The sequence below is a fragment of the Adiantum capillus-veneris genome, chromosome 16, assembly GCF_014529385.1.
Source record: "Adiantum capillus-veneris isolate H3 chromosome 16, ASM1452938v2, whole genome shotgun sequence".
Classification (NCBI taxonomy): domain Eukaryota; kingdom Viridiplantae; phylum Streptophyta; class Polypodiopsida; order Polypodiales; family Pteridaceae; genus Adiantum; species Adiantum capillus-veneris.
This window is the reverse complement of record NC_140946.1, coordinates 121,024,503-121,096,591: the sequence shown is the minus strand read 5'-3', so window position 1 is coordinate 121,096,591 and position 72,089 is coordinate 121,024,503.

Genomic DNA, 72,089 nt, shown 5'->3' with positions numbered 1-72,089 from the left:
TTGCGATTGAGACCACAAACTTGGCACACAGGGCCTTAACATGAATAGAAAGGTTTAGAATTCTGAGGCCACCTTGAACCACCGGTCGAGCGATAACTTCCCACTTGGCCCATTACCATGGTTACAAGGATTTAGTGTTGTTCCTACATAAGAATCTTTTAACAGGTTTACATTTGGCTATTTTGAGGAGCAGGTTGGTGAAGGCAATATAAGGAAGCATAAATGAATTGATCGCTTTGACTCGACTCAGAAAGGGAAGCAACATATACGCTCACCTTCTCATTTTTCTTTGGATCTTCTCTAGGATCCACTCAAACCTTTGCTTGTGTGTAACATCCACCCCTAAGGGGGCACCTAGGTGTCGATATCCTTCCTTTAGACACAATCTCCCCTGACCAGACTGATGGTCAAATGAGCCGACATTTATTTTAAGGAGGTCACTCTAGACTTCTCAATACTACACTTCGAACTCAAATCCACAACAAATGTTTGCGCAATCTCCCTGGGGGATTCACTCTATATACAAAAGGGGATGCCACCTACGAGCGGACAACTTTGATAAAACCCCTATACACAACTCATATTAGGGAATATGACCCCCCTTTCTATGCTTATATGACAATCAATGAATAAAACTATCATACCCCTATCTTACATATAAAATTTAGGTTTCACATGATCAAACTGAGTAAAACTAGTCAAAGAGTGTGTAGCATAGTGACTGGCAATGTACTAAGGAACCACTTCTATTGATAACTAGGTGTACCCTCAATATGTCTTAGTTTCACTTTCAAACTATGTGCCGATCAGCCTGCACTCTGGCTACTCGTCCAATTCTGACCCATCCAAAGGTGGTGTAAATCAACCCTTGGCCTGCTCCATATCAGCCCTTATCTATGATCGGCTTGATGCAAAATTTGATGTGTGACCTGATAAAAAGCCTCCGCAAAATTCATTCGAGTTCTAGTGCACACCAATGAACAATCGTCACAAGTAATCAACCCGGGTCAGGTCCCCCCTCCCCCCCCCCTTCCCCCATAAATATGATACCCCCCTCCCTTGCTTTTAATCTTGGGCGATAATTTTTTAGCGGCCTACCCCTAACTTATACGATTATGTAACTTGTTAAAAAACCCCCCTCCCCTGCACTTATGTGGTGCGATAAGTTTTCCATGGTGAATCCCCCATGGCAATCTCTAGAGCCTTAATGGATACTTGAGGACGGGCTTTCAAAAAGAGGAGGGAGTCATTTGCAAACATCTTGGCAAGGAGATAGTCATTGCCAGGAAAAGTTAAACCTTGAACTTCACCCCGTGCAACAACAACTTTGAGAATCATTACTAGAGGGAATGCGTCCCAATGGAAAAGGGAGGAGGGGCTAGGGGGCATCCTTGCTTGATAGATCTTTTGGTTTCAAAGGATCCCAAAATTCTATCATGGAACAAGAGCTCAAATTGATTGCCTGCACCTACAGTGTGTATAAGTCCACAAAGGCTAGGCACAAAGGTTAGCAATTTTGTGTTTAAGTAGACCCTTTAATCCCAATCAATGTCCTGGGTACCAAATACCAAGACTATATACCCAACTAGATGTCTAAACTTCAAAAACAATCTCATAAATAGAGAAGAAAAGCATGGTAGCTCCTATTGCAAACTGATTAATGTATCTCAAAAATCTTCGTGAGTCCCAGTCCAATATTTGAATGTGTGCTCCTCTTGTATATTGAATCTAGATGTATGTTACATACTTGTTACAGACAACTTTGAGAGTCTAGCCCTTCTTGGCTCTACATGTTGGTTTATCCTATGTTTGTACATGCTCGTAGGTCCACATGGCTTCAGTAAGGTCAAAGCCAAAAGAACCTCAGCAAGGTTGCCTGTGTTCAAGAGTATATGGTGCTCAATCATTCCAAAGACTACCTTGGTGTGGTTGTCTATGATAGCTCTCAATTTTCATACTCTTACCTTGATGTAAATGGTGGGTAAAAGTTTGTAATAAATAGCCTACTCAAGTGTCCTCTATGGGTAGATTTAACATCATGAGTGCTAGTGGAGATGAGACGTGTGATGAAGGTCCTTGTGAACCAGATTTGATAGGTTGCTTCTATGAGTGTATATCATAGCATGATATGCCAATTTTTTGTGTGATCAATTTCCTTGAGCCCTCATAAGGGAAGTTTCCCTACTCCCTACACTGCCAATCACTATGCGCGCGCGCCAGAGAGAGAGAGAGAGAGAGAGAGAGAGAGAGAGAGAGAGAGAGAGAGAGAGATCATATGTGTGTGTGTGTGCACGTGCACATACACGTGCGCTTGGGGGTGCCATATGTGTGTGTTTGTATGCAAAGAAATTGTGATGAGTTAGTCGTGAGTGAAGAGGGAGATAAGGCTTTGAGCATAGATATGAAGCACGCTACCTATATGCAAATTTATGGAGTTATTTGAGTGTGTGGGTGGGCTCAAGAAGGTAGGGTTATACACCTTATCGACTAAAATATAAACCTAAAGATCCCAATTATCTTTTTGAATTACATATGTTAATATGTGAAGTATATAGTAGACATTGTTTTAACAAGTTCATGTGTATAGTGAGTAGCTATATGCTATATGTGCTACACCAGATTAGGAGTTGTGGTCCCAACCTCCCCTTCCTCCTCTTGACGCCCATGTGCTTCCTTCTCTTTCCTTGCTCCTCCTCCTTAGCTTCCTCTCCACCTCCTCTCTTCATCTATTCCTCTAGCCGCCCTCCCTCCTCCAGCAATCGCCCTTCTTCCTCAATATTCTCCTCTTCTTTCTCTCTCTTTCCCTATCACTATATAACCTCCCTCTCTCTCTCTCTCTCTCTCTCTCTCTCTCTCTCCCCCTCCCCCTCCCCCCCCCCCCCCCCCCCCCCCCCCCCTTTTCCCTCTCTCCTCCCCCTATATATCTCTCTCTCTAACCCGTTTCGCCCCCCCCCCCCCCCCCGGCTGCCCCTCTCCTTCCCCTTCTTCCCTCCCCCTTCTCTTTCTCTCCCCATCCTCACTCTCTCTCTCTCTCTCTCTCTTCTCTCTCTCTCTCTCTCCTCTTCTCTCCTCTCTCCTCTCCCCCCCCCTCTCTCTTCTCTCTCTCTCTCCCACCCCCCTCTCCCCTCATTGGATAGATCTTTAAGGTCTCTTGGGATAGTTTCCTACGACGTTAAAATTCTCTTTTTCTTCTTCTTCTCTCTTGCTCGCACTCTCTCTCTCTCTCTCTCTCTCTCTCCTATCCACTTCCCTTTTGTCCTACAGTAGGAGAGAGAGAGAGAGAGAGAGAGAGAGAGAGAGAAGAGAGAGAGAGAGAGAGAGAGAGAGGTAGGAGGTGGGTAGAGAGAGATACGGAGCTTAGAGAGAGGAGAAAGAGAGCGAGAGAGAGAGAGAGAGAGAGAGGGATAGCACTAGAGAAATACATTTTCCCTATCTGAAGAAAATAAGGGCAAACTTGAAATTCTCCCGATTTTTAAGTCAAAAATTAAAGGTTTTGCCGGTATTTACACTTCAACTTGTGAATTTCTTAGTTTTCTTCAAGGACCTCTGAACATATAATCAAGATTTTACAATTTAGCTGGTTGAAAACACTTTACCTCGTTTTTTTAAAACTTTGATAGGGGGGTTGGAGAGGGCGAGCGGGGAGAGAAGGGGGGAGGGATTGTGAGAGGGAAAGAGGGGGGGAGAGAATTGGCTTTTTTTTTAAATTACAAAGAGGAAAAAAGGAATTAAAGTAGTTTAAGTGAAAAACAAAAAAAAAAGCTCTCCCAAGCAAAGCAATAGGGATATCGCTTTCCTCTTTGTATTAAAAAAAAGAGGCAATGCTCCCCCCCCCCCCCCTCTCTCTCTCTCTCTCACACACACACACACACACAATCCCTCCCCCTCTCTCCGTCTCACAATCCTCTCCCTCTTTTCTTTCCACTGGCCCTTCCCTTCCCTCTCTCTCTCTCTCTCTCTCTCTCTTTGTGCCCTAGCAAGCACCCTCCTCTCCATCGTGGCTGATGAGTGATACTCGATGCTCCAAAATTGTGGTCATAAGAGTCACAATGGAGAGCCCATATTGTGGATGGGAGAGGAAAGTATACGTCTACGTCATGGCTAAAAATGTGAGGGAAGCAAGTTTGGATGTGACCAAAAGCTGAGCACTCTAGCAGTGTGTGGTACTCAGACTCTCAAACTTGGAGTGAGCATAAAAAGTGCACAATCAAATTGATTCTTCTTCATTGTCCGAACGTTCTGTTTCACATCGAAGTGAGAAGGAGCTGAGCCGAATGGCTATGATAGTGTGTATCACTGACAAGGGGATATGCTCAAGCATGTGTGTGTGTGTGTGTGAGAGAGAGAGAGAGAGAGAGAGAGAGAGAGAGAGAGAAGAGAGAGAGAGAGAGAGAGAAGGGGGGGGGGAGAAAGGGAAGGGAAAGGGCTGGAGAGAGGTGTGAGCATAGAGAGAGAGGTGGGGGATGTGTGTGTGTGTGTCTGAGAGAGAGAGAGAGAGAGAGAGAGAGAGAGAGAGAGAGAGAGAGAGAGAGAGGAAGGGAAAGGGCTGGAGAGAGGTGTGAGCATAGAGAGAGAGGTGGGGGATGTGTGTGTGTGTGTCTGAGAGAGAGAGAGAGAGAGAGAGAGAGAGAGAGAGAGAGAGAGAGAGAGGGAAGGGAAAGGGCTGGAGAGAGGTGTGAGCATAGAGAGAGAGGTGGGGGATGTGTGTGTGTGTGTGTGTGTGTGTGTGTGAGAGAGAGAGAGAGAGAGAGAGAGAGAGAGAGAGAGGGGGGGGAAGGCCAACGAAGAGAGAGAGAGAGAGAGAGAGAGAGAGAGAGAGAGAGAGAGAGAGAGAGAGAGAGAGGGAGAGAGAGAGAGGAGGGTACATGAGAAGGGATGGGTTGGAGGGATCATGAGAGGGAGAGTTGGTTTGATACAAAGAGACCCAAGGCACTAGCAAAATTGCTAGTTCCTTGGCATTTGAGAGAGAGAGAGAGAGAGAGAGAGAGAGAGGAGGAGGAGGTCCTTGGCTACTCCAATGGTGGGGAGGGGCAGCAGGTGGTGGTGGTAGGATTAAAGGCGGCTTATGGTGGCAGTAAGATAGCACCACTAACCACCAGTGGTGGACTTAAGTGGTGGTGGCGATGGGTGCTAAGGGGCGGTAATGGAAGGTAGTGGTGGTGGCCCTCAAAAAAAAAAAAAAAACTCGCTCCAAAGCTCGCTTCATTGAGCTCGCTCCATAACCGTCCCCGTACTAGTCCATCGAGTTAGAAACAAGTATGTGTTTATTTAAAAATGATAATCTAACAATTGTTTGATGTCACAAACTATTGAACCATACAATGGGATGAGAGACTAGATAGTGGGTATATAGATACATAAAAACAGGTCTTTATAGTAGACAAATAGAGATAAGACTATACAATTGACAAAATTTAGACTAAACAATTTGACACAATTTGCATCATGTGAATATATACAATTATTAAAGAAGTGTTTACAAAAATTACTATCTATGTAACATAGCCAAACGATGGATCATCTCTTGATATTGTTGCAGTTGTCATCATAATCCCAAGGAAAAAACCTCTTGCTTGTCACCATCCAAGGCATTTATTTGCGAAGACACATGTCAATGACTTCTTCCCCTTATCAATTATGTCAAAAATTGCTAACAACTTAAGCAAAGATCAAGTAGTATTATAAGCAATTGATTGAACTTCCATATGCAAAAATTGAAAGCATTTTGTTTGAATTTGAACATATCCACTAACAAGCACCAACATATCTAGTAACTTGCACCTCATAGGGTGCCAATCTCAAACCTTGTCCCATATTTATGTGGAACCATGATCCTTTTTTTAGCACATGAGACATCAAATTCACCTATTTTTACAGTCCAACTTTGTTGTGCTAAATCTAGCTCCTAGAAAAGACAAATCGATCAAACTGAAAAACTTAGATTTTGATACCAAAATATCAAAGTTTGAGAAAAGCATCCTCATCTCAAGTATCTCTTATCAATAAAACCACTAAATAGATACTCATCCCAATAAATCGTTGAATCGCTATGGGTTCATGACCTAATGCATAATATGTCTCACAATGTTCTTATTATGGTATCAAAGTCCTGAACAAATACATTTGGACCTGGTTTATGACTTTCATGACCCTATGTGTGGATCTATGTGGAGAAATTTACTATTCAGTGCCACTGCATGATTACATTAATGTATTCAATTTGATGAATCTTTAGAGTAGTAACGGTACCATGCCTCAATGTAAACCACATCACAAAGCAACAATAACATTAAATATCCTGATAAAATTAGCGACCCCAAAGCTAGTTTAGGTTTCATGTAGCAATTCAATTATTTGTGTTGATCTATCCCAAGTAGCTACTAAAAGACCAACAATGCCAACAAGCAATGATGCTACTAAAATAGTAGCAATACCAAGAATGCAATGATGGTAAATACAAGATGGCATCTTGACTCTTCATGAGACCACATGAAGAAAACTTTGAATGCGAGTTACAAGAGACTATGTGTGTGTTTGTTTTTAAAGCTCAGCTTATTGAACTGACCAATGCTACAAGAAGACAACATGGAAATGTGGTGTGAGGGTAGGCCGTTGATACTATCTGATGCAATTTGTAAAAGAAAGGGAGCCGGGGAGAACAAAAATTGAGAAACATGTCTTGAATCTATTCCTTTTATGAACCTTGATTATTGCTGGCAAAATTATGGAGAGTGTAGTCGGTAACTGAGAGCATATGCGTAATGTTCATTTTTTAAACTCTTAAGAACATCTTAAAAGTACAAAGGATGCCCTCAGTGTATATGGCTATGCCAAAACTCAAAAATTTGGCCAGTATTCTGTTTGCAATCCAACCACTTTTTCAAAACCTCCCATACGTTGCCATCTCTCAAGAGACACTCACAAGAGGCTGAAGGCATCAAAAAAGGAAATTTTTGTACAATTATAACTTTTGTGTCTCAGTAGACACTTTAATCCTAGTCAATGTCTTAGGCTCCAAATACCATGACTAGACACCCAACCAAATGTGTAAACTTAAGAAACAATCTTATGATTAGAGAAGGAACGCATGTTAGATTCTATTGCATAACGATTAATGTATTTCAAAAAAAATTCAAAAAACTTGATATAGTTAAAGATTCCCAATCCAATATTTGAATGTGTACTCCTTGTTATTGAATTTGCATGTATTTGATGTATTGATCCCATGTGTAAGCCGAGAATGGATGTTGCATACTTGTTGCAGACAACTTTGAGAGTCTATCCGTCTTGCTCTGCATGTTTGTATTTCCTATGTTTGTATGTTCTCGCACATCCACATGGCTTCAGTAAGGTTGAAGCCAAGATCACCTCAGCAAGTCTACATGTGTTCAAAAGTATTGGTGCTCAATCACTCCAAAGATTACCTTGGTGTGGTTGTCGGTATGATAGCTTCTAATTTTGAGCCTCTTGCCTTGATGTAAATGGTGGGTATATGTTTGTCATCAGTGGCATGTTCAAGCATCCTCTATGGGTAGATTTATCACCATGAGTGGTGGTGGAGATAAGACCTGTGACAAAGGCCTTTGTGAACAATATTTGCTAGGTGGCATTTATGAGTGTGTATGTCATGGCACGATATGCCATTATTTTTTGTGTTGATTTGCCTTGAGCCCTCATAAGGGAACCTTTCCCTGCTCCTTACATTGCCAATCAATGGACACCAGACACACACACACACACACACACACACACACACAGAGAGAGAGAGAGAGAGAGAGAGAGAGAGAGAGAGAGAGAGAGAGAGAGAGAGAGAGAGAGAGAGATTATGTGTGTGTGTGTGTGTGCACATGCGCTTGGGGGTGCCATATGTAGAGAGCCTATGATAAATTAGTCATGAGTGAACAAGGGATAAGGCTTTGAGCATAGGTATGAAGCATGCTACCTATATGCAAGTTTATGGGGTTGTGTGAGTGTGTGGGAACGTATGTGTGCAAGATAATGTGAGTGCAAGCACATCCACATATGCAACCTCTCCTTGACTCTTGCCAAATTATAAAGATTTTGTTTGATGGCATAAGTAAAACTCCTGGCCTATTCTTATTTTTTGGCATGTAGATGTATGCATGCATGTGTGTGTGTGTGTGTGTGTGTGTGTGTGTCTTTGTCTATGTGTGAGAGAGAGAGAGAGAGAGAGAGAGAGAGAGGTGAAAAATATGGGTTCTATTAGTGGCATGCGAGATGGATACTGTCGAGGGGCCTTGGTCAAGAAACTTCTCCTTTGGAAAACATAAGTTGGCTGCATTACACTTTGATTTTTAATGGGATGGCATGCTAACACACTCAAGAAAATTCATTTCGTTAGTCATGGCGGTTGCAAAAGAAATTCCTGGTTGGAAAAGCTGACAAGTATCAAAACTATAGTCTATTGATTCTTGTTCATTGTAGGATATGTGTGGATGATAGGGGTACAATTTTAGCTTTGTGAAATTTTCAAAAATGCTACAAAGGATCAAGGCCATTTTCCTTGGTAAAGCTTTGGCCAACACATGGTGCAACCAAAGTGTGTCGACCATAGAAGAGGGTACAAGCAAGTATGGAGGAGTTAGCAAGTGTAGGCATGGGCAACGAAACAGGTACAAAGTGCAAGTTTGACAAGGGAGATCGTGAAGTGCATGTCTAAAATGCTTGAAGATTGGAGCATGTTGGTCTTTTTGGATTGATAAATGGAGTCATGGCTACCAAGATACAGGGGTTTGAAGTTTTTAGGGATCGGTTTTGAGCCAGTTTGATCGCATTGTGAGATGTGCCATTAGGAGGTTTTTGAAGCTCAACAGGGTTTGCAGAGGTACTGAACAACTTATGGAGATGACAGGGAGTGATTGCTTGTCAATCCGATGCTTGGGAAGCTAGAAACGGCTCCTTGAAGTTTGATTCAGTTGGTGGAAATGCAGTACCGGATGGATTTCCCTCATCTCGATTGCATTAGCTCGAGGCCAAGGTGAAACCAAAAGGCGGCGAGGACGGGGCGGTTTGAAGTAAAAAATGAGGGTTTTCAGGTGGAAGTTACGGCCCATTTACTGGAGCTTTGTAGGAAATGGTGATGCAGTGAAGTTGGGAGCAAAAAAGTTTTTTTTGAAATGTTTACTTGATTTTTATGAGGATTTTGGAGGCCTTGGATGTCAATCACTCATGGGCCGCCACGTGTCATGGCAATAAACCAACATGCAGGATCAAGTGGTTGATAAGCATGGTAAAAGGCATGCATTGGGAACTCCCATTCATCAACAAGAAGGAGAGAGAGTGAGAGACCCTTGGGGCTCTTTGGCTACGGTTGGCGCGTTGGGTGCTGCACTATCAAGAAGTGCCGAGTGCGATTAGGAAAGCGCCAGGCCTCTGACTGTTAGAGTTCGTAGCAAAATCAAGAAAGTTGTAGAAGATTTGAAGCTAAAAACACACTAAAAAAGAACAAAACTCTAGCCATGAAATATTTACTTTGAAAAAGAGCCAGGATCAACTCAAAACTCTTGTGTGTGTGATGATTTGGTGTAGCCTCGCTGCCAATTGCACAGTTGCAGTGATCTTTCACCCTGATAAAAACCCTAAACAAACGCTTCAATTATCCGTCATAGTCATTCCATGGAAGCTTTAGAACTTCATTAGAAAATCCCAAGTATATATTTGAAGAGGGGAAACCCTAATTAGTGGCCTCACAACCTCCAATGCAGGGTTGGAACAGCGTGGAACTGCACTAGTAGACCACATGTGTAGGCTTTGTATCCCTTCACAGAGGAGCTCAAAGTGCTGATAACTTACTTCTAAAATGTTTGTTCAGCCCTCATAGTCATGAAACCATGAGTGATGTGGCATTTTGAGCCACTTTTTACTATTTTTGGGTCATTTTTGACTAGTCATGACCATTTTTGTCCCTTTTTCCCCCCAAAAATGTCTTTTTTTGCCTGTAAAAACCCCAAACGAGCTAGGAAAAATCCCTAAAATTGTGAAAAAAACCCAGTGGTCTCAAATTTCATCTTGAAAATCATGTTTACACTTGGAAAGCACTCTAGATGCATCTTTTACGCCCGCACATAAAACCTGCTATTTTTGATAGAGATCATCCGCAATGAACTTTCTAGGTAAAACAAGCGTGCCAATTCAAAACACTTGGCATTTGTACATTTCTAAAGGAAAGTAGAAAATTTTTAATGTGATAAAACATGTTGTAGTGCCATATCCAGGGCCTCGCTGTCGTGACAAGGTATATACAAAACTGCAACCGTGGCATCTGTTTTCACATATATCACACTATGTACATCATAGCATTTGGTCAAACATAAAAAAAGAATTGAGAGTAATGTAGGTATTTTAGTTTCACATTATCCATGAGCCAACAACCTTGCTAGTGTTTGTTGTTGTAGTCGATAACGGTGGTGCTGCCCGGTGTTGGCACTGCACTTGTCCTCGATGGTCGATTCAATGTTGACATGTCAACGAACCCCTAGGGGCACTTTCATACAGTGCCTCCTAAGGACCAAGTTTTTAGTGAGGGGAGCAGTCCCGTGAGGATTGTCATGGCGCCATGAAAACAGTGGCAAGCACAAGAGGTGGTCCACATCTATCTATCTATATATATATATATATAATATAAATAAAAATAAAAATAAATAAATAAATAAATAAATAAATAAATAAATAAATAAATAAATAAATAAATAAATAAATAAATAAATAAATAAATAAATAAATATATATATATATATATAGAGAGAGAGAGAGAGAGAGAGAGAGAAGGTTGTTGAGGTGTCAACAACATGCAAAATGTGCTAAAAATGGATGTTCCAAGTGTGTGAAGTGTATGTAAAATACTCAATAAAGACCAAGTGGAGCTGTTTTTTGGTTTCGGGTCACTCCTATAAGAGAGAGTTTCTCAAAATGCAGAGGGATTTTGCCATTTTGGTTTTTGTCCATTTGGGATTTTTTCCATTCAAGCTGGTGCCGAAAGGGCTAAGGCCATGATGTTTTTCCTAGAAGAGCTATTGGGCCAAGTGGTGTTTGTGTGGATCCAAGAGGGTTGCCATGGGTGTGTTTGAGCTCATCGATGTGTGTGTCTGCTTGGAGCAGGATTTGTAAATGATCATTTTTCAAAGTGAAGCCATCATTTCTATTCTTTTGTGTCGATTCCCCCTTCTCTTCTCTGCTTGTGTGTGTGCATTTCTCGGCGTGTGTTGGCAGGTGTGCCCCGTCGAGGTTGAGTAGTGTAAAGAGGGATAGAGAGAGGTGTTGTGTGAGTGGAAGGCAGTGTGGAGTGATTGGTTTTGCTTGCGGTGTTGTAGCAACTGTGTGCATCCTATTATGTGCAAATGGTGGTTTTCATGGTGAGTTGTGGTTTTGTGATTGTGTTTTCTAGTGAATTGGGGTGTTATGGAAGCCCTGGGCTATAGAGTGGCAATTTAGTTGTGTGTTGGGTGTGTTGGCTCCATGGCTTTGTTGGCGCATCAAAATCTTCAGGGTCTTCAACACCTGTAAATATGAATTTTTAAACCCAATCTTCAGGGTATTTAGCACTTGTAAATATGGGGCCAAAAATTGACTCCATCATCTCTGCAAACATTAAATACAATCACCAAACATTTCTCAACCATCTGCCAACTATCTACCAAATTTATACACCGCTTTCAATCTTCAAACAAAAGCATCAGTGTGCTCCTCCATGGGGTGTGTTGGTGCACCAAAAGATTGGAAGGGAGAAAGGCGCACAGTGTCAACATGTGGTGCTGATGTTGATGAAGATACAACCTCGAGCTTTTGGGAGACAAGCGAGGGGGATAGAGTGGATGGGTCCACATCCTATAGTGAGTAGACAAATTTTGATGAGCCTATGATGCTGCCTTATTGTGTGTTTGATGGTATGGGATCGACAATGTGAAAGAAGAGCAGGTTGAAGTGTCAAATCTTGTCAAGGAGGGTATGTAGTGGAAGGTGCTATGCGGCACCATGTTGATGACTTTGCTCATTAAAGTAGTTGTGAAAAGTTTCATGGTAGTGCAGCTGGTTTGTAGCTTTGCAGTGAAGGGCAAGGTTGAGTCTATGGATAGCCAGATGGGCCGAGCAAGTCAACTAGAGGCCTATGGATTGCCCCAAGGATGCGGTGGATATAGATTATTTGGAGCACATATGCATTGAGGATGAGTTTGATTGGGGATTTGATGATCTAGTGGTTTTTATGGATGAAGAGTTGCATGTGCTTGCTGACAAAGCTTTGGCCAGGATATAGGTGATGCGAGGGTTAGCCCCTCCAAAAGAGGAGATTTTGATGGATGAGCAAGGGTATGCTATGGTCATGTAGGAAGATATAGATGTGGAGGAGTATTTGTGTCAATTACAGTGCTCTTTTGAGGAGAGACTCACTTTATATGGATGGCAAGGAGGACGAGGTACGGTTTTCTTGAATGATAGTGTGTTTGACAATGCTTGGTATGAATCGAGCTATTTGCCAAGGGATGCTTGGAATGGTGAAGGTAGGCCATGGACGGCCTACATACTGGGGTAAAGCACTATGGAAAGGTGCTACAGGAGAATGGACGGAATCCGTGCCAAGTGTTTGATCCAGGTGGAGGCTATGCTATGATGAAGGGGGTGGGGCAGCCCACTTGAGTTTGATAATATGGAAGCAAAATAAGACTATATATAGAGGAAGTGCATACAGCCTTAAATAGCTAAAAAAATTAACCTAACCTGCTACCTTTGCGTGTGTGTGTGCGCACGTTTAAGAGAGAGAGAGAGAGAGAGAGAGAGAGAGAGAGAGAGAGAGAGAGAGAGAGAGAGAGAGAGAGAGAGAGAGAGAGAGAGAGAGAGAGAGAGAGAGAGAGAGAGAGAGAGAGAGAGAGAGAGAGAGAGAGAGAGAGAGAGTATTGAGAATTGAGAACATGCCATATCTCCTTGCAACCATTTTGTTAGAAGGCAGACGCACCATGACCAAGTAGTGAGTGCATGTGTGTGCGTGTGCACGTGTGTGTAAAGCAGGAGGCAACATAAAGTTGGTCCAAAAGTTGTATTTCTTGTGCAATTTACAATATAGTCGAAACGGCCTAGCAGTAGGAGGCGACAAAGTTTGTTTCAAACATAAATTATGAAATTCTATTTCACTTCTATTGCGATGTTTGCAGACCGGCCTGGAGTGCTTTGTGGTTGAACATAAATGTTCAACAAGAGGGTTGGGCAATGATGGTGCAATGAAAGTGTGTCGACCATAGCAGAGGGCACAAGCAGGTATGGATGAGTTAACATGTGCATGCATGGACAATGAAGCAACTACAAAGTGCAAGTTTGGTGAGGGAGATCCTAAAGTGTATGTCTGAAGTGCTTGAAGAGTGGAGCATGTCAATCTTTTCGGATTGATAAACGGAGTCCTGGTTGCCAAGATACAAGGGTTTGAAGTTTTCTTAGGGGTTGGTTCTGAGCTAGCTTGATCATATTGGGAGATGTGCCCTCAGGAGTTTTTGAAGCTTGACAGGGTTTGTAGAGGTAGTGGACAACGTATGGAGATGACAGGGAGTGACTGCTCTTCGGATGCTTGGGCAGCTAGAGACGACTCGTTGAATTTTGGTTCAGTTGGTAGCGGTGTAGTACCAAATAAATTTCCCCCGTTTTGGTTGCATCTGTTCAAGGCCAAGGTGAAACCAAAAGGCGGCAAGGACCGGGCAGTTTGAATTTGGAAATGAGAGTTTTCAGGTGGAAGTTACGGCCCAGGTACTAGACCTCTATGTAGGAAATGGTGATGCAATGAAGTTGGGAGCAAATTTTTTTATTTTTATTTTTGAAATGTTTAATTGATTTTTTCGAGGATTTTGGAGGCTTGGAGGTCAATCTCTCATGGGCCACCACGTGTCATGGCGATAAACCCACATGGGGGATCAGGAGGTTGGCAAGCATGGTATAAGTCCTGCGTTGGGCACTCCCATTCATCAAGGAGGAGGAGGGAGAGAGAGAGAGAGAGAGAGAGAGAGAGAGAGAGAGAGAGAGAGAGAGAGAGAGAGAGAGAGAGAGAGAGAGAGAGAGAGAGAGAGAGAGAGAGAGAGAGAGAGAGAGAGAGACAACCTTGGGGCTCTTTGCGTATGGTGTTGGCCCGTTGGGCGCTGCATGGGCATGAGCCGCTGGCCTTGCTGGCGTTTGTTGTTGTAGTTGGTGATGGTGGCGTTGTCTGGGGTTGGCGCTACCATTGCCATCAATGGTGGGTTCAATGTTGATGTGGCAACCGGACCCTAGGGGCACTTTCACATGGTGCCTCCTGAGGCCCAAGATTTTAGTGAGGGGACCGGTCCCATGAGCATTGGCACGGCATCTTGACAACATGGGCGAGCATAAGAGGTGATTTACATGCAGAGAGAGAGAGACATAGAGAGGGAAGGTTGCCAAGTAGTCGAAAAACATGCAAAATGTGTTGAAAGTGGATGTGCCAAGTGTGTGGTGCATGGAAAATGCTAAAAAAAGTATGGCATAATTTTTTTTCTTTTTTGGGTCATGGCCCACTCTTGTAAGAGATAATTTCTCAAAATGAAGAGGGCTTTTCCATTTTGGTTTTGACCATTTGGGCTTTTTGCCATTCGAGTTGGTGCCTAAAGGGCTTGGGCCATGGTGTTTTGCATAGAAGGAGGCTGTTGAGCCAGGTAGTGTTTGTGTGGAGCCAAGAGGGCTGCCATGTGTGTGTTTGAGCTTGCCGAGGTGTATGCCGGCTTGGAACAGGATTTGTAGATGATCGTTTTTTGAAGTGAAACCATCATTGCCGTTCTTTTGTGTGGATTCTCCCTTCCCTCTTCTCTTCTCTGCTTGTGTGTGCGTGTTTCTGGGTGTGTGTTAGTAGGTGTGCCTCCCCAAGGTCGAGTTGGTCAAAGAGGGATAGAGAGAGGTGCTCTGTGAGAGGAAGGAAGTGAATTGAGCAGTGCGGAGTGATTGGGCTTGCTTGTGATGTTGCAGCAAGTGTGTGCAAACAGTGGTTTACCTGGTGAATTGTGGTGCAATGATTGTGTTTTTTAATGGATTGGGGAGTTGTGCAAGCTCGGGTCTATAGAGAGGCAATTTGGTTGTGTGCTGGGTGTGTTCCCCTTTCCAACGTATGAGAAATATGGTCTCTTGAATAGTATTCACCGCATGATATGCACAATATGGGAAGATCCAGGAAGTTTTATGCTATTTTCAGAAAGGTCGGAGGGGATCGGGATTCTCTTCAAATGTGATCTCCTTGAATGCACTTATAAAAAGACTATTTCTAGCGATTGAGTTCTAGCAATGATTGTCCAAGTATGCTTTACTATTTATGTGGGCAGAACATCATCCTGTTTTGCAAAGCTTTGGTCTTGAATCAGATTGATATGCATGAGATGTATCGCTTTGTGCATTTCTTGAAAGGTATGTGCATATCTTGCATGACAAGAGGAGAGAGAGAAAATACCATGCTATTTTTAGCAACATTGGAGGGAAGGGTTCTCTCCAAATGCAATCTTTTGGAATGCACCAATAGGAGAGTATTCTAGTGGGGGTTGTCCAAATAACTTCGATTGTTTCCATGCATCTTGCAAGATGGAAGCACTTCATTAAATGCAACTAATTAATTTTCTTCAACACGCCTTGAATACCATCATTGGGATCATGCATGGTCAAAGGTCTCTCTTTGGATGCAATAATCTAGGATTGCAAAGGGCCTTGGAGATGGGAATCCTGTTGAAACCCCATGCATGGCCACATGCATGGGGCTTTTCTAGTTTGAACCATTGTTAGCGGGTACGCCGTGACGGACGATGGAGCACAGCGAGAACACAGACCAACAAACTGTCAATCCGAGGACGTAGCTGACCCGACTAGGGCATGGAGGCAATATTTGGGTTGTCAACCCTGAGCTAAACACGAACAACACTCTACAGTCACTAATCCTACCACAAGACTACCATAAAGCAAAGAAACAGACAACGCATCCTACGAAACACTACAAGCTCGAAACAATCTCAAATCATATCAGAATGACTCGAAATCGGAGGGCAAGACTCACAAGGACATATCCTATATGGCCAAACACCTAAACCGTGAAAACCATAACTGTAAGACCTCTAATCGCTGCTGCGATAGACTCACAACAACAATTTCCAAAGTGTTCGAAATTGATCTACAAAGACATCAACACGAAGAGCTTCTCGCCCTGATTCTAACGACTACTCGATCATTCAGAACGGATGTCGTTTGAGGTACTTACGACCAAATATAGCTCGTAGCAGGCGAGCTCGCGATGTGGTCCTCGGCTTGCATTGCTTATGTCGACACGGAGAGCTCCTCGATGCTAACACGCTCCTACTCTGATATCTGCAATGTGATTAGTGTGCGCGACGGTGTGTGTGCGTGAAGCTCACTACTGTGTGCTGCAGAACCACGACTGTATATTATTTGAGATAACGTAATGTCTTTTACAAAGCCTTAGGTTTTAGCTTATATACCAAGCCTTCAAACCTAATGTCCGGTCAAATGACCTGAATTGTCCCTAGGCTTCTACAAAGCTTAATTACAAGAAACTGAGTTGGCTTTACTCATTATACAAGCATCTGCGGCCAAAATACAAGTGCCGATTTAAAATATGAGGTTCCCGTAAACATTACAAAAGTGGCCGTAATGGCTCAAAATAATAATAACGGGATATTCGATGACGTCCATGAACTCGTATCATCATGTTGCAGCATCCATCTTCATCTTCATTACTTCATCACCATCTTCATGTGGAATCTTTACAGAATCTTTGAGGAATCTTAATGAAATCTTTATGGAAACGTTGTTGAAAGGGCGTCCTTTCAACACTCCCCCCCTCCGAATTCTTGTCGTCCCCGACAAGACCCTATGTCTTTGCTGGCCTTGACGAGTTCTTGATGTCTTGGTGTTGGTTGAAGTTGTTGTGGCAGAAGAGTGTGGCAGCCTCTTCTGCACTTGGATGCTTTGCGTGATGTTAAAGCTGCCTTGAAGTTGTACCTCTAGTGTATCTGAAGCCTGGAACTCTCCCCCTCCAATTGGTTGTTGTATCTTGAATTGCATGAGGTTGTATCGACTTGTTGGTGCAGCAGTTCGTTGTCATTGTAGCTCTATTATCCTTTTCCTGTGGTTTTTATCTGGAAGTCGTACCTGTAAGTTGACTTGAAGCTTTGTCAAACTGTTTTTTGGCCTCTCCCTTTTGATTTGTCAATAGATTTGCAATTAGTAGTGTGGGGATATCGTGGTTCTTCTTGTTTTTGTTGTTATAAAAAATAAAAGAGTAAAAGTAAAATGTAGCGTATATACAAAATGAAGGTCCTGGATACGTGGATAAGACTAAAGGGAAAAACCCAGTGGGAAAAAATGTCTTTAGTCATAATTAAATGCGAGGCTATTTGTACTTAGGTCTGATGTTATAGAGTTATGCTGAGTTAAAGTACATATGGCCATATGGCTACTAGTATGGACTTGATATACATGGATAAGTGTTAGTAGCTTGAAGTCAGAGTCATTGCTGTTGAGCAAAGGCTTATAAAACCTATTTTCGCTTGGTCATCGTCATTTGTTTGTGTAAGTGCATGGGTGGAATAAAAAAGAGTGCCTAATACATATGTCCAATGATGGGACATCTATATGCTTGCACAGAGTTATGCATGTTAAACAAGATGCGGTGCGAGAGAAGAGTATTGATGGGTTCTTCATGGAGTTAATGTAGCAAGAAAAAAATATAGCATGAGTGCTTCAAAAGCTTTCACTACTCACAGAAGGGTTTTTGTTGTCGAGGTTTCTCCACTCTTCCTCACTGTGTCAAGTGCGTGAGTGTTTTTTTTTTGGACTACTCCGCCATCTCCACCTTATATATTATATGGACTTTGACTCTTATGCTCCCTCTTCCAGTATGAGCGACATGACTTTATGTATGCTCAACTCTCTAGCTTGAGCTTATACCTATTAGCTAGACTCATAGACCACAGAAAAATATTAACTCGAAGCTTGGGTCTGACACTTTGCTCATTTAGTGGCTTAGCTGCCTGACTCTAGACTCTTATGCCATGTAAGTTTAATGCCGACTTGGACTTACCTGATCGCGGCCTGAAATCCAATTCCATATGCTTTTGATGCTTAGGCCTTTCTCGTTAGTTTCTGTTTGAGATGCCATGTTGTCCAATACATTGGCATATATATGCTCTTCATTCCTTGGTAGCAAATTGTGGTTGCTTGATGAGACAGGTATTGATGTTGAAGCAATGGTTGATGAAGTCTTCTTCTTCCAGATATTGTTCTTCAAAACTGTGACCTCCTCATTTACCGTTGCTTTCTTTTTGTTGTTAAGAGGCTGTAAAGGAGTTGTGTATCTTTCTTGTTGTTGAGCCTCAATCGCGGATTTTGGAACCCACATTGTTCTTGGGCCTGGTGTGATGTCCTTTGCCACTTGCCTTGTTTCTTCTTTGACTTGATGGTACCTTGTCTTTAATTTCCAAATATGGCTGTTACTTTTGTAAAAGCCGTGCTCTTGTAGTAATTGACGAGGGATCCATCTATAGGTTGTAGTACTCTTGGGTGTAGCGGGTGGCTGCTCTTGATTTCTTAATGTTTCTTGCTTTTCTTGGGTGATTCCTTGATAAGCTACTACCTTAGGTAACCAGATTTGAAAGTTACCCTCATAGAATCCTTGTGCTTCGAGTAACTCGACTGGAATGAATCTTTGGACTTGCTTGGAGGTGATCTTCACTTAACTTTGTTGGGTAGTCTGGTAGAATTCTGATTTCATTACCCAGACTTGTCGTATGGTTTGTCCAGTGGAAGACCTTCTCTTTTGCTTTTTGTACCTGTCCTTTCTCTTGGTTGAGTTATGTGATTGACGTTGATGGCTTTGTTGATTCTTGACTGAGTGGTTGGCATGGGATGGATATCGCGAGGCTGTTATCTTGGGCTTTTTGACCCAAACATCTGAATTTCCTTTCTTGTAGCCTTGTGCAATAATTGACTCGCTTGATGTGATCCATCTTGTTACCTTTGCTTGTTGAGGTTGTTCCTGTGATTGTATCCAAATTGGATCATTAAATTTAATATGTGCCTTGGATACTAGCACTTGGTTGACCTGTTTTGACTTCCTTTGGAGACTTTCGTGAGATGGAAACTTCGGTTGATAGACTTTTTGCTTGGGTTTCCATTGTTTTGTTGATGGTTTGGCTTTTGATGTAGAGGCTTTGTCTTGCACTTGCATTGGCTGGGCTAGAGACTGTGGGCTTACTTTAGCTTTGCCTTTTTCAATAGCCAAGAATCTTTGAATTGTTGTAGGCTTGACCTCTTTTGCCACGTGATAGCTTGTCGTGATGACCATTGTTGAAGATTCAGGCTCGTCTTCAAAGACTTATGTGCATGGCTTGGACAAAATCAAGTGTGTTCCCATTTGTCGAGAATCTACCACCAAGAATTTTTCTTTGACATTCTGTGAGTGTAGTTGGATAGTAGCTTCTGCAATCCCCATACTTATAACATCCACTTCAGGTGAGAGATTTACCTTTATCTGAATATCATAAAGCTTTGGCTTACCTAGAAGTAAGCACATGCCATATGACATGACATTAGTCGTGGAATTTGTATCAATTTCTGCCATAAAATTCATCTTGACTCCGTCTTGTGCACTTAGCAAAAATTTGATCTTCGTTGGTACTAGATTGCCTGTGTTCTCTTGAGTGACTTGAGCAATCTTTGGCCTAGACTCCTTGTCGTCTGAGGTTCCAGTGGTAAGAGATGCATCATGTAGTGGTGATTTGCATCTAGCACTTTGGGTAGCTCTCATACCTCCCTCCGTTTTAGCAAGTGTAGCAATACCACCCAATGATATTGTAGACATCATTGAGGTATTCACTTCTTGCCTATCTGACCCTTGATTATATGAATCACAAGCAGGATCATCAATAGAGTCATTTATCTTGACTTTGAGTTCATCATACTCAGATTCTTCATCTGTCTCACACATAACCCTTAGCATGTAGTAGGGGACTATGTCATACCCATTCTCATCGCAAAATTATGTTGGTGTGGTCTCATTAACACAGACATCCAAAGTAGCCAATATCTGAGTCCACTCTAGCGGATCTAATGCCTCTTCTGGAAAAGGTTCTCTTATGTAAGCATCATCTTCTAAGACCCTCTCTAAGGAATTCTCATTTCTCCCAAAGTCACTACACTCTGATGCTACGCACATCCAGATTTCTTTCTTTTTGCCCATCCACGGATAGTCTATTGATCCACTTTGTGTTGCAGAATCAAAATCTTCCACGGGTGTTCTAGTTACATCTTGGTAACTATGAATTCTCATATTTACACGTGTTGTGGTCTCAACATGTCTCAAGTATAGATAATCATAACCCCAATCTTGTACCATCTTGAGTTGTCTCATGAATGGTCTTCCAAGGATGATTTCATAGTTATTTTTCTTGCCAAAGTCAACTATGGCAAAAGTATGCGCATACTCTATACCACAAGAAGACACCACTATCACTTCTAGCAATCCCATGGGTCTTTCCACATGCCCATCCGCTAACTGTAATTTTATTCTGGTTGTTCTAAAGGCGGGCCTACCCCATTTCTCCCATATTCGTTTTGTTGCTATGGCAATTCCTGCTCCACTGTCAAGTATAGCTTTCGTTTCAATCCCATTATACTCGACAGGCAAAGTGGCATTACCATCTTCTCCTTCACAGTACTCTCCTAGTTTGTTCAGAGGTACTGGTCTTACATTTGATCTAGGCTTCTCGATCTCATCTAGCTCTTTTTCCACGAACCTTAACGGGCTTTTGATCCCAATTTTTTCCAAGAATTTTCCTATATCCGTCCACATACTTGGCCTGATTTTCAAAAGTTCTGCCAACGTAATTGTGCACTTCACTGGCGTGGATAGCAAGTCAGTCAAAATTTTTGTGTCCAATTCTTTTGTCCCTCCTAGCCTCTGTGATGGAACTCTCACAATCTCAGACTTTGCCTCAAAATCTCCCATGTACTGTGGCAAAGTTCTTAACGATGCAGGTCTACTGTCTTTGGAGGCTATCGATCCTACGTCACCATGATATGACCTCACATCAACACTCATTTGTGGTCTATCTAATGTGATTTCAGGAAATGGTGCTGGTCCAGCATCCTCTTCTCTTTTTTGGGCATCTCGAACAGCCTTCCATAACTCCTCTGGCCACTGCTCCTCAACTATAGGAACATGGGGTGGGAAATCCCTCATTGATTCATCTGTTGTATTTTGGACTACCCTCGAGTCTTGCGACCTATGATACACTTATTGTCTAGGCAATTCGTTTACTTTAATGTTCTCATCTTTGTGCACTTGGGTGACTATCCTATCCTTCAATTCTGGTGGAGGTGGTTCTAGCAATGCTTGAGCAGTTTTAATGAGCTGCTTACACATTTCTAGCCTCTGCTTCTCTAGTTCACGATAAGGATGGGTCATCCATCTTTGTTCTAAGGTCTGTCTATTTGCCAATCTAGCCTCATAAGCCTGTAAAATTGCGTCTAAAGGCTCATTCACTTTGTCCACTAGGACAGATCCTCCTGAACTAGCACTCTTGGGTGCTTCAGTTGGTTTAAGGGTTTCAACTTCCCTTTGCTATGTCTGTTGCTCTTGAGTTGTTTCCAACTCAGCTGTAACAACCTTTTCTTCTCCTTTCTCCCTTTCTAGTCTCGCTTTCATTCTAGTCCTTCTTGCTCGTCTAGAGTTTCTATGGCTTTTGGAACTTTTACTAGTCTCTCCATCTGTAGGCTTCTGCTCTTGCACTTTTGCTTGTGCTCTTGTGACAATGTTTACTGAAGCAACTTTCTTACTTTCATCTTCTTGTTGTTTAAGCACTTGTTCTTTTGCAATTGTTTCTTGCTCTGTTGTTGTTGTCGTCTCTCCTTTTGTTGAGGCTCGTTCTTTCTCTGATTTGCTTGTAGAAGGAAAGGTAACATGTGGTTGCATTTTACCTTTCTTTCTTGGATGCTTAGGACAATCCAAAATCATATGTGTGACTGCACACTCATTACAATATACATTTATCATGATATCATGGTGTGGACAATCCTTAATCAAGTGATCACTACTACCACATCTGTCACATGGACATATTGGTTGTTGTGGCAATACTTGATATTGACCTTGAAGTGACCTCTGATCTACCACATATCTTTTTGTTTGAAGCTCATGACTCACATATGCATTTCTAGTAGCTATGGGTCTTTCACTTAAGAACACTTGTTCCGCTACTACAGGATGATATCTAGGCGGTTGAGACATAACATGCTCAAACCCTGGTGGAGTCTTAGATCTATAGTCAGCAGGACAATGTTGCGTCGGCTGGTCCCCTCCACATGTCATGCACCTGCGTCATTGAGGAATTCTATAGGCTGGTACTCTGTCAGAGTGGTTGATGCATTGCACCACATTCTCTATGATTTGCTCCTCAACATTTACTTGGTTTTGTCCTAGATTCCCTCTTTGATCCTCAAGATCAGCGGTTTTCTTTTTCTCACTCGCATCATTCAGCTTCTTCTGACCATCTTCATAGAATTCGAAATTGTCAACTAGGTCAACTCTCGCTTTGGTCACCTCTTTTAAGGTTTGGTATCTTTTCATGTGTAGGTGCTTTTGGAGATTCTCATTCATAAGTCCTCTGATGAAGCATAGGATTTGACGTTCTAGCGTGGGTAACTCTTGGGTAGGACATCTAGCAACATATTGCTTGAAACGCAGTATTGCATGTCTCAATGTTTCTGTTTCGCCTTGTTTAAATTCCTGAATCTTAGGAAGGGTGTTATGTTTTATGCCCCTCTTGGTGAATTCTTGAACAAATTCATCCAACATTTTCTCAATGGTTGTGAACTCTCTCCGGTTCAATAGTTTAAACCATGCTTGTGCATTGTCCTCCAATGTAAGTCCAAAACCCTCATATTGCATGTGGAAGTCCTCTACTCGTTTTGCTCGTAGGACTTGCTTGAAAGCCGAGACATGGGCGTATGGGTCTCCTATGCCATTGTACTTTCTATTTACCCATTTTCTTAGCTGAGATGGTCTTGAAGGGGATCGGGGAGCACCACAGACGGAGAGTGAGAGAGAGAAGGAGACACACGACACACAGATATGGGTGGGGAGACTCAAAGAGTGAGCAGCCCCCTATACACTTATACTATGTATAAGGTATACAAGTCAGTGGGCGCCCAGACTCTGGGCGGCCGGGCAAGGCATAGGCGCCTATACCCCAACAACCTCCCACTTAAAGGCGATTGTGCCTTTAAGCAAGGGAACCTAGTCTAAAGACTACAAAAGGTGAGAGAAAACCGCTCTCAACCGATGCCCACTGGCTGGCTGTGATCGTGTGCATCCGGCTGTCCTGCTCCCGTGTAAGTCCATACACCACCAGACGTACCGCACACGTACTGCAAGTATGTACGCAATACCTGCATATCTCCCTCGTGCACTATGCCATCATCAGTCAACAAACGACTGACAACCCCAACTGCAAATGCTCCCACTGCAGCTGCGATATCTGGTCTCAAGATCAACATCTCATACATGAGACCACTGAATGCCGATGCAATGCTAGCGGGCCCTGCTAGCTCTACAAAGCATGCATCAACATATATATCCCTGGCAATAGGGATCTCTGACTGACAAGGCGTGTCAGCCACATGAATCTCCTGACTGTCGGCAAAAGACGCATCACCCTGTCGTGCAACCTCAGAGCAAACCAGCTGCTCTAGGTGTCTGCTGGAAGACATATCCTGCACAACTATATCTCCATGCTCACTTTCGAGCATAGAAAAGAATGATTGCATAATCGCTGACATCTCAGCCTCCTCTGCAATCATCCACTACAAACATGACCACTCAATCTGCTGTGACTCACTAGAGCTCTCATACTCTAACTCCGTATGCGTAGACTCTTGCACAACGTCCTCCTATCGTGACTCACTAGAGCAAGACCGCTCTACCTGTCTATCCTGCATAGAAGTATCTCGCACAACTGACTCTCTGCTTTGCTCAGTCACTAGCAAAGCATGCATGTCTGACTCTGTCACCTCTTTGTGTGACTGCTCAAGTCGTGCCCCAACTGTGTGCACAACGAGCTCACTACTCTGCACTCCATGCAAAGTACCCTGCAACCCATGAGCAAAAGAGACTCGCCTGCTCTCTCGCTCTCTACCTAGCTACGTGATCACAGAGACAACACCGTCTCTCCCGTGATCCACATGCAATGGGTAACCTGTACCACTCCTGGCACCTCTCGCAATCCCTAGCGAACCCAAATGCATCACAAAATCTCTCTCTCGTAGCAAAATATGACATCCACAATCTCTAAGCTGACCAATCGAGATCAAACTCACTGTCAAATCTGGTACATAGCGCACATGTCGTAACAAGTAAGATGCACCACTCGGTAATGACAGTCTCACATCTCCTGCACCTGCTATCGCATGCACCGATCCATCAGTCAAACGTACACTGCCAAGCATCCCGCTAGAATAGCTACAAAACCATGCATGATGAGGCGTGACATGAAACATAGCATCTGCGTCCAGCAACCACTGCGAAGGGAGTGCACTATCCACATGTATAGCATCTCGTGCATAGCTTGAGGTAAAAGTGACATCCCCGTCACTAGTATACTTCGACACTACATCTGCCTCAACTGTCAAAGCAACTGAGTCCATGGCATCACTACATACATCTCTGAGACTGCCATGTCTCCTACGATGTCGCATACGACGAAAACAACGCCGTCTAACGTGTCCAGAATGACCACAATACCAACATATCACCTGTCGGCATACTCGTGGATGTACATGTCTCACACGAGTCCTTGATGACTCAGATCTATCATACATATCATGTAATCTGCGCCAAAGTGCTCTCGAAGTAGCCTCATACATAACAAGAGCATATACAGATTCCACAAGGTGCAAAGAGAGCGTAGATAGTGCCATCTCCTCTAGCTCTTGCCACTAATCGTCAGACATGTTTGAAGGTCTACCTGAATCACCACTCAATGGTCGATGCAACCCTCGCTGTGTCAATGCATCAAGCATACACTCTCTCCATGCCGCAAAGTTTGACCCATCAAACACGCGCATCTGTGAGAGGTCACAATCTGATCGATCACCTGTCTCTGCCATGAGCACAAGTAGCAAGCTAGATAGCAAAACCACCTCACCAAAAACACCTTGAAATTGTCTACAAATATGGCCAGAAACACAATGTGAAACCTGTGAGACACACTCCAAAATAGAGCTCCCGCAATGTCAACCAAATCAGCCCTAAACTGGCTCGAATCGCATCAAACAAAAGTCTGCACAATACATCACAAGCATACATCACAATACTCACTCCTGTGAGTGTGCCAAGATAACTGTACGCCTGTCAAACCCGTGAGCTAATCACCAAGCCCACACTGTGCGGTATCGATGCATACACACGCACAAATCTCCCACCTGCAGAGAACACTGCACGCAAATGCTAAGTGCAACCCGCAATCTCTACCTAGATCGCATAAATGATACACATAAAACTCCTGGGAAAATTTCGCCAGAGTTTCGTCAGTAAAACGACCACAAAACCAATAACCAAACTGACTTCACACTCAAAACCATGAGCAACCAAAGCGCATCAAACCGCACTCCAAATGCATGCACCAATCTCCACACTTTGCATACATCATTGCAAACACCTGCAAATCTAGTACACAAATATCTTCTCTACTTGTGACTGCCAAAAAACATGCTCGAGGCATACATTGCCGAGCTCAAAATGCAATCCCATTAGTCTCCCTGAGCATTAAACCACATAAGGCATACATCGTATCCTCCCACCTGTGAGGAAACTTGCAGCAAATATCGCTCTCACATCTGAGAGCAAACCATGTGTGGAATCCTCGACACACAATAAACAATTGCTGCTGCAGAAAATTAAGCATTCAAAATTTAAAAATTCTGATATGACGAGCGCGTCCGGAGCGTGCCAAAACCCCAAGGTAGACTCTTGGATCACATGTATCCGAGTCCGGGTGTGAAAGCTATGCTAAAAAACCTCCGTTTCGACCCAAAAACGCAGCATAAACTGCCAAAAGAGGGCTGAAAATGCAGCTCCTCAACCGTAGCTCGAATGAAGTTTTTGATGGCTCCAATGGCTTCGAAAGGGGTGTAAAACGCCAAGAACCTTGATGAAAACGCTCTCGAAAAGCTGAATTTGCCGATGCCGAAGTCGAAACCCTGTTTGCACTCTTGAAAGTGCGCTCGTGCGCGGACGCGATTTCGGGAATGAAACTGGCTCTCCGCTGTCGTCGTTACTGTGCACACACGTGCTCCCTCCGCACCTACGCTCTGATACCAATTGAAGGAGATCGGGGAGCACCACAGACAGAGAGTGAGAGAGAGAAGGAGACACACGACACACAGATATGGGTGGGGAGACTCAAAGAGTGAGCAGCCCCCTATACACTTATGCTATGTATAAGGTATACAAGTCAGTGGGCGCCCAGACTCTGGGCGGCCGGGCAAGGCACAGGCGCCTATACCCCAACAGGTCTTATACTTTGGGGTGCAAAGTATGGAACCATACTCCTCTCTGGTATCGTTTCATCTCTCGTTATCGCTCTAGGAGGAAATCCAGGTGGTGGTCCCCTCTTTGGAATTCTCTTAGAGGTTCCTGTGTTTGGTGGATGTATCTGAGGTCCTTCATTGACCAAATATCCACTCATCTCTAATTTGGTTCGCGGATTTGTGCTTTCTACAGCTCTATATTCTCGTCCATACTTGTCAACAAATAAAGATGTCCATTGTCGGTCGACCTCATATGTATAGACATATAAGAGCTTGTACTCTGTCAGCTCATCTGGGTAAGGCTCTAAGCAACTGTAAAGGTTGAATTGATTTCCATTAATATACCTATATTAATTGGTGTGTGCACTCCTTAGGCAATGATAAACCCAGTGGTATACTTGGTTTAAAATTGTTTTTCAATTTTTTTTCTTCAGTTGTCTATCGCGATAGACTCACCAAGTACCCCTTGCAGATGTCCAAATGCACTCAAACTTTGTGTACAGGGTATAATGGGCCTTCTGAACCCAAATATGAGGTCAGATTTGAATTTTTATTTTTCTACAATGAATTTTTGAGTCTATCGCGATAGATTGACCAGAGTGTTACTGGGATACAGTTTTTCAACTGTTTTTACAGATTTGAGTTCCTCCTTCTCTTGAGATACTACTCACCAAGTTTCAAGAAATTTGGAATACTTTTCCTTTGTAACTTGCATCAAACAACAGTTTCTTTTCTGATCTTATGAAGTAATCCTCTTAGATGCACTTACAATACTCCAAATTTACTCAAAATTTAACCATAGGTTCACAACAACATGTAGAACAAGGCCCTAAGGTCAGTTTTCAAAAATTTCAATTTTTGTGAAAAAACCCTAGTCTATCGCGATAGACTCAGCAAGTTCTTCAGTTTTGAAAAATTTCCAGATTTCTCTTTACCACTGTGTTCCCTATGCTCTGTACACCTTGCTCACCAATTTCCACTTGTTTTGGAGTTTTTCTTAGGTCTCTAACTCCAACTCTAGAATTCTGAGTCTATCTGATCACTAGAAAATAGACTTAGGATGACTTCCCAATGTCCAAAATCCACCAAATTTTGTGTGTAACCTCCTGAGAGGCTAAACAAGCTATGCTCCAGAGGGTTTTGAAAAATTCAGTTTCTTTGGCCCTGCTTTGAGTCTATCGCGATAGACTTAGCAAGTACCCCTTTTATAGGTCAAACTTGAACTTTGACTATACCACTATGTTCCAATATCTCTCCTTAGTCCTCCTATCAATTTTCAAGTGGTTTGGACTTTTACTTTGTCAGTTAGACCAGATATGGTGTTTTGTACAAGGTGAATCCTCTCAAATGGTCTTAGATCCACTTTCTGATGTCCAAATGACTTCAAAATTTTTATGTGTCTTTGATAGCACCTTTCCAAGCTATGCCACAGAGGTTTTTGAAACATTCAGTTTCTATCACTGGGTTCTTAGTCTGTCGCGATAGACTAATCAAGTATGCTAAAATGACATTTTTTTAAATTTTCTCTTCACAGATGTGTTCTCTACCCTCTATAGATCATGTATACCAAGTTTCACAAGGTTTGGAAATTTGGTCAAGTCCCTTTACCCAATTTGTCTCTGAAGTCTGACTCAAAACACCAGACAAGTGCTTTGGTGGTCTTCTTGATGTCCAATTTCAAATTTGAAATGATGGTTAAGGTCTAGGTGAGGAGTGGATTCAAGCTATCTAGTCACAATTTCCAAAAACTGTCCCACTCAAAATGTCATGAGTCTATCGCGATAGACTAGTTGGCAGATTGTGCAGGAAAAGTCAACTCAAAATTGTGACTTCACTTTTAGATTCCCTTTACTCTCTTGTGTCTATCCCTCAAATTTCATGCAATTTGGACACTTGGTTTGTGTTTTGGGTCATTTTTAGTGTTTTTGTCAGAACCTGAATCTCTATCTGGGTTTTAGATTCACTTCTAGTGATCCAAACACCTTGAAATTTGGTGTGTATGCTATGTAGGCTCTGCTTAAGCTATCCCTAGGAGGGATTTGCAAAATAAGGTCCACAGCTAAATATCCCCAACCTATCGCGATAGGCTCATAAAGTTTCTGAGTTTTGGTCTTTTTACAAAGTTCTCTTCACAACTAGTTTCCTTATCCTCTGTATAGTGAATACACAAAGTTGTGCAATGTTTGGGCTATTGGTCAAGTTCTTTTTACCATTGTGTCTCTGAAGTCTGACTCTAAATACCAGACTTGAGGTTTAGTGGTCAAGTAGGTGTCCAAGTACACTCAATTTTTGGGAGCAGCCTTGTATTGATGTATTTTACCTGTGGTATGAGGGGTTTTGCCTGATTGTGGGTCTATCTCCAATTCATCAGCCTATCGCGATAGACTAGGCAGAGAGCCACTGGAAAGTATTTTTTTCTCTGTTTTTGGACAGTTTGGTTCCCAATGCCCTTAGAAGCCTATCCCAAAAGTTTCATTCAATTTGGACTTCTTTTCCTTTGGATTCAAGCATTTCACAGTTCACTTCCTTACACTCAGAAAAAGCAAACTCCCACTTAGATGCACAAGCACTGATGCAAATGCTTTGAAATTTCACATACAAGCTCTAGAGCATATGCAAAACAAGGTCTTGAGGTCAAACTTTTTGTTTTTTTAAAAATTGCAGATTTGGTTTCAGATTTTTTTTTGTGAAAGTTTTAGGGTTTTTTTTTTTGGTGTGGATTGGACCAAATCTGTGTTTTCCCCCTACCTTAAGGTCTCCAATGCAAAAACAAGCACTCAAATCGGCTTTCAAACGACCATTTTAGAGCACTTTTACCATAATCAGCACAATTCCGCCTTTTGTGTTTTCAAGTACATTTTCATGTCAAAATTTCTCTAGATCAACATCAGATGTCCTACACTACCTAAAATCCTACTTTGGATGGTTGAATGGTTGTTTTTGCTTTCTGGCAAGCAAACAGCCTCCTGCTTACCTTTTGCGTTTTTCTTTGCGTTTTTTCTCTTTCAAGTTCTTCACAACCATAAGTCACAACCAAACACACAAACCATAAAACCTAATCTAAACACACAACAAAATAATATAACCATACCTCAACCTCATGGTGGACCACCTCGGTGAGACGCAGGCTCCCTGGCTATCCCTTAGTCAAGAGATCCGCTCTCTGACTTCCCACTAAGAAGGCAAATGGTGACAACACTCTAGGAAACTCTAGAGAAACGCTATACTGTCAAACACGAGTGATGCGGTCTACGCTAGTTTAGGCGCTTCGTCCCCAGCAACGGCGCCAATGTTAGCGGGTACGCCGCGACAGACGATGGAGCACAGCGAGAACACAGACCAACAAACTGTCAATCCGAGGACGTAGCTGACCCGACTAGGACATGGAGGCAATCTCTAGGTTGTCAACCCTGAGCTAAATACGAACAACACTCTACAGTCACTAATCCTACCACAACACTACCATAAAGCAAAGAAACAGACAACGCATCCTACGAAACACTACAAGCTCGAAACAGTCTCAAATCATATCAGAATGACTCGAAATCGGAGGGCAAGACTCACAAGGACATATCCTATATGGCCAAACACCTAAACCGTGAAAACCATAACTGTAAGACCTCTAATCGTTGTCGCGATAGACTCAAAACAACAATTTTCAAAGTGTCCAAAACTGATCTACAAAGACATCAACACAAAGAGTTTCTCGCCCTGATTCTAACGACTACTTGATCATTCAGAACGGATGTCGTTTGAGGTACTTACGACCAAATATAGCTCGTAGCAGGCGGGCTCGCGATGTGGTCCTCGGTTTGCATTGCTTGCGTCGACGTGGAGAGCCCCTCAATGCTAACACGCTACTACTCTCATATCTGCAATGTGATTAATGTGCGCGACGGTGTGTGTGCGTGAAGCTCACTACTGTGTGCTGCAGAACCCACGACTGTATATTATTTGAGATAACATAATGTCTTTTACAAAGCCTTAGGTTTTAGCTTATATACCAAGCCTTCAAACCTAATGTCCGGTCAAATGACCTGAATTGTCCCTAGGCTTCTACAAAGCTTAATTACAAGAAACTGAGTTGGCTTTACTCATTATACAAGCATCTGCGGCCAAAATACAAGTGCCGATTTAAAATATGAGGTTCCCGTAAACATTACAAAAGTGACCCTAATGGCTCAAAATAATAATAACGGGATATTCGATGACATCCATGAACTCGTATCTTCATGTTGCAGCATCCATCTTCATCTTCATTACTTCATCACCATCTTCATGTGGAATCTTTTCAGAATCTTAATGGAAACGTTGTTGAAAGGGCGTCCTTTCAACAACCATGTGAGACATCTACTGCCAAAGTCCCAAGATTATTGAGGTTCAAAGTCTTGGCATAGCACTTCTTGTTAATGTCCAGGTATGAAAAGGTTCGTGATGTCTTTGTCATATCATTAAATCAGATGAGATTAATTGTCTATTATGTAATGCGAGCTGATTAAAACGTCCTTTGTCTATGCAAGGAAAGGCATAATATTGCATGTTTCGCATTGTTGGAATATTGATACACCAAGATTGGGCTTAGGTAATGGTCCCGTGAGGCTTAGTTTGAACAAATAACTAAGCCTCATTCTTGATCACATGCGAAAAGGAGCATTAAATGAGTTACCAAGCCTACCCTTTGTAACTATGCCGATTTTGTGAATTTCAAGGCATAGTTGGGAGGATGAATGAATAACTAAGCCTCGATCTTGGTGACAGAGAAAAAGAAAGGGACATGTGTCCAAGTATGCACGTTTGTACTGGAGCAAAAGAGAGCACCTCATTTCCGGGCCTGCCATGAATCTGCCATGAATCTGGCGAGACCCCCTCGTTGAAAACAAAATCTACCTTTCTTTTCAGTGCGATGCGTGAGTAGCAAGTCTTGAACACAATCGGGTGGGGCCTCAAAGGGAGGCACGCCCCCACTTAAGCTACGAAGACCTGCTATTCTTTCGCCCGCTGAAAAGTTAAACTTGTAACACCTCATCTGAACCCGGCCTTAGAGGGCAAAAAGAGGCTTTCGCTACCTTTCGTGACCCTTGCACAATCTCCCCCCCCCCCCCCCCCCCCCCCCCCCCCCCCCCCCCCCCCCCCCCCCCCCCCGCCGTGCAGAGGCGCATTATGTTCAATAGCACGCGGCAACGCATGTGGTTAGAGCTCGAGGTTGTGGAGGGGGAGGTTGTGGGTTCAAGGGGACGATGCGACGCAGGGTACCCTAAAAATTTTATTTCCATTGGGAAAGATGAACGGCTGCATCGTCCCCTAAAAATTTTATTTCCATTGGGAAAGATGAACGGCTGAGCCATCTCCAGTAGTCGATCCCTCTACTTTTGTCCATGTCACTTATCGACGAGGCCCTGCCTCTCTCTCTCTCTCACACACACACACACACACACACACACACACACACACACACACACACACACACACACACACACACACACACACACACACACACACACACACACACACACACACACACACACACACACACACACACACACATCGATGTAGCTGGTGTTTTGTTTGTGCCAAAGAAGGAGAGGTTGAAGGTGCATCATAGTAAGGCCCCGTTCAAACTTCTGTTGTGCAACCCTTTTTTCCTTGGCTGGACCACTAGACAACACGCCCCTCATGCAACCATTCATACTGCACATCCACTCTCCACCCGCAAGCTGAGTTGGCATGCTGTTGTTTCAACTTGGAAGCCCACCCATGGGTGGAATGCTCTTTTCACGGACAATCTGCGTGAGAGAGAGACTCCATAGACAGCTAAAAGTGCAGCAGGCCACTCGTGGAATGTGAATGGGGAAGCTTGGACAGGCATATCTTAGAGAATTCCTCAATGGAAAAATGCTCCTCACGCCTTGTGCAGTCTGAACCGAGCCGGAACAACGTCTATACTATAATATGATGGCCTTCAGGAGGAGAGAAAGAGAGAAAGTGTGTGTGTGTGTTTTACAAGGCGGTCTTCAATGCAGGACTTTTTGGAGGATAGAGAGAAAAGCAAAACGTTTTTTTGGGATCCTTCTATCCCTTTGAACACTGAGGAGGAAAAAGTGGGAGGTGGTAGTGGAGGAGATATACGACTTATTGCGCATTTGCCAGGAGAGAGAGAGAGAGAGAGAGAGAGAGAGAGAGAGAGAGAGAGAGAGAGAGAGAGAGAGAGAGAGAGAGAGAGAGAGAGAGAGAGAGATAGATAGATAGATAGATAGATTTTATTATCGTCCTCGGAGGTCAAATATGACCTATGGGACCAAAGTTACATGTGATGTAGTATGTGTATGGCTGATGAGTGACTCTCGATGCTCCAAAATTGTAGTGATGAGAGTCGCAATGGAGAGCCCACACTTTGGCTGGGAGAGGAAAGTGTGTAGGTCTAAGTTATGGCTGAAAATGTGAGAGAAGCAAGTTCGGATGTGATCAAAAGCTGAGCACTCTAGTAGTGTGTGGTACTCAGACTCTCGAACTTGCAGTGAGCATAATGTGCACAATCAATTTGACTCTTCTCCATTGCCCCAACGCCCTATCTCGCATTGAAGGAAATGGGAGCTAAGTCGAATTGCTGCGATAGTGCGTATCGCGGACAAGGGAATAGGCTCAAGCATGTAAGTGTGAGTACGGTTTCCTCTCTCAGCGAAGAACATGGTTTTGTAGTTGGGGGCAATATAGGTGGTGTAATGTATGAAGCGTGACCCACCGGATTTCTCCCAAGCCGTAATACATTGGCGTTGTAGAAAAGCTTCATTCACTTGAGAGTCAATTGAAGCATCATGTAGCAAGTGTAATGCATCCCATCTCCCAAACCACTTCTTTATGTCTTGCATCCATCCCGTGCTCAAGATCTTGCTTTTATGCGTCTTTTGAACTTTTTTGCTTGCTTCCCATGCAATTGTAGGAAGTCGATGTGAGGGGTTTTGATGCATCTTTATCATGTACTCCACAACCCTTTCCATGCCCATAACCTCAATTGGAAGAGATCCCGACTCAAGAAGTAGGAGCATATATGGTGTTTGTGTCTTAACTTGGAGAAAGTTTGTAAGAAAACGCTTTTGGACATTCTCAAACTCTTTCCAAGTAGACTTTGAGATGCTCCCGCTCCACACTTCAACTCCATAAAGAAGAACCGGTGTCACCAATGCATCAAAAAGATACTTCTTAAGAAGCCAACACTTGATGTTTCCCGCATTACACATGTTCTCAAATGCATAATATGCTCTCTTTCCCGCTTCCAAACGACGCATAGCACATTCATGCCACTTGTGATTGGATGGAACCTCAAGGCCAAGGTACTTAAAGCTCTCAACAACTTCAAGTGTCTCGTTGTTGTACACAATGCATGGCTTCTCCTTATGGTTGGTTTCACAAGCATAACCTTTGTTTTGGATTCATTTACAATCAGCCCACTATGCAAGCAAAAGTTCTCAAGGACAACCATAAGCTTTTGTGCATCTTCTAAAGTGTGTTCTAGAAGCACTACATCATCCGCATACAACAAAAGCATGATTACCGCATTGCAAATAGTGACCTCTTCAATGCCTTCTTCTTGCATAAAGTCAAGTACCATTTGTTCCAATTGATCGATGCATAGACCAAAGAGAGTTGGTGACAATGGACATCCTTGTTTAACCCCAATAGTGCTTACAAAAATTTCTGAAATTTCTCTTCCCATGCGCAATTGACAAATCACCTTCTCATAGATTCGAGAAACCGCCAGCATAAACTCACTTGGCACTTGGAGTTCTTGCATCCTTCTCCACAAATTGTTACGTGGAATCATATCAAAGGCTTTCTTAAAGTCCACAAAACAACAATACAATCGCTTGCCTTTCAACCGACTTTCCTCCATGAGAACACGAAGAGTGACAAGATGATCAATGGTGCTATGGCATCGACGAAAACCCGCTTGTCCCTTTGCACGCTTGTGATTCTCTTCAGCCCAATCACTCAATTTCATCTCCATTATGCACCCAAATAACTTTGCCATAAGAGACCCAATCATTATAGTCCGGTAGTTGCTTACATTCTTTACATCCCCTCCTTTTTGCAAAGGCTTAACCCAATTAGTACTCCAATCATAAGGCATACCATGTTGAAGTGCAAGGTTGAACATATCACACATCCACTCATGGGTAAAATCTCCCGTCCATTTGATCATCTCCGGCTTGATACCTTGAAGATCTCCCGCTTTGCGAGTGGCCAACTTTTCAAGCCCACCGCATACATCCTCAATAGTAAAAAAAGACGGCATACATGGGAGTGAACCATAAAATGGAATTTTTTCAGTATTTTCTTGCTCATATAATTGCCTACAATGTGTGTACATATCCACTAGACTCAAGTTACCAAAATTCTCAACCCGCTTGCCTCTCAAGTTTCTCCAAAACCTTCCACATGCATGTGCCTTTTCTTGGACTTGAAATTCTTGTTGCTTTACTTCCCATCTTCTTCTCTTCTTTTGAATCAATGCCTTGTATGTATGCAAATGACTTTGATAGTTGTCTTTGTCCATAGTTGCATCAAGCTTTATCAAGGACTTTCGAGCATCTTGACATTCTTTATCAAACCACCTTTTGCGTGATCTATCTTTGTTGATACCATGGAGATGCTTTATGGCAAAGCATTCTTCCGCACAAGAACAAATAGCTTTCTTGAAAGCTTCCCATTTAGTTTCCAATGGTGCATCACATTGAAGCTTTGTCATCCATAATTTTTGCTCAACCATTTCAATGTACATTGGTGCCCGTTTGAAATCCATACATAGTGATAACTTCTCTTTCCTTTGGCTGAGATTATCATGCTTAGTTGCTTCTCCACATGAAAGGTCAATACATAAGGTGCGATGGTCGGATTCCGGGGTCCATTGACCAAACATAAAACTCTTTATGCGATACATGATGGCTTCAGAGAGTAGCATATAGTCAATCACACTATCCCCATTATGTCTTCTACATGTAAATCCATTGGTTCCGCTCCACAAAGATACACCATTGGCAATGAGCATACCCGTGCTATTACACATGTGTAAAAGTAACTTTCCATAGTGATCCGGTTCTTTCTCATCCATTGAGGTACGATCATACAAATGAACTTCCTCCAACTCCCTTGAAATGTATGGCATATCAAATTGTTGAGTATCATGTTGCAATGTTTTTGTGCGAGCATTCATATCCCCAAATACAATAACATCACCTTCACCTTTGAAATAAGCAATGTCCTCTTCCAAATCAGAAAATGGTTGATCTCTATCCATGCAAGCATAAAAGGGAGAATCATGATGAGGAATGTAGCAACCGGCTACAAAAATGGGTGCTCTTTTTGGTGTCATAATTTTCAGCCATACATAACGTTTGTACTTGTCATCTTTTACAATTGATACAAAATCTTCCAATCCTTTCTTAACCATACATGCTAACCCTCCTTGTCCTCTTCGTTGCTTGAGATTCTTTGACCACATCAATGAATGTACATTGTAATCCTCCAAGCCGTTAATCCTTTGTGTATCATGCTCCCAAGTTTCAACAAGAAGTACAACATCGGCTTTGCTTGTTAGTTCATCATTGCCAACCCCCGCATTCCATGGGTATCCATTACAATTCCAAAAGCATATTTTCAATTGTAACTCGGTCTCATAGGTCACGCATCCCTATTTGCGTGAGAGACTTGCCTCCTCCTTGGGCACATTTTCTTCATGAGAGATCTCCTTTTTTTTTATTATTCTTTTCCTCATATGCCTTGCGACGTATATTTTGTTGCTTAATAGTGCGATCTTCACATACAAAACATTTTGTATCCCTCAAATAGATCCAACTATTATCAAGGATAATCTTTCGCTTGGTCTCATCCGGCATGGTGCATACAATTGGTCGTTCTCCCGAGCGAGGAGCTCCTTGCTTCCCCACTCTATGTGCTCCATAGACCATAACTCCGGACATGCCAAAGTGGGTTTTGAAGAAATCTTCAATAACAATGGCAAGAGAAGGAGGTGTCTCTAACTTCTCTTCGGGAATTCCACGAATAACAATGTTCTTGGAACGTCGCTCCCGTTCCTTCAACTCCTCCACATTCACATTCTCAACATTGTTTGTTTGAACCATAGCTTGCATGAGTGAGGAATTAAAAACCACATTGCTACCACATACATCAGCCCAAGACTTGTTTGTGCATACATTTTTCATGTCGCATACATCCCGGCTCATAGTGTCAAATTTCTCCTCTTTCAATACATGGTCATGCTCTACTTTGCTCATCCGCTCCTTCAAAGCATTCAAGTCCACAAGAGAGCGTTTACATTCCTTGACTTCCTCTTCAAGTTGCATCAAACGTGTTGTTTGCATCGCAAGTGTCCTCTTGAGATTCTCATTCTCAACCACAAGTACCCTTAGTGTGCCATTCTCCATTGCAAGTGCTCGTAAGTCTTCGCCTTGTTTGTTTACGGTCTCTTGCAATGATACCAAGTACGCCATGATCATGGTTTCCGATGTCGTTGGTTGGGTGGTTGTGTTGCTATCTCCACACTTAGGAGATTTTGGATCATTTTCCACAATGGTTGTGGACCTTGTTGAAGAAGAAGAACCCTTGCAAGTGCCGGAAGACATTGTATGTAAAATAGGAGATGAGAATCAATTTTGTTGAACCTGTTCACTTCGGAAATGCTGCTACAGAATTGCCTTCCATAACTCTGAAAATTTCTGTCTTTACATCAATGCGTAGAGGACTTCGTGCTCTTCGATTGAGGCTATAGATCACCCAAATCGGAGTTCGGATGAAGAAGTTATGATCAAAAGAGTGGACTGCTGTCTACTAGGTCAAAAAACGGCTGCACTGAGAGAGAGAGAGAGAGAGAGAGAGAGAGAGAGAGAGAGAGAGAGAGAGAGAGAGAGAGAGAGAGAGAGAGAGGGAGAGGGAAGTGGAGAGCGAGACAGAGAGAGATAGGGAAATAGGGAAATAGAGAGAGAAAGAGAGATAGCGAGAGCGAGATCGAGAGAGAAAGAACGAGAGATAGGGTACGTAGAGAGAGAGAGAGAGAGAGAGAGAGAGAGAGAGAGAGAGAGAGAGAGAGAGAGAGAGAGAGAGAGAGATCTTTTCCTCTTTGTAGGCTGTTGTTTCCATCCTCTCTTTGATCACCATGTCTCCCTCTGTCACACGTCACGGATCCAAGGAGCGAGCATGCACAAATGGGCAAGGGCTAGGAGAGGTTCTCTCTCTCTCTCTCTCTCTCTCTCTCTCTCTCTTCATCTGTCTTTTGATGGTGTAGGCACATGGGCACTGGGGTATGCACTATGTGCTTGATTTCAAGTGGCAAGAGGAGCAAAAAATGCACTCGAGTTAGGGCAAAGAGAGACAAAGAGAGAGATGGTGCAACGAGCTCAGTCTAAGAAGGAGCCTCCAAGATCCATGATGCATAGAATTGTGGATGCCATCATTCAAGCTATTGCTGGTGATAGGATGTCCACCTTCTAGAAGACGTTAGGCAAAGGTGAAGGGAGTAGAGCCAAAGGCAAAGGGCAACAACAGCTAACCCACATGTAGAAAGTGTGCACGCTCTGTGTGTGTGTGTCTCTCTCTCTCTCTATGGTGATTAGGTTTTTGCTTTTTTGGAGGTAGTGGTGAAGGAATCTTTTCGAGAAACTAATGGTTTTACTTTGAAATGGACCCATTTAAGAGGTAGGAGGTTAGGAATCACATTTGTTTAAAAGGAAAAGGCAATGCCTTGGCAGATTTTGCATAAGGAAGGCCATGCATGACGTAGTCGAGGGCAAACAATTAGCAGGGCAAGCGACAAGCTTGGAAGTTGGGAGGGAGCAACAAGTGAGGCAACTAATGCACAAGGGAGGATGACGAAGATCTCCACAAGACATGAGGTGGTAGAAGATCTCCACAAGACATGAGGTGGAACAAAAATCATTGTTTAATGCTTGCTAGCTTGCATTATTGAAGAGAAATTGTTCTCATTAGCTTGATGAATTAGGCAGAAGGCCTATTGAAGAGAAATTGTTTGCATTAACTTGACAGAGGCAGAAGGCCTATTCAGAAAGCCAAGGTCACAAGATCAATCCTAATCGTTGTTCATTGATTTTGTAATTACGTGCTTGGAGGGGAGAATTTCAAAATGGCATCGTTTCTCCTGATTTCTTTTAATGGCAAAGAGAGAGTGGTGGGGCACTCTTAGGGTGTTCACATGCAGGGAGCTCAATCTCCAAAAGGTTGAAAAGTTGTGCCAATCAGGCTGCCAACCCTGCTCACGTACCCTTGTTAAGATCCATTGTTTCTCTCATCGTTTCATTAGGAAGTACTCCCCTCACTTTAACGGTACGTAGATCCATTACTACTCTCGTTGCTTCATTAGAAAGTACCTTGATGAAGAGACGTTTGTTGGGAGAGCGGGGGAGAGAACTAGATCACGTGTGAAGGTAATAGGGAGGACACATGGTAGCATATCCTGATTCCCAACTGGTCTCAATGTCTCTTTATCGTTGGACTCAATCGTAGCAATTCAAACTAACTTACCTTATCTGCAATTTTAGCTCCTTGCCACTCAACACATAGGATGAACAGCTGGTGTAGACTGTAGAGAGCACTTATGGAGAGAAAATAGGAAGCATGGAATGTTGAAGGTGGTAGACATGCAAGCGGGTGGCTAGCATAGGTGGGAAGGGGCAAGAGGTAAAGAAACCAACGTAGTGGGCTCATGAGAAGCTGGATGTGCAATAGGATACAAGGGAGGTAGTCTAAGTCAGGCGGTTGTGCTCAAGGGGGTCCACTGTGTGCAGGTCTATCTTGTCAGGGTAGAGTTAAGGCTTGAATGTCAAATCAAGCAGTGTTTAGATGGAGGACAAGGGCATTAAGTACTGATCGAGGTCGATGTGAAAGGTCAAGATTGGTTCAAAAGAGGAGGGATGTAGTTAGTCAATACATGCATAGGAAAAATTGGCGGAGGGCAACAATAGGAGTGTTGCAATAGAGTCTGAGAAGAGAGCCTAGAGAGAGAAAATAAATGGATAAGAAGTCTTTAGGGAGAGGGAACCACAATGTCAATGGTGTGATGGGCACTACATAAGGAAAGTTACCAGAGAGTGGGTCAAGAGGGAGAATCTGAGTAGTAGAGAGTGAAAATGCTACAGACGGGGCGGCGTAGAGAGCCCTGCAAAATACTCAAAATAGCACATAGCAAGAGATAAATGAATAAATCTACATACCTGTCGACCACATAGACGCATAATCGCGAGATACACGAACAGAGAGGAACAAAGTGCGAGAGAGAGCAAGAGAGCGCATGCACGTGCACCTCCTAGAGCGAAGTGGTACGCCTAGCACGACGAGAGAGAAGAGAGGAGAGAAGAGAAGAAAACACAGACACTCGGTGCAATCTCCCCCCGTGCAAGAGTGACCATTTCCCTCTTGCACGTATTTCATTTATAGATTTCTTCAATGGTTAATGCGAGTACAAACTGGCCGGCCGGTCATAAATGGCCAAAGCTCATAAAGAGCACTTAAATAATAAAATGTACAATATATATTTTCATTCGCATAGGCCTAGATCGGTCTAGTCTTTTCCACTTGTCAGCTGCAATAAATCATAAAATATCATTTCTATAACATACCTCTCCGTTGGAAAGCAACTGTCCTCAGTTGCGAATATAAAAATCTGCAAACAATACTTGTCAAAAATAATGATTAGAAATCTGTATCAAATAGTTAAAAAAATCCATAAAATTAGACAACATTGCTTATGCCTTCCGTCATCCACATACTACCTATTCTAGTGTCCCATACCACTAGAATAAGCAGTATATGTCATACCCTGATGAATTAGGATATCATTGGTCACACTCATCATTAATCTCATCATGTCAAGTCTCATCACATAAACACTACCATAATAATCACCAGATACCAAATCCCAAGCCAATTCCAATTCCACAATATAAGTCCAAATCTAAATCACTTTCATTATGTACCCGGGTAACAAAATCATACCAGTTACAGTGGTGGCCAACCACTGTAGCATGAGTTTGTGATCGGTGTTGCCTAAATCGGCGAATCTACACCAATAAGACGTGTTGCCTAAATCGGCGAATCTGCACTAATGCTACCTAAATTGGCGAATCTGCATTTGGTATAAGTTTTAAAAAAATCATGAATCTGCAATTTATCAATGTGCTGCCTAAATCGGCGGATCTGCACTAAGATGAGTATCTACACTTTGCCTAAATCGGCGAATCTGTGTGCACGTGACCAATGGACTAGACAAGTCACAAAGGAGAAAAGAATATGTACTATATGCTGGACACCATTGTGCAATATAACCAAGTACTTACAAATTGTTGTTCAGTATCCCAGAGCACCTTAGCTTACATGAGTAGCTGCATAGCTTATAGACAAATCATCTCAATAAAAATTCCTTTCAATATAATGAGAAGTGATAACCTTAGCAGTGTTTGAGTATTCATGTTAGAACACAATGCAGAGAAATGAAATATGAAAAGAGGAATGACATATTTGATGTATATACCAGGAGAGTATACTGTATTTGAATTTATATATACCATTGTTGGCATATGGGGAGAGGTACAAGTGTTGCAACTAGCGAACTTACGCCAACGTATAGCTAACAAATTCAAAATGTGTTAGTGTGGGGTTAATAATTATTCATAAACTTGCAATGACAACTATAGAGGGGATTCGTATACAACTGAGAAAAATGTGAGACAATTGAGCTGAAAGAAAATTTTTGCAGTTCTAACTTAATAGCATAGATAAAGTAGAATGATAAACAAACAAAAAAATGTAGGAACTAGATTTGATTTGAGTGTCTAGCTCAATGTAAGAGCCAGAATTTTACTGATTACTTACAGGCATCTACTATGATTAGCCTTGGATTGAGCAAAAAGTGAGATGAAATCCATATATTACGGATTGTTTTGTTTTGAATAGATGTAGCACTCCTATTGATATTGCAAACTATTGTCTCTAACATTCAATCCTCTTGATTTATTTAGTTTACCTTTTTGTAAAAAACTAAATTGTGTAGAGGGCATTGACTAGTTTTAGTCATAATATCACGAGGGTACATCTTGTATATCATGTAAAGGCCAGAGGACAGACAGTAGATTGGGCCAACAAATAAATACCAACGCAAAATTAATTTCTATGGCAGAGATGATGAGATTGGTAGCATCATTTGCATCCTTATTGAGAGATCTTGCATGAATGTGATGCTTGTTGGGAATCCAGGAGTTGGAAAGGCTACAGTAGTCAGAGGCCTTGCTCTGAGGGAGGCGCCAAGTATTCTCTTCGACATGAAAGTAAAAGCTTTGGACGTGGGTGCTTTAATTACTGATGCAACCTGGCATGGAGATATGTAAACACGCTTCGGGGATCTTTCAAAGGATTCAAAGCAAACTGGCGGAAAACTTCTTCTGTTTATCAATAAAATACATCTTGTGCTAGGAGCAAGTTGCACACATGGATTTATGATTACAACAGACTTGTGCAAGTCATTGCTTGCTGAAGGTAATCTTAGATGTATTGGGGCAACAATCGCAAAACATTACATGAAATATGTTTAATGAGAAGCAGCTTAAGAAAGGCTCTTTCAGTAGGTGCATGTTATTGAACCCAATGTAGCCGACACACTAAGCATCCTTGATGGTGTCAAAAGGGAGTATCAATTACACCAAGGTTTTCGCATAATGGATAAGGCCTTGGCTGTAGCTACTCAGTTTTCAAGTCCATATGTTATTGACACCTTTCTCAAAAAGCGATTGACCGTGTTGATCAAGCATGTGTAAATGTGAGTACAACGTAACAATCAATAAAATAAAATACTATTGATAATACTATACTTATAGAAACACTGGGTCCTGATCAAATAGCTGAGGTGGTGGGCAGATGGACAGGCATTCCTGTGATTCGTCTGGGCCAAAACGAGAAGGAGCGATTGATAGGTTTTGCTGATCGTTTGCATCAAGGAGTGGTAGGGCAAGATGAAGCAGTACAAGGAGTTGCTAATGCTGTATTTATCAGTCGTTGAGGAGCTTCGATAGTGTCCGCCTTCCGAGGGGGAGAGAGAGAGAGAGAGTTAGTATCCAAAGGCTGCTGTGAAGCTTGCTCATCAGGGGTTGGCAACTCAGAGTGAGAGAGCTAGTCGCGACAAGGAGGGAGGGATGGTTCATGTGGTTGAGGGGAAGGTTTGGTAGTGGGACCAACCACTCTCTCATCGGTTAGTAGCCCACCACATGCGGCAGGACTCGTCAATCCATTAGTGCTCCAACCTCTTCAGACTCTCACTGCAGGGATGCACATTGATCCTGGATTCGCCAAAACAAACCCCGCCTCCATGACTCTTTTCCTTTTCGCCTTCCTCTCTTGCGCCATGCATCAAACTACATCATGCAGCTGGTTGCCATGCTCATGTGCTATGAGAGATAAAGATACAGGTTGAGGAGAGAGAATGAGAGAGTTTAACTCTGGTCGAGGTCGGCGGCTTCAGGGAGAGAGAGAAGGTCTGAAGGTTGGCCGCTCGATGTTGATTGCATGAATATACTGGGAGTCGAAAAAGGCTACGGCTTCAGGGAGAGAGAGAAGGTCTGAAGGTTGGCCACTCCACGTTGATTGCATGAATATACTGGGAGTCGAAAAAGGTTGCGGCTAGTGGTGGGCGAGGAGGTTGGTGCACGATGGGATGTTCGTGGATGAGATCATTTGCAACCCACTCAACTTCAGGGTAGGAGTGGTTGTCAGTTTGCATGGTGGGTGGTGTAGGGGGGTTTGGTAAAAAGTCTGGGTATGTGTGTGGCGTCGATATCATGGCAGTCGACATAAGGTGGTGAGGTTGCATGGAAGCGTCTGAGCAAAGGTGGGTGGTAGGGAAAGGTCGAGTAGACTGAGTGCCCACCGGCACTGAGTGTGTGTGTGTAGGTCTTGTGAGAGCATGTGGCCGCCAGTCGCGAGGGTTAGAGTGCGAGTGATTGGGTGGAAAAAGATCACCATGTAGGGGTTGTGGGAAAGTGTCGCCATGCAGTCTAGCCGGGTTGGTGGTGTGCATGGTAAGGCACAGAGCTGCGACATCAGTTGAGAGAGAGAGAGAGGGTTAGTGGACGGTTCTTGTAGTGAGAGTGAAACAATCGGTTTCTAGAGAGAGAAGGAGGGACAGAGAATCTACAAGGCATGCAGCACAGGTTGCGCAAGAGAGAGAAGTCATGTTTTCGGCAGGTCAGTCATTGTTGGAGCGTCTTGCCGCATGTGAAGACGTCATTTGATGATGACATCGCTGGAAATCTGGTAGCTGAGCTATTGCTTGAGCGTCAAGCCATTGATGCTGAAAGTGGCAAAGGCCTCACGAGCAGGGTTGCGGGGCTCCAACCGTGCAACAGAGAGAGAAGTTTTTCAAAATTTATTTTCTTTTAATAAACCTTTGGAATCTCTTGGGTCTGCGTCCCACCAGTACTTATGGTACTTTGAGTTACCCTACCCATTGTGGGTCATTATCGAGGAGGGGTTGCTTCTTATAAGGCAAGCATCGCAAAGGTCCCTTGTGACCCAAAAATTTATTCTCATTTTATGTCTTCTACATCATCATCTTCTTTTACTATATAGATTCTCTGATTTAATTAAGTATTCGTCTTTATCATACGTCACACACATGCATCCTATCATTACAAGCTTTGCATGTGTTGATTGTGCTTGTTATTGTATGTATATATATTTATATATTAACAGTATACAACTTTGGTCCTACTGGTATAAGACTATGACTTTTACGATCCTAATTAGATCTCTTTCATTAATTACCAAGTGAGGAAGGATTAGCAGTAAGTCGTTCAAAAATTTACGAGGAACACATAATATTTAAGAAGCCAAAAAATCAAAAAATAGAAAAATTGGATAAATGCACTTATCTTTGGTGTATAATTGCCTAGATCTTCACTCGAATGCGAATTCGTAGCCTCTCTAATTGCTTATTACCAAGAGCATAGTCTTGCGCTTTGATACCACTGCTACAGACGGGAGAGTAGAGAGCCCTGAAAAATACTCAAAATAGCACATAGCAAGAGATAAATGAATAAATCTACATACCTGTCGACCACATAGATGCATAATCGTGAGATACACGAACAGAGAGGAACTGAGTGCGAGAGAGAGCAAGAGAGCACGTGCACGCGCACCTCCTAGAGTGGAGTGCTACGCCTAGCACGATGAGAGAGAAGAGAGGAGAGAAGAGAAGAAAACATAGACACTGGGTGCAATCTCCCCCCGTGCAAGAGTGACCATTTCCCTCTTGCAGGTATTTCATTTATAGATTTCTTCAATGGTCAATGTGAGTACAAATTGGCTGGCCGATCATAAATGGCCAAAGCTCATAAGAGCACTTGAATAATAAAATGTACAATATATATTTTCATTCGCATAGGCCTAGCTCGGTCTAGTCTTTTCCACGTGTTAGCTACAATAAATCATAAAATATCATTTCTATAACAGAAAAATATTGTCACTATATGTGTGTTATTATCAAACCTACGTAGCGAGAGTGTGCAATGGTGAAGAACATCAATGGCACATAGGGAGAGTGTTGTTGGGGAAGATGCTCATAGATAACCTGATGGATAAGGGTAGTGGAATGGTGACATAGTTTGATGGATGAGGGTAGTGGGATGGGCTCCGTACATGGTGCAACAACAGAAAGTCAAATTTTGGCAAGAAAGGTGCCATGTGGCCACATTTTCCCCCCATCTTCTGGTCTCCATAGGCTTTGAGTTTCTTTTTATTTCTTTTTAATGGCTACTAACATATAATGGCAAAGAGAGTCCCCTACTGCTAGGTGTCAATGTATGCTCATTCCAGATGGGAAAGGTAATATGGAAGAAATTTCAATCATGAGAAAAACGTTAGAAGGGTGCTATCTGCATGGTTAGACACTTCCAAGCTAAACCAAAGTGGGCCACGCTGCCGTGGAGTTAATGCTTCAATACTAAACCAAGTTTGAAGCCATTCTAATCATTTTTGACCCCCAACACCTCCAAGATACACATTTTGAGCCCAAAAACACTACACAGGGTCTTACCAACATCAATTCTTATTTAAATCAAAATCCAAGAGCATGGCCATGTTCCACATGCCAAGGACTACCCACATAACAAATCTCAAGCCATTTTGATGAAATAGACATCCTACGCGTAAGATATCTCCAGCATGTTTTTGAACTTCTGTGCAAAGAATGACATCATGGGAGCCATTACCGTGGTGCAAGGAGCCCATATATCAATTTTCAACCCATTTGGATATCATTTGCTACATGTTGTGGACTTTCTACCCAATTTGTGACCTAAAGCCTGAATCTGCCCAAAAATCCATATTTTGATTCCCAAATCCGAATCCAATCACATAGCCATGTTGTACAGGCCAAGGACCACCAGCATGTCAAGTATCACCAAAATCTGATGAAAAAGACATCCTACGCGTAGGATGTCTAGATGATAAATTTATGCCAGAATCCTACTGTGAGCACATGCACAGTTTCCCAGTTCCTTTTAAGTTTTATTTTCAATTTTCAAGTCATTTGGATAGTTAGAACTCAGTTTCTCAGCTGATATGGAAAAAACGCTAACTTCGGACTACTGAGTGCAACAGGATCTATGGCAGTCGCAAAGTCACCGGCAAAGAAGAAGAGGATGAACATAAAGGATTATTTGGAAGAAGTAGAGCCCTTCGTCATACCAGAAGGAACTCTAAATCCAACCAGCACATGGATCCAAGAGGACCTGCTAGAGTCAAATGATCTAAAGATCTACCAAGGCGTGTTCAAAGACACCGAAGGAAATGTGATAGAGCTACCCATGCTACCACGGGAGCTCAATGAGTTTGTCAGAAGCAAGATGGCAGAGTACTTGGAGAAGATTGATATCCACAATTATTTTGAAGCTATGCCGATAGGTATTGACATAAAAAGAGTATGGGAATTTGTGACGAAAATCAAGGAAGACGGAGTGGCACGAGTTACGGATCTACAGGGCAAGCCAGACACGGATATTATAATCACAGAGAGTGGTGGAAGCTACACTAGAGCTCTCCAACAAAGGGGATAGTGTAACCAAAAGAAGAGACGAAGTAAAGGTATACACAGAAAAGAAAGGCAACTACACTTTTGAAGACATTACCAACCCCAAAGTGGCTCATAGCCCTCCACAAACTCAACAGAAAGAGGAGCAAGACAAACCTGAAGATCAAGAGGAGTCAAGGCAAGAACATAGCCAAGAACAAGAGCAAAAAGAAGAAGCTAAGCCCATAAGTGAGCAGCCAGAGCCAAATGCAGCAAGGTATAACACATTTCTAGACCTACTAGCTGCCAAATATTCAAAAGAAGAGGCTGCCACAGTCGAATTTGACTTGGCAAGCACGGGGCCCAAAGAGCAAATGCAGAGCCTGCGGTTAGTGGAGCTAAAGGAGATGGCCACTGATACAGTGGACCTGCACCCACCCACCAATGATTGGGATGTGGTGATGACCAAGCTAACCGGGCTAAGGGCACAGTCAATGGCCACAAAAAGTGAAATGGCAACTCTCAAATCCACTGAAGTGCAGATAAATCTTGAAGTCGACACTTTACAAAAACAAAGCCAAAGGCAGATAGAGAGAGAAGCAGAGCTGCAAGCCAGTCTGGCAAAGGCATTGCAAAGATGCTAGGAGATGGAAAAAGAAAATCAGGCAGCAACTCAAAGACTGCAAGGAGCCAAAGAAGAGTACAGAAAAATTAGCAAGACATTGACAAATGCAGAGAGGGAAAGGGATAACCTAACCCTACAACTTGTTGAGGAGTCCAAGGAAGTGGAGGCCATGCGGAATGCCAAAGAGAAGGTAGAAATAGAGTAGGAGGCTAGCCAGAATGAAGTCATTGAGCTCAAGGACAAGCTTAAAGTTAAAGAACAAACCATCCAGCGGCTACGGGCATCTCGTGCCAGAGTCAGAGCTACTAGCTCGACTCACACCACTTCAGAGAGCTAGCTTTACGAAGAAAAAATGAAAGAGCTCCAGAAGGAGTTGACTTTAGAGAAGAAGCAAAGGCTGATGATGGAAAAAGGATCAGTAGTCATGCAAACCCGCATGGAAGAAGAGCAGAAGGCAATGCAAGATGAGCTAGAAAATATTAAGAGAAAGCTCGAGGAGGCGGAGAAGATAAACACCGATTTGAACGACCTCCTCGTCAACATGGGAGAACAAGCTGAAGCAGAGAAACAGACATTCCAAAAACAGATAGAAGAACTGAAAGGCCAAAAGGAAGAAGAGCAGGCAAGCACAGTGCCAGCAGCCATGGAAGGAATAGACCTAGAGAATGTGGCAGATCCTGTGGACACACACATGCAAGAGGAAATCCTTGTAGGACCCTCTCAAGAGCCACAAGATCTGACACAAGAAGAAGAAGAGAAGCTGCGCAAGGCCATAGAAGCAAAAATCAAAGAAACGGCCAAAGAAGCTTTGGAATGGGAGCAGAGGGTTTTTAAATCCATGACCATTCAGAAGATAAACTCCAGCAACCTACGGCGTGAATGGTTACAACCCTCTCTCCCATATCCTTTGCTAAAGTATGAAGCCGCCACGATCAACAAAACAATCAGAGAAGAGCCAACAGTGCCACTGTACACAACAGATATCTCCAAGCCTGAAGGGGTAAAGTTGATAGTCAACTGCCAGCCCAGGTGGAGAAAGGCATGGCTGACGAAGTATCCACAGTACCTAATCCATTTGGTAGAGGCACCCAAAGTCATCAGAGATAACCTAAGCTTCTGCCCTCTACCAAGGATGCGGACGTGGAAGGCCCAGGAGCTACTACAAAGAAGCCAACCCACTTGGCTAAACTATCCGAAGCTGCCAGATGAGAGAATAAGTGTTCAATACATGGTGAAAACCCTAACGGGTGCCATCAAATTGTTCACTGGCTCGCCTGACCTATCTTGCATAATGATGAGAAAGATCTACAAAACCCTATTAGAAGTCTTCGAGACGTTCAAACCGGGCCAGGCGACATACAATATCTTCTTCTTTCAAGATACTTACAGATATGCATACGATCTGTCTGGTTAGCCTTCCAAGGAGGTGATACATGCATTGTATCAAAGGATCATGTTTTTGCCATCCTATCACCTACAGGCCTTTGAAGAAGCTTTCTACACCGGCTTCTTCACCATCAACAACGACATATTCAGCCCAACACTACTGGCTCAACATGCAAGATATGAGTCACTGCTCAAGATGGGAGAAACCATAAGATGAAGAACAGCTTGACAGCCATGTCAGGAACGACATGAGCAAGGAGGGGGGGAGTGTTAGAAGCTAGACACACCCTATGGAAAATGACGGTTTGGCAAACTATTATTTTTGTAATTATCCATTTATTGAGAAAACCCGACATTTCACCTTGTAAATATTGGGGCTTACAGAAGTTTCCAGATTGTATCCCAGTTTTGACATTTAGATTGAGTAGATGGTTAAATTGGAACATTAGGGTTTGAGAATTGTAAGGTATATATACCACTTTTTGACCTTAATGAAAAAACCTTTTGTCATTTAAAAAAAAGTTTGAAGTCTGTGAGTGAGCGTACTGTGTACGAGAAAGAGTGAGAGCTTTATCTTGACGCTATTTGCATATCGGTGATCGAAATCGAGTGCGGAGAAGTGCAGCATGTTGCCCCCGACGAGAGCTATGCCCCAATACCTACATTGCTCGCGTACAGTCCGGTTTTGCGAGTTCCATCTACGAGCTTCATCTGGTGATTCGGTGAGAATATGTTGTCCGATTTTGCATTGCAGCATATCCACGCGTTCACATTGAGTAGATCTACACATTAGGCACTTTAGATTTTGCAAACAAAGACCTGCAGATTTCGGCCAGACATCCTACATGATTTTGCACCGTGTGTTTTGGGTTGGGGTTTTGGTCAATAGACCTTAGGGAAAGCGACCTATTGGTGTTAGTAGGATATCCTTCAAGTTCTGTGGTGTTTCGAGATTATTTGATGGGTGTTCCGCTCTAGAAAGCGTTGTAGGAAGTTTCCTCTTATGCACTCTTGAAGGCTGTGACTTGGACATTGGGTAGAGACCTCTGTGGGAATTAGTTAGGAGTCGGTCGAGTGTAGGTTGACACCCTATGTTTGCTTCCACGCGCTTGCGGGTCAAGCTTCATCCTTAGCTAACAAATCTTGTTAGGTGAGTTCTCGCGGTGCTGACGTCCGTCGCGGCGTATCCATCCAAAAGGTTCTCTAGTGGTTTTCTTCGCTTGAGCTCTAGTAACAACTTGCGTTGGTATCAGAGTTTCATTTTCAGACCCACTGCTAGTAGGAATCGACTCTAGCATGTTCAATGTTGTCTTTTGCACTTTGTTGGGATTCTTTGAACAATCCTCAATGAAGTGAGTGACACCACACTCTGTGCAATATGAATTTATTCTAATGATCTCTGTGTGTGGACAAACATTCATCAAATGGTCACCTCCATACTTATAACAGGGTCCTAATGCAGGTCTTTGTGTCCCTTGATTTGCCCTTTGTGGGTAAGCTGGTCTTTGGCCTGACAACCCTCCATCAGCTATGAACATAAGTGTTCTTGCGTCCAAGCTATACCTCTCTTCATCTAAGGCATGTGTGGCTGTTGGTGGTCCAACATTTCCCATCATGCTCCAAGGTTCTCGTTGTTTTGGTTCTTCAGGTGGGTAATACACAGTAGGAGCCATGCGTGCATCGGAATCTTCGTAATAGGTCTGAACAGGCACTAAAGCTTGTTCTTCCCAATTCTCTAGGGTGGGTGCATATCGTATGCCCACTGGTCTCACTCCTGGTAAATGTGGTTGTTGCCCCAATACCGGCTGTGGTCTTTCTATCCCCATAGGTCCTGGTACGTTTCCCGTTGGGTATCAAGGTACTGTATGTACCTGAGTGGTGCTATTTGAGTTGGAGGCACATACTGACGCTGCTTCACATAACCCTTGTTGTAATAGCACTCCTCTGTTGAGTGATTCGTCCATTTTTGTTCAATCGCACACCATTTCGTTAGTTTTGGCATTGGTTTAGGGCATGGTGCTAATCTCCTTATAGCATCCTCTATCATTTGTTCCATGTTCGGCACTGTTGTTGTTTGGACATTCTTCTTAGTGGTGGTCTTGCTAGCTACGGATGATGAGCTACTGGATGCGACATCCGTATCTGTTGTCACCTCTCCATAAACCGCACAGTTATCCACTATGTACCATGCTTCTATGGTCACTTGCTCAAAACTTGTACAAGCTTTCAGGTGCAAGTCTTTCTTGAGAGTGTCATTTCTCAGCCCTTCTATAAAGAGGACAGATAGTCTATCATCTTGCGGTCATTCCCGTACTGGACATCTCTCTATGTATTGTTTGAAGTGAAGCAAAGCTTCCTTCACCTTTTCTTGCTCCTTCTGTTTGAAAGCATATATTTGGGATACCGTGTTGTGTTTGATCCCTCTTTTCAAAAATTCCTCGGCAAAGTCTCGCACCAAGTGGTCAATGTCATGGAAACCTCTGCCATTCAGTGGTTGAAACCATGTCAATGCCGTCCCTTCTAAAGTAAGACCAAATTGTTCGTATTGTGTGTGGAAATTTGTTATCTGCTCAGCTCTTAAGACTTTCTTAAAGAGTGAGACATGTGCATACGGATCTCCTGAGCCACTATACTTCTTCGGCATACACTTGGCCACTTGAGATGGTCTCATGTGTCTATTGTCTGCCACCAATCTCATTGCTTCTGTATCCCGACTAAAAGTTTCTCTTGCGTCATGGACTTCATGGGTTGCTCTAGTTGGCTCCCTTGCCATGAATCTACTACTAGGAGGCAAATGTGATGGTGCTGCTGCAAACATCGGACCTACCGTAGTATGTGTAGGGAATGGAACTGCACTAACTCGATTCATAGACATTGAATCTCTAGAATGTAATGTTCCCATGGGGCTTGGCATAGAATACTGAGGTCGACTGAAAGAATCAGCCACATGAGTTCTTCCTATTCCACTTGTTGCTATAGGGTCTAGCACTACATTTGTAGGTGCTGGTCTTTGTGAGCTAGGAGTGACATAATACTGATGGACTGGTCCCCCAAAGTATGTATATCCTTCCAACTCCTTTTTATCCATTTTCGAGTATTGCCTTCCATACTTGTCGTATGCGAAAATCTTCGTTTCTGATCCCTCTGTGTAGGTAAAGACATAAAGTCTTTTCCGTGCTGTCAACTCTCTGACATAGTGTTTCTCGCATCTATAATAGAGATCTTCCTCTCCATTATTATACTTGTATAACCCCACGTAGACGTTGTCTGTGTTGACTCTCAAAGTTTTGTTTTCTCGCCTTAGCCTCGCATTAGGGAAGCTCATTGTTGGTGCTTGCTCCTCACGTTCCTCATCTACTTTGGCTTTTGTGCCCATCAATCCCCACTTGTTCACGATGTTAGGATTCAAGACTACCAAGTACATGATACCTTTGTCATCTAGGTACCTATCTCCGCTATAGCTCACAGGCACTAAGTCCTTGAACTCACTCGGTCTATCTTCTATCTTTACACAATAGCGGCCGTAACATCTCTGTAGATCTTGGCACCTTGCTCATTGTCGTATTGATACTTGATGAACAATAGCTTCATTGTGGCTGAAGGGTTTGATGGTCCTGCTGCCATGTTTTCTCTTTCGTTTAAGTTCAAGTATCCTAAGTGTTCAGTGAAAATCTCATAAGATCTCTCTAAAGAAGTATCGGAAATACTTCCTTCAAGGATCGGCTCTAACGGTTGCACTACACTTTGGTTTACACTCTCCTCGGTTGATATAACACTCGCTTGTTCTCTTTGTCTCGGTTGATTATTCTGGAGATATCTACTGGATCTCAAATTCATCAATCCCCCTAGAGGAATCTAACTTTTAAGTCTTAGCAGTTTGTTTATCCCAATTCTCTGTTATCAAAAGTGATCCAAACTGAATGATACTTCGTCAAATGGTTTGTTTTGTTAGTTGGAAGACTTCTGTTACCTCAAGTTAAATTTTTTGTATCAGATTTGCTCAAAAAGACATTATACGCATATGATGTCTTTTTTTTCACAGATTTTGGATATTTTTGCTTTGCTCACTCCCAGTAGCACCCTTACACTCTGTCCACTCACAAAATTCAATTTGAACTCTGTTTGTGCAAGTTATGGCCAGATTAGGCTTTTCTTGGCAATTTCTCAATTTTTGACTTACTTGGGGTCAAATGTGATCCAAATGACATGAAACTTGAAATACAAGCTCTAGACAACTAGTACAAAGGATCTGTGTTAGCAAAATATCAAAATATGCCTAGAATTATGTTAGAGATATCATATGCGTATGATGTCTTTTTGCTCAATTTTGGTCAAGATTCAATATTTAAGCTTTTCAGAGTGTTTGTAACAATGTTGTCAAGTCAAATTTGAAAAATCACTTCAGCAAGTGCCAAAAGACATTATATGCGTATAATGTCTTTTTTCACAGATTTTGGATATTTTTGCTTTGCTCACTCCCAGTAGCACCCTTCTACTCTGTCCACTCACAAAATTCAATTTGAACTCTGTTTGTGCAAGTTATGGCCAGATTAGGCTTTTCTTGGCAATTTCTCGATTTTTGACTTACTTGGGGTCAAATGTGATCCAAATGACATGAAACTTGAAATACAAGCTCTAGACAACTAGTACAAAGGATCTGTGTTAGCAAAATATCAAAATATGCTCAGAATTAGGTTAGAGACATCATATGCGTATGATGTCTTCTTGCTCAATTTGGTCAAGATTCAATATTTAAGCTTTTCACAATGTTTGTAACAATGTTGTCAAGTCAAATTTGAAAAATCACTTCAGCAAGTGCCAAAAGACATTATATGCATATAATGTCTTTTTTCACAATATTGATTTGAGCTTTGCACAGTATTTGTAACAACCTTGTCAAGTCAAATTTGAAAAATCACTTCAGCAAGTGCCAAAAGACATTATATGCGTATGATGTCTTTTTCACAGATTTGCCCAATTTTCAATTTTAAGCTTCTCCAAGTGTTTATCTTTGAGTTTCAAGTGTTTTTATCAAGTCTGAATGCAAAAATGAGCTTTGAATCAATTTTCCCTATTCTTTGCGTTTTTTGCACTCTGACTTGGTATTTTGAGTTTCTAGGGTTGTTAAAGCCCTTGTGTTAAGTTGATCTTAGGGTATAAGCCCCCTTCTGAAAACTCTGGTAATGTCAAATTTTTTGTTTTGGTCTCTGCTTAGCCCCTAAGACATCATACGCGTATGATGTCTAAAGTTGCAGAATTCCAGTTTTTCAACACAGAACTCTTCCAAAAGCTCTCCCAAGTGCTCAGCAACACTCAGTCTCACAGAAAATTTCTCTGAACTTTGTTTATGCAAGTTTCACTACCAAATCAATGGTTTAGTGATCTAACATGCAAACAAACACATCAAGCAAAAAAATCACTGATTAATAGCTCTAGATCACGATCAAATCAAGTCCTACCTAAGCTACTTCTAATCATAAAATGGGTTTTTGCAATTGTGAGTATAAAGAGATTCACTGCCACACACGGACTAGTAAATACCTCAATCTCAACAACCACTCAACACCAGCAAAAATCAATCTAATCTAAACGAAAAAACTGTCAAACACGAAAGACCTAGGAATACCACAAGTTTCCTAGTACCTCTCAAAGATCCTCGGAGTCCACCACTCCTAGACCTTTCTAACTAAAATATATAAAGTAACAAAACAAATCACCTCGTAGGATTAGTCTAAGGTCACCTACTTAGGGCTCTCGTCCCCGGCAGTGGCGCCAAATGTTGTGGCGGTTACGCCGCTAGCGGTGGCTATGATCGCGAGAACTCAACTGACAAACAAGAATGTCAGACGAGGACAGAGCTTGACCCGCGGGCGCATGGAAACAAATAGGTGTGTGTCAAATCACCTACTCGACCTTCTAATGACAATCACTACCAAGGAAATCAAATCTAAGTTCTCAAATACACAAGTGATTGAAATCCATACTACGAACGAATGCTATCCGAAACATGATCTAGAGTCATCGAATCAGCCTCAAACTCAGAAGGGGGGTCTCTACACTAGGTAAGGACAATACTCTATGAATCTACAATACAATCTCAACTTGTAATCACTCCGTGCGGTAAACGCGAATGAAGACATGCCGAAAAATAAAGGTGACCGAATTTCGACTTTGATGGTATTAATGTGTAGCTCTACTCGCTGTGGTTCTATAGATATATGGCACGCTCAATTCCGACACACAGGTAGGGAGAAAACTCACATAGAAGCTCGTGGGAGCTCACCTCGCGTAGAAGCCGAATGCGTGCACACTTGGTATCGGTGCGTAGCTCTCGCCGTTGCTAACACAATGGCGGTGTCGCTTCTCCAATGCGGCTCCGTAGCTTGCGTAGCAAGAGGATAGACTCTCTCTCTCTCTCTCTCTCTCTCTCTCTCTCTCTCTCTCTCTCTCTCAAGCACAGTCACGACGCTCAAAAACTCACCTTGATTAATGATTCAGAATTGTTGTATTAGGTTTACAAAAAGTGGCTCTTATACCTCAGCCTTGGAGGTGTGAAAACATCTCTAATCTAATTACATAAGCAGGTGAAACTACTTGGGGAATACAAGTTGGAAACTCATTTGAGTCCCGCTAATTACAATGAACCGGCTCCATAAAAAAATGAAATGTCGGAAAGACATTTATTACAATAAGTGTTTACAAAAACATGAGTGTGAGCAAAAATGCATAGGTGTGGTCCTCCTCTCAACACACACACTTCTCTCTCTCTCTCTCTCTCTCTCTCTCTCTCTCTCTCTCTCTCTTTCCTACACACACACACACACACACGATGTAGAGACGCAGAGAGAGAGAGAGAGAGAGAGAGAGAGAGAGAGAGAGAGAGAGAGAGAGAGAGAGAGAGAGGTGGGGGGGGGGGGGGGGGGGGGGGGGGGGCGGAGAGAGCTCATAATACCTGCGCATCAGGTTTCGGCCAAGAGCAGATCTGAGCACGCTCGCAAGCGAAAATAAAAGCCTACGTGCGGATTTTTTTTCCCCAAATTTTTTTCGTCAAAATCTGCGTCGAAAGACGTGTGGGAATACCAGTGGAAATATGCATGGTAATATTTACCTTTCCACGTATATTTCGGCGCACATTTTGATGCCCTTGTCGACGTGTATTTCGACGGACAGCATGTCCGTCAAAAAACGCGTGGAAAGGTACAGGCGTCGAAATCTGTTGCGTCGAAATCTGGGTGTTGTGTTGTAGTGCAAAACACCGTGAAACATTGCCAAAAAAATTCTTGGGCCTCTACCTCGAGGCAGGTGGATGAGTCCCGGCAACAAGCCTTAGTAATTAAGTACAAGGGAGTGAAAACATTGGCATGTAGCAACCTCCACTACATAATATATGTACATGTTTTAAATCTCTCTATCAACTATTGTAGATTTTTTGTCATTTTAAAAGAATTGAGAGAGTTTTCTCTATACATTGACATTGATTTCAAAGGCTTATTAAATAAGAATGCCTCTTACTCACTAGGACGCACAAAGAGAATTTCAAGCTTTCAAAATTAAGAAAAAGGTTTAAACATGCACGGATAAATTGTAAAAATAAATTTATAATAAGTCAACTGGTCATTGTATTAAACAACAATGCTTTATGTTACTTGGTTTTGTGTTACAAGTATAAAAAATGCAATGGACTAAATATGTCGATACATCATTTGAATAGAATTATAACATAGTGTTGATTACAAGGTCATCACAATGGTGATTCTACAAGGAAGATTAACCTAAAATATATATTGCATTGGAGCATTGTAGATAAGTGTGAGATCCTAGTCTTAAACTTTGCTAGTTGTCATAACCTTTACAAGATCTATGTGTAAAAAGAACATTGATGGGCTTAAATACTCGAGACTGAAGTTATAAACAGGGATTTAATATTTACGTAATTACCTAAAATTTTATGTGATCACAATGTCTTATTAATATATTTACATAATCACATTCAACATGATCAAACAAGCCGATTGAGAGCAATTTGGAAACCCACAAAAAGCCTGTCAGGCAATTCAGTTTTCCCTGCGGGTCTACTGAGGAAATCCTAATGTCCGACGAGCCTACAACTAAATATATAGAGGAGCTGATCAGGCCCACTGGGTGTTATTTCTTGAGCCACTCTCAGAGAGAGAGAGAGAGAGAGAGAGAGAGAGAGAGACCTTTGCAGGTACATCAAGAGGAGAGAGAGGGCCATGTGGAAGCGTGCTCTGTGTTGTACTACACGACATCAGCGGATTACCTGGCCACACGGCCTGTGTGTGTTATGTGTGTATGTGTGCGTTGTGTGGTAGCATGCCTTTTATCGTATTGCACGACATTCATAAGGTATCTTACCACACAATGCCAGTGTGTGTGTAAGCTGTTCTATAGAACAATGCTTACCACACGGGGGCATCACCTCTGTTATGTGGGGAATCTGGTGTGCTTCCGGTAAGTATTGGCTCATTGTCTATGTACTACATTAGTAACGCGGCAATTCTAGCATCCTTATGGTGAGTCAACTTCCCTTCCCCTTTCCAAGAAAACATATGGGCATTGATCGTTAACGTGGCCATATGATGCTCATATGCAAGCCAACAAACTTTTCCTCAAAGGAGACAATTGTAGCCACCCATGATATCAATAAGAGTTGTGGGTCACATTCACATGCGAGGAGCTGGCATTGATAGTTGAAAGGTCCAACATACAATAAAAAAGGAGAAAGATATTTTAAGGACACAATTGACAGAGAAAGATGCAAAAAACCACAGCTATTTATAGAAACAAACACCCCAAGCATCCCAAGTCCGAATGGAGAAAAGAATTCATCGCTTAAGCGAGGATATTCAGAATTTGATACAAGAAGTGGATACTTCGCATGTACAAGAGACACACAATAGTCACCTCATTCTACATCCATAGTTGGTTCCCCATCACAATCAGATGCATTTTCATCTTCCCAGTTTCGAGTATGCTACAAGAATTTTGACGGATGGAGTGGATTCTATACCTTAACATGCTGCCATTATTATTACCTTGTCTGTTTAATTCGTTTAATGCAAAATAGTGGCCAATGTGCAATTTGTTCAAAAGATATTCCACAAGGAATATATTATATATTTGACATGGCAAATGAGTATAAATTCAAGCAAACCCGTCAAGAGACCCCTAGCACAAATAGAAATCTATTTGGTAACGAAGATGCATGTTTTGAGCACAACAATTGAGATTGACAGATTATGTATAATTGCTACTATGAAGCATTATATATGATCAAAACACGTTGAATACAAGGTCTTGAATAATGGTTTTTGACACAATATTTAGTTTACTCTCAAGCTATATTGAATCTGTGAAGTTGTTTTCTTGTTCTGAGTCTGAGTGTTGTGGGTCTTCTTGTGGGGTATTTTTCCCCTCACTAGGAGGTTTCCCCCCTGTGCATTGTATATATGTCCATCAATCTAGGACTATCTTATCTTTCCATTTCACACTAAATAATATACTCTCTGTTGTGTGCCTTGAGATTCCTTCATCTTCTCCAAGATGTGTGTGTTTCCCTGGAACCCTATCTCCAACAATTGGTATCAGAGCAAGTTGCTTTCTCCTGGGCTTCCTCACCAGCAACTCTAGCATATGCTTGCTCACTCTCTAATATGTTTGTGAGCTTTGGTGAGCATCAACATGTCGAAAAATAATTTGGGAAAGCTCGTAGATCTTGGTTTGCTCAGAATTTTCATTTGGGCTCATTTTGGCCTCCGTTTCCACTACAAGTAGTGCTGTGCATGCAATTTCTTCATTTTGTACGAAATTTTTGTTAGTGCCGTTTTTTTGCATAACAGGTCCCTTACAACATTCTATGGTTTGTGCTATGTAGCACGTGCTATCCCTTCTTTGTTTCTGTTCTTTTGGGTAGTTTTCACATCAGGTGCAGGTATTCACCATGGCTGACAAAAAAACATATGTATTCAAGATTGTTGTCGGGCAGATTTGCTGCTCGCATTTGCTTCCAAAGTGAGAACTAGGCCAACAAACAAGATGTCAACCAAGGGCATAGCTTAACCCATCTACGCATGGAAACAAATAGATGAGTGACAATCATTTACTCAACTTTATATGGACAATCACTAACAAGGAAAATCAACTCAAAGCACACTATGTATGCACAACTGCTATCTTACCTACAACAACTATGCTCTCTGCAACAAGACCTAACGCTGTCAAATCGCCACAAAACTCAAGGGATGGCCTATACACACCTAGAGGACATTATGGAAAAGTCCCTAACCCTACTCCCTACCTATAAACACTTGGTGCAGAAATCGTGTATGAACACATGTCAAAAATTATAGGTTGTCGATTCTCAACGTGCTCAGGCCTAATGGTAGCTCTACTCGTCGTGACCACAAAGACAGAGAGAAATCATGAAATGGATGCACGGTTAGAGTGACAACTCACCTCAAAGCTCGTGGGAGAGCTATTCGCGAAGAGATCAAAATCATGCAAGCTTGGTGTTGACACGTAGCTCTCAATGTTGCTAACACCCTTTTCTCCACTTTTGTTGGGAGTCCACAGTCCTCTTTGTAGCTTCTGGGTCCTTGACGTCCCCGTTGTATATTGGCTCTATTCGTACTGCTTCCACTCTCTTCTTTATGGTAAGAACTTCATTCTTCAAGAGAGGGTAGGGGAGTGATGGTTGCACCCACTCTTCCCTGAGCACGTTTGTTGCCAGCCCTTGGACTCCAACTGAGCGGATCATCTGCTTTTCCCACTCCAAGTCCACCTTATGGTCTTCTGTTGTGGCTTGTTCAATCAGAGTTTGGAGGCGTGCCTCCTCCCTCCTCTATCTCAACAATTGTTCGTCCTCTCCTTGCATGTGTAAGTGTTGCTCTAGGTGCTGTAGATTTTCTACAACTTCAGGGAACTCCATGGGCTCATGTTGTGCATTGATGCCCAGGTCACTAGGCCCTGGATCCATCTCGTGCGATCTTGCTTCTTCTACTTCTTGTTGGAGCCCCAATGATTGTTGTTGTGCCACGCTATCCTTCCTTGTGGCCTCCTCTGCTTGATCCACTAACAGATCTTGCAGATTTTCTAGCTGGAGTTTGAGCTGTTCATTCTCTTTTTGTAGTTCTAGCTAGAAGGCTATCAATCTCTCTTCCGTGGCTAGGGAGTCTTATACCATATGCATTATTTGTCTTTGTTGTAGCCATAGCTTCTTATGTAGTGAAATGACTTGGGCTTCCAAGGCTTGTATAGCGTGACTATCTACTCTTGTACTTTCTCTTGCATCCCTTGGGGTTTCTCTGAGCCTCTGTATTGTCAAATCCTGGAGATCTGACTTGGCTTTTAGCTCCCCTACCTCATCTTTAGGTGATTCTAGTTCATCCTCCATCTTTTCCTTCTCTTCATACAAGCTCTTTACTTCGCTCAAGACCTCTCCCATTTGCAGTGTAAGTGTGTTTCATTTGCTCTCAGCATCCCTTCATGTTTTAGTAAGAGCCTCAAGCTCTTGTTCTGTCACCTCAACTATTTGACTCATCATTTGGAGAGTTCAGGTGAGGTTTTCATCATTTGCACATTTTCCTCCCTAGTGCGTAGCATGTTGTTCTCCTCTACGAGCGTAAGAGGTCGCATTTAAATTTTATCTATTATCCAATGAGCATCTCTTGTATCTTATTCATTAGCTGCTATCATGTTTCTTGGTGATGGTCCGACAAATGGACATGAAAATGGAACTTGGTGCCCCATGCTTAGCAATATCCTCGTTTGAGGAGGTCTCCAAGGGTTGGCTAAAGGTCTCCATTGTGGTACTGGTGGAACCTGTACCTACCTTAGTACTCCAGGTTGTGGTGACTACATTTTTGGTGGTCTTCTCTATGTCTCCTAGTCTCTGAGCTTTTCTTCATCCTTCTCTTTGTCCTTTGCAACCATGGTGGGATAGAGGTGCCATACACAGCCTCAGACGCATCCTCAAATGAATCTCTATCTTTGAGGAGGTCTTCATAGGTGCATCTCTTGTCCTTTTCTTTCTCTTTTGGCATCACTTCAACCTCGTTTTTCTTCTTTTGTAAGTCCTTTTGTTGGGATGCCGGGGTTTAGGGCTTGGAGGTAGAGAGGTATGCCCCAAGGAAGGTTCCGATGGTAGGGTACTTCCTCCTTGCTCACTTTATTTGCTCTCCTTCACTTGTGTTTCTGGCATTTGTTTCAACTTCCTTTTGATATCTTTGACTTCTTTGATTGTGCAGAGCTCACTCTTTTAGATTCTTCATAGGCTCGAATGTAGCGATCAAATTGATCTTCTAGTGGTCTTGAGGAGCTGCCCCCGATCTTTGCCAAGTCTGGCACCCAATAATCCTCAAAGTCCCCTTTTATAGCTCCTTTGGCCCTAAACTACTCAATCAATCTCTCGATTTGAGATTCCCTTTGATTGGTTGTTTCTTTTGGCTTCTACTCCCTTACAATCGCCACTTTCCCTTTCTTCTTTGGTGGTTCTTCAGATTTCTCCTCCTGTAATGGCTCTAGCTTTCTCTTGAGCCGTGTCATGGAAGGTGGTGCCACTGGTGGTTCATCCTCTACATGCCATTTCAATCGCAGCCACTTGTTTTGTGTAGGTGGTTTTGGCCATCATCCTCTAGCTCCGATAGCCTCATATGCAATCCTCGTCAAAATATCTCCACCCACGATGTATTTTGACTTTTATAAGTTCATTCCGACTACTTGCTCATGCAAATAGTGGGCATAGTTCACCTCTTTGGGCACACTGCTTCTCAATGCCCATGTGATCTTGGTTGCTACTTCATGTGGTGGTGTCATGATGTACTTTTATGGCCGTTTCTTGCAAACATGAAAGTATTGGTTGTAAAGCATACAAATTTTTGTAGACCTCAGATCCTCTAGGTCATCAAATGTGGGATTGGTCTTTTTGTGAGAGTAGACCTCCACATCATCTCTTCTTTCTCTAACACAGATGCCCTTATTGTGGAGTTCTAGAGCATCTGCAATGATTTGAGGGGTAATCACCGTCTCAGTCTTCTGGCCATCCAAGGTAGTAATCACTGCTTTGTCATCTTTCTGAATGGAGTTGGCTAGCTCATAGACTCTCTGTGTGTCCACACCTATTGGTCATGCTGTGAAGAAATTATGTATAACTGCTCTTTCCAACTGGTTGAGAATCTTCTTTGTTTGCATACTCTATGATTTCTTATGGAATCATTGGGATATCCATGGTATTTCCTTGTGGGTGTCTGAATGTACCTTTGTACACTGCCAGTCCTTCTCTTTCCAACGTTGCTTCATCCACCCAAGCCTTGGCTGGGTTCAATGTCTCTTCGGGTATTGTGTAGGGTTTGGTGGCTACAATGATATTTTTTAAGGAAAACATCTTCTTCCTTGCTGGTGATTTGCTAGCTTCCATTGATCCTATGGGCACTCCAAGTACAAAAGTTAGCGTTGTTCACAAAATTTGGCATTTTCTCAATTTCTAGCTATCCAAATGAATTCAAATTTGAAACACAAGCTATTAGGGCCTAAGGGTGCTATGCATGTGGTCAAAAGTGCATCTAGGGTGCATATTGATTTTGTGAGACATCATATGTGTAAAATGTCTAAGTGCTCAGAATGAATTGATCTTTCATATGTGCATAGTTCATAGCATGTACATCCTGTACATATGCCTGTATTTCAATTTGGATGCCATTAGGGAAATTTGTGACCATTAGAACTCTTTTAAGGGCTTGAAGTTGGATTCTGGCTTAGTTTTGAGCTGATGAGGTTCAAATGGGGTGAAACTTGGTAGATACTCTTATAATCATGTATGAAGGATTAGAAGGGGTCAAGTTAGCTCCGACCACATTCATTTTCAGGCTAGTGAGACATCATACACGTATGATGTCTACTTTGTCCAAAGGAGCTCAAACTTGTACTAGAGCTGGGATTTAGCACGGCATAGACTCCTGTGGTATCAGATTTTGAATTGGAATTTTTCTCGTGTGTTTGAAGCCAAAACTGAGCTTCAAAGTTCCAAAACCTGGGTTTAGATGGGTATAAAGAATAAAAAATTTAATGGAACTTGACATATGGGCTAACAATGACAGGATAATGCAATTGGAAGTGAGAAATATTCCCAGATTGGTCATTTTGGTCTCTGTTCATATTTTTAGTCTAGGTGATCGATAGCCCTCTGATCATCTCAAATTTTGATTTGGAGATGATTCATGTGGTTGGGACCATAGATTGTGTCCTAGTCTAGAATTTTCCATTTTTGGGCTCCAAGTGGTCACAACCTTGCTCAAACTTGTCCAAATTGAATGCATGGCCTGTATACTATGTGATGAACATTCTCATGATGAGAAATGTGGACTCTGGTATCTGTATAAGTGAATAGACATCATATGAATATAATGTATGTTGATAAAAAATTGCTTGAAACCCATTGGATAAGATGTGTATAGCATGCACATGGTGCCCATAACCTCAAATTTGAAATTGAGCTTGAAAATGGATGTCAAAAGCCATAAAAAGGGTTTTTGCATCTAGATTTCTACCTTTTGGGTAATTAAAGGTTAAATGATATCCAAATGTGTTGAAAATATGATAAGAAGCTCATAATGATGTGGGTAAAGTGTTAGAGTTGTCAAATTCTCAGCATTTTGTCAATTTAAGGGGTCTAGACATTATACGCGTATGATTTCTAGGTTTGAATTTTTTGCTCAAACTTGGTGGAGAGGTAGCTCATGATGTGTTCATGGCTCTGATGTGTGTAAATATGAATTTGGACTAGTGCTTATGTGTCCAAGGCCATAGAAGGTGTTTAAGACACTTTGATTTGGAAAATGATGAGGATGGTGATCAAAACATGCCCAAATGTTTCCAAACTTGGTGTAGAGGCTATATGTGCCATGCTAAACAAATCTAGATGCCCATAATGTTGACATAACTCCTTTGTGATAGGTTTGGACATCATATGCATATGATGTCTAATCTTGGAAAATGATTATTTGAGCATAGGGGTATGGTGTATATGCTATGTGCTTGCCTTGTGTGAATTTCAACTTGGTTCGGAGCACTTTTGGTAGGTCTAAGACCAAATTATGGGATTAGGCCTAGACTTTGCGTTTTTTGGAAATTGGACACCCTAACTAGCTCCAAATCTTATAAAATTTTGGGTGCTTCATGTTTAGAGTATGCACAATGTGTTTGTGGATTTAACTTATGAGTAGTTCTCGTGAAAAGTTTAGTTGTGAGACATCATATGCGTATGATGTATTCTTTGATAGAAATCAACTATGAAGCTTTGAAGTGCTTTGTGCTTGTGCCCTAAACCCTATTTGCTAGTTTTCATCTTAAAAAAATGAGTTGTTTAGCTTAAAAACTCCCTGTTTGACATTTTAGTCTCTAACAGGAATTCCTTCACTTAGAGATGACTTTTTGTGGTGATTCCTCTTGAGATCAATCTCCGAGGCTCAAGGATGCAATAGGGCACCTCTTTATGGGTTCAGTGTAGCATTTGGCCTTACTGATACCCTTTTTTTGTGATTTGTCACTCAAATAATATCTTTTGTGAGGAGATGATAGGCTTTGTGTGTCCAAAATTTGACTAACTCTTGGTAGTTTGACTCTGGAGGAAATTACATAGACTTGTAGGCACTCTCGAGGAGCACCTACTCCTGAAATTTGGTAGCATTCTGGCAACTTTCTTTCGGGTCGGCTTCTACAGGCTCTAGGAAGTTAGGGGTTTTTTGACTGGCCTAAACCATCATAGGAGGCCATAGACATGTTCATCTAGCCTAGGGTTAACCCCCTATCAAGTCTTGTAGCTATTGGGTTAGTAGTTGTTGCGTTATCGTCCCGTTTCGGTCTTTTCCCCGCGATGCCACATTGTCATTTTTTCGTAGGTTTTTCACGATGAATTAAGCATACAATAAGGAGGGCACATGGTGAGGAGCCTTCCTCTCATGTCTGGCACTAATCGGTATCCTGTGTGCATTCCGTCAAAGTCCACATGCTCTAGGTCTCTCTCTAAATGTCAATAGTAGAAACAAGATAGTAAGTGGGGCCCAAAATATCTTACATTGGGGCCCCCCGATTCATTTACCATGAAATTTGACATATGCTCCTATCTCGTCATGAAATGCACTTTATGCTTTAAAATTTCTCCGTTTGGACTTTGTTTGACACATTTCCGGATAATTTTCGCTTTCGTCTAAAAACTGATTAGATTGGGCTTTCGCAGCTTTTTTCCATAATTGCACCCAAGCTTTACCATATGATGTCCTTTGCTTATTGATCATTCTTGTATTTTTCTTTTGTCGTTCTGAATCCATCTCACCTGCGTTTTCTATTTTCTTTGTTTTTCTCCAAATAGTTAGCAAAACTAAAAGGAAAATAACTAAAGTAATCCCAAAAATACTAATAAAGAAACAAACACAATAAACCACTATGTATAATCATTTGTGATATTTTTGGTCGGATTGCTCTGATTTTCTCACTTTTATACATAAAAATTACTATTTTTACATACACACACACACACACACACACACACACACACACACCCCTACAGGCTCATTACTGGCGTTTGTCCTCATGTCTTTGTAGAATCACATTAGATAAGGGCATATATACTTGCGTTACCAAATTTTTGCAATCAAACGTAATCAAAATCCAAAAACATAGAAAACAATGCCCTTTTAGTACTTTTCTTAGTATGTCGGGTTCGCATTGAGATTGCCTCCCGCCCTCTTAGTCGGAGTCCTCTTGGATGATGGTGTATTGCCCTAGGGTATCTGTTGCGCATAGGTTATCAAGTGGTGCTAATGCTAGCCATGTAATACGGCCCTATATTCATACTCGATCAATATATGGGAAAACTTAATGTTGTGTAAGAGTAGGGTATAAGCGACGTGCTTATTGGCATTTGATGTTGAGGTTTTCTGTTATGTTAGTAGCAATAGGAGAGCAGTGAAATGAAAATTGTTCTAACTGTGCCGCTCGCTGTTTGATTGAGAATGGTTGTTTCGGTACTTTTGGTTTGTGTTGCCAATGTTGTTGACAATTTTGTTTGAATCCAAGATCCACATATGGAATTTGTATTGGCCTTTTTTTAATGACCCAAATTTGAGTGTGGTCTTTTTGAGCTTGCAATAATGGCTTGAGTATCCAAATCTGCTTCACATTTGGTCTTTGGTAATGGGATTGTGTTTTGGGATAGATCCGAGGGGTTTGTACTGAAGGGATTTTGTTGTTGTGTCTCTTTGGAATCCAGATTGCGTTGGATGAATGACCTTGTGAGCAATCAACCTCTTTGGTACCCAAACCTAATTGTACTTTTGGGTTGGTTTTTGGGGTTTACCATTTGCCCTTGTTTGGTAGCGGTAAGCTTGGTTTGCATAAATTGTGTAACCTCTACCTTCTTAACCCAAAATTGTTTAGGTTGACTGCAGAGGTGGCCGTTGCTTGGTGGGTTTGCCGGATAGACTCCTTAGACTATTCCTGGTGCTTGGCTCTCCAGTAGGAACCTCCTTTGTTTTGTTCTTTGGAATCCATTGCTGAGTTGGTGTAGGGAAGGGGTTTTTGCACTTCACCTTTAAGTTCGTTACCACTGGTTTGTGGTTTGGTTCTGCCGCAAATGGAACCATTGATTTTCTTGCACATGTTGAATGTACCAGAGCTCCAATCAATATCTGTACGTTGTACTTTTGCTGCAGCCAAAAGGATTTGTATAGTGCATTATGTTTCTCAAAGTTTGATCACATTTGATGATTCCTTGTGGAGAACAATGGTCAGTATTTCTATTCTATGCTTCACAACCCTAAGATGGAAAATTGGCTTAATAGGAGAGAGAAGTTGCACAACATTCTTCTAGAGAGGCAAACAACCACTAGGCACTAGCAGGACATCTAAGTAAAATTCCTAGGCTTTTGAGAGAGAACAAAAAATAGAGGAGGGAATAATTGATGCACTAAAGTCTGAGTATAGATACACTTTAGGTGATTTATAAGAAACTTGTCTAGATTTTGTGATATCAAACGAGAATTCCAAAAAACAGGCCCCATTGTGTTAGTAATGTTGACCTTTGATGTATTCATAAAAAAATTTATCTATATATGTAAATGTTGATGTATGTTACGCATAGACATCACAAAGAGAAGGTATGGTTCTCTCCTTCGAACACATCTCTTATCTCTTCTCCTTCCCCATTTACCCTCTCCCATTGAGTGAGACTTATATCCCACCCCCTACTTACAAGTTTAGAGGAGAAATTATTGGGGGTCTACCTCTGATGTATAGGCTTCTTTATATTTTTGGAATGGTAGCTAAACTTGGTTATTTTGGAACATTGCAAGGAATAATGAGGATGGATTATAGACGGTTTGACAAGTAGGTATTTGATGTGCAATGGTCGATATGCAATACTGCATAGAGGGGAGATAAGGGTTTTCTTGAAGTGGACATGGAGGGTCGATATGCAATAGTGCATAGAGGGAGAGAGGGATTCCTTGAAGTGGACTTGGACTGAGTGAATTTTGAGACTCTTTTGTCCTTCTCAAGACACACGTACGAACGTGTATAATTTTTGCTTATGGTATAGCTGCATGACTTAATTTAAATAATATTGGAAAGTAGTAGATGCTTGATTAGTAGATGATTTTCTATCCCAAGACATAGGATTAAAGATGGTGATCTGTCATTATCTCTCTATGTAGCAACAGCAAGAGTGCAGACATTATGGAGCATAAAGTTGTATGCTTGCTCTACTCCTCATTTTTGTTCCCATTACCTATTATCTAACCACATTGGGCATCTTCATGCTTGGGAGGTCCACCTTCCAAAAAAATCAACCATAGCACGTTCCTTCAAGGGATATTTTTTAATATCTCTACACACACACTTTTCCATAAATGAAAATACCCCTTTTTCTTTCATAAATCTGTAATTTTATTTCCATATTTTATCATTTAACCCCCGCTAATGTGATTTTTTGAAATAACTAGAACACACTTACACATTTGAGAGATGGGTGTACCCAATTTTTGGTAATTTGTGCCAATTTGGACTACCTAAAAGCATGCATGTTAAGAAAATAATATGGCATACTAACATACTTGTTCTCACTTTTCAGAGCTTAGAACAAGTGCCCACACAAAAACACATAACCAGGGGCGCACTATATATATTTTGATGTCAATTGGTCTCACATCAAGAATACATTTTGTGGTTGAGACTGCCGACTCACAAAATGTCAGAGCATTGTGATTCCAAAAAAGACTTGAATGTAACTCAGCTAGTAGCAATCATATGTTACCAAAGTTGTCTTGCACATCAATTAAGCACATATTGAAGAGCGTAATTCCATTTATTGGTAATTTTCTCACCATGTGTGCTTTCATGAAATATTCAAAAAAATACTTTTATTTTGTTGTAAAAACTCATAATGGTGAGTAAATTATATTGACAACCTCAAAAAATTACAGATTCTTGCCATGCTCGTGCCGAGCCATGGCATCACCAAGAGACCATAGATACATCGGTTGATAGGGGAGCCACCCCGTGGCAAGGTAGGAACCGTGCCCTTATCTATGAGGATCGGTACCAATTATCATGTTCCATTCATCGGGGTTCTTACATTTCCCAAAGGCTATGTTTGCACCCTATTTCTTATATTATCTCTCTAAAGCTAGCTGATTCCATGATTATCGAATACCCAACAGTTCCTAGCCTTCCAAACCTATTTGAAATAGCAAAATCTAACAATTTGTGTTGCAATAAGGAGCTTCTGCTCTTGAAAACCTTCCATCCTAGAAAAAGATCGTTCTTAAAGAAGCCTATCTTCTTGGTCCCTTAAACCCATATTTGTATATCTTGCCCACCAAACCACTGTTGTAATTAGGGTTGCAAGAAAACACACACAACTTGGATCACAGTTGGATTCACTCGTGCAAGGTTAGAGGGTATTTTTTCTTCCATAGGGCTCATGGTTTATTCTTCATGCATCGGTCCTTCTTGTTGCTCTTTATGTGATAATCATTGATCACGTGTTGGAATGTGTGTACTTTTGCTGTCTATTCATCATGAGAAAGGTCTTACCACCACGTAAGTAGTAGTGTCTAATTCTCGTGCTTAAAAGATCATTGTGTCGTCTCCAGAGAGGAGTTCATCATTGTGTACGAAAATCATTTTGTGCGTGCAAAAGATTCAATGCTTGTGTAAGTGCCTTGGTGGGTGGTCTTACCAATGGAAAGATTCTCTCTTTTGGCAGTATTTGAAACTGAATATGAGGATGCAAAATACAAATGATTAGCAAGGTGCCAGGAAGAAATTACAAATAATTGTCGAGTGTGAAGTAACTCTTCACTTTAGTGAAGCACCTCTTCAGAGAGGCTTTGGAAAAATTTGAAGCTCAAGATCCTTCATACGAGGTGATGTGATTTGTGGCTCGCAATAGAGTGAATGTTCCCCTTTGTAATGGGTGCGGGTTGTTGATAAGCACTATTTAATTTGTCTGGCTAAGGAAACAACCCCTTACAGGGTTTTGAGCCCTAGCAAGGAAGGGGAACTAATGCTCGAAAAAACTTTTTTTCATAAACTTGGCAAACCTACATATGTGAAACGACAGAGGCAAATCGACAAAATTTGAAGATTTTAACACCAAATCACACCATTTTTTAAAAAAATTTTGTAGATTTTCTCACCTTCGAATATAAAATTTTTAGAGGTAAATTTTAAAAGTTGTAGGTGGGATTACACTAAACCTAGGTTTTTTTCGAGCACTGCCTGGGGAACCCGAGGAAGGCAGGGCCATGGGATAGCCCATTAAGGGAGGGAAAACAAAAGTAATAGAGCTGGGTTGCTGACGACAGGGACGGCTTTGTCGGCAGCGGAAAGATGAAGGCCAACACTACCAATGGGTAGCGCATGAAAATTTGCAGAGCTATAATGGCTGCAGCGAATTGAGCACAACAGGAGAATGTTATGTCGGACAACAGCAGATGTAAGGATGGTGTAGCAGAGGATTGATGACATGCATGATAATGTAGGGTTTGTTGTCAACTGCAACGAGGAATGTGAGGACGTGGAAATGTAAAGCAAGGCACTGTGCAAAGTTATCCCGTGTAGGGAGTAGTGGAAGATGTCGGAAATTGATGGGGTGGCCTCTAGAAGTAGGATTCACAAAGCAAAGAGAACAAGCTTTGATGTGGAGGCAGCTTCAGATTTTGAGCAAATTGTGACGTTGTAGCGCCGTCAACCAATGAAGATGTGAGGCACCGCATACCTAGCTAAGTACGATTGGGGGCTGGGGACCGCCGGCCCTGTGGGGAGACCGGTGGTTCCTTGCCCCCAATCGTACCTAGCTATGTATGTGGTGCCTCTCGAGCAGAAGCTCATGATGTTATGCATCGCATGAAATACATTGAAAAAGACTTCATTTTCCTACATGAGAAAATTTCTATATCTTCTTGTGGTAGGCTTAATGAAGGTCTTTGAGAGCGAGCAAAGGAAAATCAGGCCTTGGCAAGCAACAACCAAGAATGAGCTTGCAAGAATGGCTTGAGGTGGTCAGATAGCCAAAATGTAGGATTGAATGAGGCCAAAATTATTCTAAGTGGATAAGGGTCGTGGTGTAGCCTTATTCGATGAGGTTTCAACCTACCACATCCATCTTCATCATGTTCTCTTGGGTCATTGTCCTTGGATCATTGACCTCCATTAAAGAGGACCTCGTACCCACTATAAGATTTAAGAATCTAGGAAATTAAAAAACAAAATAACACATAATCTAAGATGCTAGTGCTCAGTAAATATATTTTTCACCAAGTGATGAGAGAGTGGAAGACATCACTTGATCTAGCGGAGAAAATAAAAACGCATTGGGTTGATAAGGCTAAGAAATGACATTAATCTAGCCATCTTGAGGCTCTGATACTAACTGTAAGGATCAGGGTTAGCTGGTGGTGGATTAAGATTAGCGGCGTTCATGATTGGCATAACCTAATCCTATTAGATGAGATAAGACTTACAAACAAACTTTATGTAAAGTGTAAATATGATAGATTTCTTGATGATCAATTGAGTACATTGAGTGTGCTTATATAGCACTTGGATATGGGATTGTTGATGTAGGAAATGAAGTGTGTCACTTGACTAGCATTCACTAGCATTCAATGTGGACTGACTAGGTGTCTTGGATCTTCACATCGGTGAGAGTTTATGGTTATGTGGTGGCATATATGCCTCATATATCATAGGACCAAATAGATAGAGTAGGTTCCTATAGGTGAATCTAGGTTTACCCTAACAATTGGGAGTGATGCGGTGAACGAGAGATAGCACATAAAGTATAGAAAAGTGCCACGCCTTGAGGACATGATCAATCCACAAAGAGGAGTAAGCCCAAATCTTTGCAAAAAGCTTTGAACTTCTCACGAGACAATGCCTTTGTGAAAAGGTCTGCAAGGTTGTCCTGCATTGGCACATAAGCCAAGCTAATCTCTCTTGATGAGAGCCTCTCCCTGAAATGTGGTTATGCACCTCAATGTGCTTTGTGCGAGCAGGGAAAACTATGTTCCTTGTAACTATTAATGCACAATGTAGAGAGTGTTGGCAGTATCCTATCCGACACCCAAATTGACCATAAGGCATCTAAGCCATGCACACTCAACCATAGCTATGAAGACTTCCCTATACCCAGCCTCACAACTGGAAGTGGCCACATTAGGTTGCTTCTGCTCAACCATGATATGCATGAATTGCCGAGCATGAAACAAAAACCACTTGTGGACACTTGTGTGTCAAAACAACCAGCCCAATCCGACTTAAAAAAATCATGTAAATCTAGTGGAAATGATCTCCCCTTGGGATAAAACAAGCCAAGATGCAAAGTTCCACTCAAGTAGCGGAAAATTCTCTTGACATCCTGCCAATGCTTAGACCTTGGGCTATGGATAAATTTGCTGACTTGCGAGACTGTAAACTGAATATTTGGCCTCGTATTGCATACATAAATAAGGCATCCAATAGTAGTTTGGTAAAGAGTGACATTGGCAGGATCACCAGCATCATGAAGACTCAATTTCAAACTTTTTTTCCATGGGAGTGGCAATAGGTTTGCAATACTCAAGTCCAAACTTACATGGAAATGTCTCTATGTAACTTGTCTGACACAAGGCAATACCACCATCACACTTCTCAAACTGTATACCCAAGTAATGATGCAATAGCCCCAATTATTTCATCAAATCAGCCTTAAATTCAAAAATATGTCTCTCATTTGGTTCAGTGATCAACAAATCATTCACATAGAGAACAACAATGAGAAGTACATCACCCTCATGCTTTACATACAATGTGCTTTTTGTTGGGCAACCTCATTTGACCAAATGAGTGTCAGCATTC